A 72,089-nucleotide genomic window follows, 5' to 3' on the forward strand; every position below is an offset into this window, starting at 1 on the left:
AGGAAGAAGAGGAAGAAGAAGAAGGAAGAAGAAGGAAGAAGGAGAAGAAGGGGAAGGAAGAAGGAGAAGGAGGAAGAAAAAAAAAGAAAAAAAGAAGTTGAAGTCGGAGGAAGAAGAAGAAGAAGAAGAAAGAGGAAGAAGGAGGAAGAAGAAGAAAGAAGAAAAAAGAAAAAAGAAAAAAGAAATCCCCAGATTCGGAGGAAGGGGAAGGAAGAAGGAGAAGAAGGGGAAGAAAGAAGGAGGAAGGAAGAAGGAGAAGGAGGAAGAAAAAAAAAGTTGCAGAAGAAGGAAGAAGAAGGAAGAAGGAGGAAGGAAGAAGGATAAGGAGGAAGAAAAAAAAAGTTGCAGAAGAAGGAAGAAAAGAAAAAAAACGTGGATGACACGTGGCGTCCAGTTATGGCGCCACGTCACAATTAACGGCAGATTTAACAGTTTGACTAACGGATGTATGAGACTGTCTCAAAATTTACACTTTAGGTATGAATCTGAGACGAAAAAAACTTGATGTACTAAATGTTGAAAACCACAAAACATGAGGGTAGTAAACAATCTTTTACCCAAATATTACTGGACCGTAATAGTTGTTTCAATTTTAATTTTGAAGTTTCATTTTTGTGGTATTGGTGGAAGGAAAGTACATGAGAGAAAATATAAATAAAAAGGGTGGAGAGAAAGTGAGTGATTGGAGGGCATTAGGGAGAAATGGAGCAACACAACACAAAAATATGAGATCAAATTTCTGTAAATTCTTTGTTTCAATGAATCATTTTGTATGTAAAATTATTCACATAATTATTTACAATTTTAATCAATAACATAAAACCTCTAAATAAATAAATAAACTAAAATTCCGAAATAAAATTTGAACCCCAGAAAAAAAAAAAAAATCAGCGAGGGGCAAACGAAACAGAGATGTCAATAGGCACGCTCATCTTCTCCGCCCAACTATGCGACTCCAAAAACAGCTTCGAAACCAAACCCGCAACCGGACCCATATCGGGCCGCCTATCCGGATCCTCCTCCACACACTCCAACGCCACCAATACCATCTTCTCAGCCACATCCATCGGAAACGAATCCTTTAGCCTCCCATCCACCCACCTCCGCACCCCGCCACATCCCCCACTCAACGCCTCCCTCGCCGACTCGATCAAACTCACCCTCCTATACCCGCCGCCCCCGCCATTTCCGTCCATTATGTACTTCAACGGCTCCTCCCCGGAGATTAGCTCCAAGAGCACCACCCCAAAAGCGTAGACGTCGCACTTCTGGGTCACGATTCCGGTGAGCTGAAACTCCGGCGCCATGTACCCGCGCGTGCCCTCCATTCTGGTCGACCGAGCCTGGGTCTCGCCGCATAGCTCTGCCGTACCGAAGTGGCAGATTTTGGCGCCAAGCACGAGGTGGTCCTGCTCGGAGACGATGATGCTGGAGCTCTTGATGTGGTTGTGGACGAAGGTAGAGTCGAGGCCGGAGCAGTGGTGGATGTAATCGAGGCCGTGGGCGAGGTCGGTAGCGATCTGCATCCGGGAGAGCCACGACGACAGGACGGTGTAGCTCGGGTTCTTCGGGTTGCGGAGGCAGTCGGCGAGGTTGGCGCCGGCTACGAATTCGTAGACGAGGTAAACGTAGCTTCCGGAGAGGGAGGCGCCGAGGAGCTTGATGAGGCTGGAGTGGTGGGATTTGGAGATGAGGGAGAGGAGGCGGTGGAGGTCGGGGAGGGAGAGGGGGAGGCGGGACTTGCGCTGGAAGACGACGGCGTCTTCGGAGCGGATGGAGCAGCGCCAGGAGGAGGAGGTGGAGGAGGAGGAGAGGCGGCGGTGGGGGAGGAAGTTGGAGGTGGCGGAGCGGATCTCGGAGAGGTCGTAGATTTGGGGGTTCTGAGGGAGGGAGGATTTAAAGGATTTGAGGGAGGCGACGGAGGAGGAGGTGAAGGATTTGGAGAAGTTATAGCTGGAGTTGTCGATGGTGGTGCTGAAAAGGGCGGAGTAGGGGTCGGGGAATGATGAGGAGGAGGATTTTCGGTGTTTGATGGGGCTCTTGGGCTCAATCGCCTGCGTGCTCTTTTTGGTCCTGAACATAGGGGCGGCGGTAAAGGGAGCGGCGGGAGGCGGCGTCGATCATAGCAGAATTGGGAATCGAAGAAGAAATGGAGTTGTGTATTTTTTTCGCTTTCCTTTTTTTTTGTTTTTTTTTTTTGGTATGGTGTTTAGAAATATAGGGGGAGAAGGTCGTTCCCACGGAGCACATAAAATTCAAGGAGGCAGATTTTCTGCCCTCTACTGTTTGAGTGCCATTTTTATAGATTCTTATTTTGTGCGGTCATGATTAAGCTAAATTAACATTTTATATTAATTTTTTATGAAGATAATAAGACAACAAACAATAAAAATATAAAATGCTAACATGGCTTAACAGTGACCGCACAAATAGGAGGGGATGAGAAGAGCACCCAAATAGGAGGGCAGACAATCTGGCTTCAAAATTCAATCCGTATTTTACACGATATGTTTTGTATTCGATTTTTAATGTTGGTGAATTATAGATGATAACCATGAGATTTAAATGCCTCTGTAAATCTTTTTTATCTCCAAAAAAATTCGGTATTTTTTTAACTAAAATAATATTTAGTAACAAAATTTTCTGTTAGAACCCAACGAGAACCTTTTGCTTATTCTTTCGTAAAGGCTGAATTATCAAATACAGTCGATAAAATACTAATACTTTCTTCTAAGATGGACTAAACCACATAATAAATCAATAATAATAAATTAGTACAAATGTTTACTCAACTACTTATATTTTTAAGTTGAGATCAACATAAAAAGGATGATCCTGTCTATCTATTTGTACGCTATTCAAGCAGCCCTTCATATATCATAATATAAGTAGAGAATTGATATATTTTTTCATATTCCTTCACTTATCCATAACATACAAAACGACTGCTTGAATACCGAACACTTTGAAAAGCTTCTCTACACGAGGGGCCAACGACATGCAGGGCTTTTCTGGTGCTGGTCAAATGTCTGCGGAATGACAAACACAACATTTGGGTCAAGACTCAAGAACACGAAAAGGATAATCAGAATCAAAACACCTTTTTTTTCCTTTCATTTCTTTCTAATAAACAATTAAAGTTATTTTGTTTTACTTTTTACGAATAAAAATATCAAAAATAGAAACTAAAAAAACAGTAATCAGCACAGCACCGTTGCCATAATACTACTTAATTTTCTAGTAACTGTGTCTAATTACGGTGTAAATCCGGGATATTTTCATTAAATAATTTTAAAGTAGTTTTGTAGGTTGTGAAAATGAAAGCACTTACGTATATCTCAGTCGGCCCGCAAGGGCAGAAGAAGTTGAGTTCCACAAGCTATGACGTCTCAATAAGAGCTTTAGAGAAGTCTAGGTGAAATGTTATGCATATTTGACGTCAAAAGTTTATTCAACTGAAGTGTTGTTTGCTAACTGGATTTAAAAACATTGTGATTATGAGTCAAATTTGATATTTACGTCAAATTTATTTTTAATTCATTTTAATAGTTTATCTCTTATTCCACTAACATTTCAATTAATAAAAATTTTGTTTCAACTTTCTTTTTAATATTTACAACAATTTAAAGATCTATTTAAATAAAAATAATAATATTTGACAATTCAATTGAAGAGCTACAAAATTTAACATAAAACTTGAGATTGTCACATCAACCATCAATTGTAATTTAACTATTATAATTTGACATATCTCTTAAAGGACCTGGATTATCTGCCCTCCCTCATCCCATAACATTTTCATCCCCTCCTAATTCTGTGGTCACGGTTAAGTCACGTTAACATTTTATATTCCCATTGTTTTTTATCTTATTATTTCTATAAAAGAATCAATACAAAATATTGACGTAGCTTAACCATGACTACATAAATAAAAAATGATGAGAAATGTATGAAATAGGGAGGACAGACAATCCAGGTCCTCTCTTAAAAATGGTCTATGAGGCCAAACACATGCACCTATCCTACATAGGCTATAGTATAGACGCGGAGAAAAAGGAAATAAAAAGGGAAGAAAGATGTAAAAATAATTCTAAAGAAGTTTCCGGTATCTAATAATGTAATATCAAACTATGTTCTATTTATGTAATTCAACTAATCAAATATTTATTTACTAACTGACGAGAAATTCTTGAGCGCTGAGGACCAGATCCATTATATAGCCCATGTGTCTATTATTTATTATCTTTCGTTTAAGAAGAGAATATTCTTTGATCCTAACATGAAAAATATGCATTTTGAGGATTGCTGTGCCGATTGATTTTGTATTTGTGTGGTTGCATCTAGATTGACTCTCTAGATTGCATACGTACCCTTGGTGGAATCAAACCAGCGTAATTCATAAAGAATTTGGAATTCAATTTGGATCTGTGTGATTTGTAACATTTGAGGGATATTTGAATTGTATAGTCTGGAGTCGGACTAACATTTAGAATAGTGCATTTTGATTTTTCATTTGTCACGATGCAATCGAATTCGTAGTTAGGTGCTGCCCTGCGAGTTTTTGCTATGTTGCTGCCATAGAGAGACAGAAGGTCTGATTTCAGAGTGTTCGAGCTGCAGTCCAACGGACGCGTGCGCGGTTCTTCCTGGACCCTTGAGGAGGACGAACCAGTCGGTGACTTGGTGGCGCGGACGGTCTTGATGCGACTGTTCTTTCTTTTTTGTTGTTTGATAACTTAGGGAGGGTTCTTCGTTAGAGGTGGTGTTGTTTTGTTAATGCTTACCAGCAGAAAAGAAGAAAAATAATAATAGGTAGAGAAATATGGCACAGAGGTTTTATACCTTCTGAATGTTGCTCTCTCCTTCCTTGAAAGACTTGGTTCGGAATCGCCGGTGATGAAATTTTTTTGTCTATCTTTTTGCAGCACTTCGTTGTGTTCGAGTACCTATTTTACTATTTATTTACTCCGAAAGCTACATTTTCTTGCAATATATTTGATTTAAATGAAATGAATTTCATGATTTTGTATTCTCAAGCTAGATTAACGAGATGGAAATTTTATTGGATCTCATTAGTTTTAATGAGTTAAATGAGTCAAGTATAATATAAATTGAGCGTGTGTGCTTTTGGCATATTTAAGATCGAGTAATGCTAGAGAGATTAAATTTGGTGACTAAATTTTGAAAATTAAAAAATATGAAAGTTGATGATTGATTTATTAGTTAAGTGTTGATTTAGATGCTCATTTCTATTAGTAACACATAATTTAGTTTACAATTTTAATCTCCCTAACATTATTCATTGAATATCACATGTGTTTCTTTCTTTTTGGGTTTCAAATACATCGTGTTATTTAAATGTTATGCAGGGTACGTGCCCACTTCAAGAAGAAGACGGCCTTTATCCTTTTATTGCACAGAAAAGAAAAATGAAAGCTTTGCCTTCTCTTCTATTCTCATGAGCAAGGAAGAAAATATCAGTAATATCGGAAATATCGGTAGTCCGAAAACACGGAAATATCGATGGAAATATCGGTAAAATATCGATATCGATAAAAATTACATGGAAATCACGGAAATTGTAAGAAAAACTTGGAAATTTTTAATGAAACTTTGTAGGATGTTTATTTAGTCAATTATCTATTAGTTTATCACAAAAAATTGGAAGGAAATGCATTGCATGATGGATTTAACTGATTTAAGTTGATTATATAGCGAGATGGCAAACATTGTGAGTATAGAAAATATGTAGTAATTAATGAAAGAAGTTTAAACACGCCATAATCATTTATATATAATTAATTAGTACAATATTTGGAGGTTTTATTTAGGATATTAAAAAAAAAAGGGAAGTGAATAAAATGATGAAGAATAATGTGCCGAATTTGATACTTTAAATTTCTTACCCATAAGAATAAGACTAAACTTTAATTTGGATGCCGATTATGTTTTTTCAAGTTTATATAAAGTAAAAGAATTGAATTTTGGAAGCCAGGAGTGTGTCAATTGAATTTTGGCCGGCGTGCAAGGTATCAATCTCTTCGTCTCGTCGAGTAGTACAACTTTCCTTTTTGTTTCACTCAATTTCGTTGAGTATTGAAAAAGTTATACTCATTTAAATCTTACCCAGATTCCGGCGACCTCAGTGGCTTTCGAGGCAATTTCCGGCCAAACCACAACGAGTCAGACGTCTTGTAAGGTACCATTCTCTTCGTCTCTTCGAGGGCTACAACTTTCCTTTTTGTTTCACTCAATGTCGTTGCGTATTGAAAAAGTTATACTCATTTGAATCTTACCCAATTTCCGGCGACCTCAGTGGCTTTCAAGGCAATTTCCGGCCAAACCACGGCGAGTTGGCCGGCGTTCAAGGTATTAATCTCTTCGTCTCGTCGAGTAGTACAACTTTCCTTTTTGTTTCACTCAATTTAGTTGAGTATTAAAAAAGTTATACTCATTTGAATCTTACCCAGTTTCCGCCGATCTCAGTGACTTTCGAGGCATTTTACGGCCAAACCACGACGATTTAGACGTCGTGTGAGGTACCATTCTCTTCGTCTCTTCGAGGGCTACAACTTTCGTTTTTTTCTTGCTTGATTTCGTTGAGTTTTGACAAAGTTATGGCCGTTTAAAGTGGGTGTAAAATTTCGGCCAAAATTCTGATTTTCTCTCCAATTGGGGGAGTCCCACATCGCCCATGTGAGGGCAGTGAGCAAGCAATTTTTCCTATAAAATCCACATTCCCCCAGCTGAGAAAATCCTAACTTGATTGGCCTTTGGGCTATGATCAAGTGAAGTATATGTTGAGTTTTCTTAACATATTTAAGCATTTTTTAGTATTATGTTGTGATATTAACGATATTTATCGAAAATATTGAAAATATTGCGATATTTTGACGAAAATTATTTGGATAGTTAAAAAAATTTCGGATCTTCAAAAAAACGATAATATCGGCAATATTTTGCCGATATTATCTATATTTAAATCATTGCTCATGAGCAAGCCGACACAGAAACAATTGCAGCAGAATGTGACCACTTAGAGATTTTCTAGAAGTTAGACAGCGAGATGCGAGGATGCTATGACTGCGGCAAGTAAACTCAAGATAATAAGTTGGTGTTAAGCTAGCGGGTTTGACTAGTCAGTCCAACGGATTATAATTTTTATATACAGAATATTTCATTTGATATCAATTTCAAGATGTCATAGACTCTTAGCACATATGAGTATACATAGTAATCTAGATGTCATAAATACTATATGAATTAGAGGAACTAGACCGTCAATTTGGATGATTACTCATTAATAATTAACCGTTGGAATTGAGTTAGATTGGTTATGGTGAATCGGATGCTCTAGTGTTTTTCGCAATTGATTTATAATTTTATTTCTTTGTTGTTCTTGTCACTTATTTAATCTCATTTGATTTTTATTTACATTTACAACTTCAAAGTTCTTTCCCAAATCATCAATCTTTCAATTCCAATTCAAGTGCAATTTAAATTAAAGTTAGATAATTAGAATGATATCAATCTTAGTTGGAACGATCTTGTGCTTGCCTACTATACTACTTTACAGTATGTACACTTGCGAGCACTAAAATTTGAACTTTATTGGGTTAATTTCGGTTAATCTAATTTTGGCAACAAGTTTTTGGCGCCGTCGACGAAGATTGAATTAGTTCTATTTATAGCTTATTTTTATTGTTATTTGTGTTGATTTTAATTTTTGTTTTTGTTTTCTTTTCTTTTTAGGTACTTTTTGAAGTTCATGCACGGTCGCTATTCTCGGAGTCGAGAGCTTTTACCACACGATTTAGAAATTAAGGGAACCTTCTGACACATACAAAGAGAGTAAATAAGGCCACCATAACCTATTTATGAAATGGCTCTCCCTAATCTGAATGAGAACCGAACGTTGATGGAGTATTTTGCTCTTATTGTGACAACCTCACCATCATGCATCGTTCGTCTGCAAATTGCTGCCAACAACATCGAGTAGAAACCATCTTTCATTAAAATGATGTCGTCATTTTATGGCTTGTCAAACGAAGATCCTAATTTGCATATCAATGAGTTTCTTGAGAGTGGTGACACTCTCAAGATCCATAATGTGACAGTTGAAGCAGTAAGGTTGTGTTTGTTTCCTTTTTCATTGAAAGACAAGGCGAAGTCTTGACCTCAATCTCTTCCACTCAACTCAATCACAACTTGGAATGACTTGGCAAGCAAATTTTTGCAAAAATTCTTCCCTCCTTCCAAGACTACTAAGTTAAGGAATGACATAATGACTTTTGCTCAATTCATGGCGAGCCCTTTTATGAGAGTTAGGAGCGATTTAGAGATTTTTTGTTAAAGTGACCACACCATGGTCTACCGAAATGGCTGCAACTTCAGAATTTCTATCAAGGTTTAAGCACTGATAATAATCGGATGATAGATGCTCCCAATAGGGGTGCTCTAATGACAAAAAATATTGATGAAGCTTTTGCACTATTCAATTCATTGGCTGCTAATTCTCAAACTTGGGGTACTCATAGAGATACCAAAGAAGGCCGGAAGACATGAGATTGACGCCATGTTAGCTATGGCTGCACAAATTTCCGGTTTAAATAAAAAGTTTGATAACTTAATGATTATCAAATATGTGAAATCTTTTGATGTTGTTTATGAAATTTGTGTAAGTATACATTCAAGTATCGAATGTCCCATGAGCAGTTCTTTTCGGGAGTTTATTTAAGAAAGCCAATCAAGTGAACAACTTCAACCGCCAACGGTTTGATTCGTTCTCAAATAAATATAATCATGGTTGGCGTCATGATCCAAATTTTGGTTGGAAGAATAATCAGCAGAATCAAGTAAACCCGCCTTTACCGTTCTAGAACAATGAAGCCAAAAAGAGTTCAATGAAAGATATGATGGCTCAATTTGCTCAAACTACCAACACTCTCGATCAGAACACAAATAATTTCATGCAAGCAACTCAAACTTCTCTACAAAATCAGCAAGCATCCATACGTAAGCTAGATGAGCAGGTTGGTCAGATTGCTAATGCGATGGTTGAGAGAGAGAATGACAAGTTTCCAAGTCAAACTGAGATCAATCACAAGAATTAAGAGCAAGCCAAGGCCATCACACTCCAGAGTAAGAAAGTTGTAAAGACAAAGGAGGAAGAAAAAGTGAACCCGATTGAAAAGTTGATAAATGGCATCACTGAATCGTAATAGGAAGAGCAAGTACATGAGAAAAACATTTCTCCACCTATTCCATAGCCTCAACTGTTACAAAAGGCTAAGACAGATCAACACTTTTCTAATATTTATGATTTGTTCAAAAAAGTTCACATTAACTTTCCTTTGCTTGATGCAAATGCAATGAAACAAATTTCGAGTTATATTTTTGAAAGACATATGCACCAAGAAGAGGAAATTCGTTGAGCATGAGACAGTGATGGTATCCAAAGAATGTAGTGCGGTGCTACAAAAGAAATTGCCACCTAAGTTGAAAGATCCAAGGAGTTTCACTATTCCTTGCACAATTAGAAATACTCATTTTGATAAATCTTTATGTGATTTGGGTGCAAGTATTAATCTAGTGCAATTCTCTATCTTTAAACAATTAGGTTTGGGAGAGATAAAACCAACATCAGTTTGTTTGTGGATCGATCTGTCACATACCCACGAGGAATTATCGAAGATGTATTGGTGCGGGTTATAAAGTTAATTCTCCCTGCAGATTTTGTGGTTCTTGATATGGAAGAAGATCATGAAATCCCAATCATCATAAGCAAGCCATTCTTGGCAACTGCAGATACTGTAATTGAAGTTTGAAAGGGCCTAGTTACATTGAGTATACAAGGAGAGCATGTGATGTTTAAAGTTTTTAAAGCTATTAAATGCTTAAGTGATGCAGAATGTTTTGGAGTCGATGTTCTTAACAAGGCGGTGAATGTGGATGTCAATTTCGTCGCCACCAATTCTTCACCTCTTATCACCGATCCTGCTTAACCCATTAGTAGTCCGGCTGAAGACTATAAATTTAGCGCTTGTTAGGAGGCAACCTAATATTTCTATGTTCCTTTTAGTTTCTTCTTTTTCGTTTTTATTTTCTTTCCTGAATTTCTTGCATGTTATGTTGTATTATTTTATTTTTCGTTGTAGGAGAACTGGATGTTGTCCACTCTTGGAGCTTATTGTAGATCAAGTTTGTGGGTTGCTTCTTGCCGGGGAACATGATGACTACCATGTGGTGCATAAACCAAGGAAATGTCTTTGTCCAAATGTTTTTCGTCATTCATTTTATTTTATTCTTTATTTCATGTGTTAAAAGACATTAGGGACAATGTCAATTTTAAGTTGGGGGTGAGGTTTAAAAACAAAGAAAAAATTGAAAATTTTCAAACCTTTCAACAAGAATTGAATTGCACTGTCTTTATTTTGCTTTGTCAATTTTGAGTCATTTCGTTTTATTACTTTAGTTTGTCTTGTTCTTACTACTTAAAAAACAATAAAATTTAGAAAATTTAAAAAGAAAAAAAATTAGAAATTGACATAAAATTCAAAAGCATTTTCTTGTTTTTTTTATTATTGTTTTGAATTTGTTTTTTTTGACACACCCCAATCCGAAATGTCCACCTGGACTTCGAATCAAGCTGTGCTAGCCGACACCAGAAGGTGACAAAGCCATAAAGTGTAGTAATATGGAAAATATGAATAAATTTAAACCTAAAGTGCCTAAATATAAGAGTGTGCTTGTGAGCGAGAATGAACTCATTTCACACGTGATATTAGAGTATAGTACAATAAAGTAGGATGAGAATTATACCATCGAAGGTAACCACCTATACCAAGATTTGCCAAGAATCCTTGTTGGCACGAAAGCTCATCACTAAAACATGGAAGGGCGAAAAACAAGGGTGAGTGGGCCTAAAAATGAAGTTTTATAAAAACCTTTGTTACATCCCGGCCCGGGACGGACCACTTCCTGGGCCCGCTTCACCACTGTAGCACGATATTGTCATTTTTGGACCCCGACCACACACTCACGATTTTGTTTCTGGGAACTAACAAGCAACTTCCCAGTGGGTCACCCATCATGGGAGTGCTTTGGCCACCTTCTCACTTAATTTCGGAGTTCCGACAAAACCCGAAGCCAGTGAGCTCCCAAAAAGCCTCGTGCTAGGTAGGGATGAGAATATACATTTAAGGACCATTCCCCTGGGCGATGTGGGATGTTACAACCTTTTTGAAAATATTATAACCCCTCGTCGTAAAACAAGTATAGTTTCCAAAATATACATACTATGTATAGTATGAAAATACTTACCGTAGCCTGCAATATCTTAAGAATTCAATACCTTACAGAATTCGTAATAAGCACCTAACGTCCGATAATCACATAATCTCGTATAAATAAACATATCATATCGAGTGCTCATTGACATATGCTGACACATGAGTTCATGTAGAGGTAATTTAACATGAACATGATTGGGTGTAATAATGATTTACACTCTAGTACTACAATCACGTGAAGACTGCATATGAGTCCTAATTGCCTATAACATTCTAGGATAGGACAGGCACCTACAATAGATCCAAAAAGAGCGTACGGTGCGATGTGAATATACACGTGAAAGACTAGCCTTGGCCCGGGCAAGTACTAACACCGGTGCAGGAACGATGAATAGATAATGTAAATAGAATCATACAGTGGTAAGTTGATAATTCACATTACCATAATACTATTCATGGCCATAAATATAATTAAGGCATCAATAATAATACGCATACCTGTACATTCCGTATGACGTAGCATAATTTCATAATTTCTATCAACACGCTAAATCTTATCAACGTAAAGCTAATCTAGGCGTATCGTAGAAAATTCTTTATGAAATATATAAATGGAAACCAACAAATGTATATATATATATATATAGACACACTACATAAAAGAAATGACCCACTCATAATTACTTGCGATGTCACATCCATTCAAGTTAGGAAGCCAGAGTCTTCGATGGTAATTGCATCTAAGCATAATATTGGGACCCATTAGTAAAATTCAACTAAAACGATTAAATTTGGAAAAACGGAGTGCGGCTTTGGAATCAGAGTGTCCAGATACACTAAGAAGGGTCCTGGGCAAATATTGTAAAAAGTCAACAGTTAATCCTAAAAAGTCAACCGAGCCACTCCGACGGTCAAGTACATTAAAACTTTGAAATTTCACTAAATGGATGTCAAAAATGGACTAGGGGCGTCAAAATTAGCCTAAAAGGGTTTTCGAGAAAACTTTCAAAAAGTCAACATTTAGAAACTGAGCTGGGCTGGATCTCGGGTTTGGATTTAGATCTGGGTTTATTGGATTTTTTTAACCGAGTCGGGTCGACCCGTTATCTCGCGGGTTGAACTTGTTGGACCAAATGAAGAAGAACATCGATATTTTGGCCAGGAAACTTCCCGAGCTCTGTTTAGCTTCGAATCTCAACAAAAACTCGCCATTTAAAAGCTAAATTAAAGCTAGGAAGGCAATGATACGAAATATACCTAAAATAGGACTAATCCGTGGCCAGAGTTGGCAAAAAAATGGCTCAAAGCTGCAGGATCTTCGCCGAAAAACTGGGAAATTTCCCCCACGTTGTTTCTTACATCCAAATGTCACCAAAATCCCTCAAATTTACCCTAGTCGTACTACAAAACATGATCTACGAAGAACTTGGGGTTTTTGAGGTTCACCTTTGTCAGAAAAATGAAGTTTCATTAGAGGAGACGATGAACAGTAGCCAAAGCCACTGTGCAGCCACATCTCGAACCAAGGTGCACTGAACTGACTGGATAACGACAATGGTGATCTCCCTTCGAGGCTAGTGGTCTGATTTCGATGGTTTTGATGGAACACGGTGATGCTCTGTTGTGGTAATGTCTGCATAACTACAGAGATAAGGAGAACGGGCGGGAGAGAAAGGTGAGAGATGAGGGAGAGGAAATCATGGCAGTCGGCGGTGATTCGTGACTAGCCTAGGTTCGTGGTGGTGGTGTTCGCTGAAATGGCGAGGGTGGTATCATGCGGTTTCTCCACACTTACAAAAAGAGAAAGACGAGACGGAGTAGACAGATAATAGAGAGTGAAATGAGGGAATGAGGAATGAGGTGGCAGCAAATGAGTGGAGAGTTGAAAAAATGGGATTTCTGGGGATTGGGAGACACGGAGAGAGGGAAAGAGTTGGGTGTGGGCCCCACGTGGCTCACAAAACAAGCCACAAAATATCTTTAAACATGTAATTACCAAATTGCCCTTCATGTTCATAAGTCTGTAAAATCTTTATCGTAACTTCAAATTTGATTCCGCTTGTGCCCACGTGTTCGTATCATCGAGTACTAGACAAATACTCTAAAAGAATGAGTCATACATCTCTATAAACAATGATCAACATAAGTCAAAATTCTTGCCTCTAGAGACATTTTTGTCAAGTCACACTTTTAAAATTAATAAAATCGTAAAATTAGGGACGGGTTGTCACATTTTTTGTTAGTATCCTGACCCAATGATATGATTGGTTGAATTCAAAACATGGTGATTGAGAAATTAGTAAGCATGTTTTAGGTGAATTTCCTTATTCTCTTATTAGCTTTGTACATGTTCGATCATCCTTGAAACACGAATGCACATAGCCTTGTTGATTTGAAACTAAAGCATGATTTAATGTTTCATATGTGAATATAGTGACCAAATGGGAAAATTGTGAGCTTTTGAACCTAATATGATTGAACTATCATGCATCAATCATTTTTATTCTCATGCGTATGATCTCATTCTTACATGTATCTCTAAAACTTGATTTATACCTTTTGATTCATTCATCAATTCATGAATAACTTGGAAAGGATAAAGGCCATTTTTGGATCGTTTGAGCCTTTCATGCCTACCTTATATGCTTATTTTATCGTTAGTAGCCCTTTGAGCCTTAAATTAAGCCTTTTCTTTGCTAGCCATATCTCATGCTCCGATATTGGAGTTGAGCCCTTATGCATATACCTATATTTTATTGTTTTGAGAAAGTATTATAGAGGTTAGGCTATTGGGTTTAATTTATATAGAAAAATGGATGGAGAGTGTGTACTACATTGAAATGTGAAAATGCGGGGCGTTGTAGCTTTGTATATTCGAGCATGATAAAAAGAGAGAAATGATTAAAAATCTGCAGAAAGCTCGCTATTTTGTGTGGATGGTATGGGTTTCATTCATTTATGTAAATATTGAAAAAAAAAAATTGGAGAGTGCTAAGATGTTGAAATGTGTTATGTACAAGCATACTTCTATTCTTATGGCGCGTTTACGTAACCATAATCAAAATAGAGGAATTGAATTGAGGAGGAATTGGATTGAGGTGAAGTCATAATCGGATTCCGGTTGAAGATGTTTACTTAAATGTTCTAGAATCGGAATAAAAATGAAACGAAATTCATATAAATTGTTTACTAATTCACCTGAATCGGAATATAAATCAATATGATTACTAAAATACCCTTATTATTTTTGTTTTAAATAACATTTTCACAAAATAGAGGAATAGAAATTCATATAAATTCTTTCCCATATTGTTTTTAATAACATTTTCACAAAGTGTCATTGTTGTAAACCTTCATCTATCTTCCCCAACAGAAGATAAAAATTCATCCCTCCCCCTTTCCCCTCGCTTTCATCTTTCCCACTCACCCTACCCCATAATCACCACCCCTCCTCCCTGCCAAGTATTTCAATTTCAAGATTTTCTAGGGATTGTAAAATTCTCCATTGTTGAAAGCTCGAAGCTTGAAGGATTGGGTTTTTCTGGGCACTATTTGTGTCAGTTCATGGCTAGAAGATGAAGTGGAAAGCGCGGATAGAAGATTGCAGAGTTTGTTGTGTCCGTTGGAAGTGGAACCCACGCGCTTTGCAAATTGCAATGGATAGAGCGAGGGAGGGTTTCCAACGATGTATTGTGATTCATCTGGTGCAATTCCTAGTTCCCACTAACCACCCTTTTCATATTCCCAGTTGTCTTCCTCCAACTCCAATGCCAAGCTGAAGCATCTGTGAATAAAAGGGCATAATAGGAAAGTAGAAGTGCATTCTTGATTCCTTCACCATCCAGGAATCCAAATACCTCACCCATGGAGGGAGTCCAATTCCTCTTATTTCAGGAATTGAATTCCATTTTTCGTGTGGGTCCCACACGCTGTTGATTCCTCCAAATCATAGTAAAACAAGAATTATCCGTAATCGGAATTGGATTCCTTATTTTCATTCCGATTACGGGTGCGTAAACACGTCATTAATGTTCATTGTTATTATACGTGAAAAGCTTGAGTGTGCAATTGCATAAGTTGGAGGGATAGCTTGTGATGCAAAGTTCATATTTCTAGTTGAAATTGTGAGAGGATGTTACTGTCTTTGGCTTGCTCTAATGTATACTTTCTCAAAAGTTTTGAATTCCATATCCTTTCTTTCAATAGCTTATCACCTTTAGCCCCATTACAACCTGGTAAAAGACTTTTTGATCCAAGAAATTACTTGAAATTGATACCGAGCTAGGTTGATAAGCAAGCATATGGCTGCATGTTTAATTAATGAGATCATTTGAGTGAAACACATTAACCCATAAATATGTGTGAATGAGTGTATGTCCGGTGAGAAGGTCATTTGTTTGCATATGATGATTTTGATAAGCTTGGAATTGCATTGGCAAGGCTATTATACACACTACACCTTAAGGATGATTGAAAGGTTTTGGCTAACACATGGAATATGGTTGATTCAGTTGTTTTGTGCTTGTGAAAATTCTTTATTATTATGAACTCTGATTGAGATTCTTTGAGGTCATAGGGGGAAGCTAGTGGTTTCCATGCTATTATTTTTTTTTAATGCTTTTTCTTTCTTTTACTCGAGGACTAGTAAAACGTAAGTTTGGGGGTATTTGTTGCGAACCTATTTTACTATTTATTTTACCCCGAAAGCTACATTTTCACGATATATTTGATTTAAACGAAAGGAATTGCATGATTTTGTGTTGTCAAGCTAGATTAATGAGATGGAAATTATATTGGAGCTCATTATTAGTTTTAATTGAGTTAAATGAGTCAAGTATAATTCTTTCTCAATATTTTGCCTAAATAAAATGAATGTGTGTGCTTTTGGCATATTTAAGATCACATGTTTTTCCTTCTTTTTGGGTTTCAAATACATCATGTTATTTAAATGTTATGCAAGGTACATGGCCACTTCAAGAAGAAGACGGCCTTTATCCTTTTATTGCACAGAAAAGAAAAATGAAAGCTTTGCCTTCTCTTCTATTCTCATGAGCAAGCCGACACAGACACAACTGCAGCAGAATATGACCACTTACAGATTTTCTAGAAGTTAGACGGCGAGATGCAAGGATGCTATGACTGCAGCAAGTAAACTCAAGATAATAAGTTGGTGGTAAGCTTTCGTCGGGTTTTTTTTTTTTTTACAAGCAACGATAGATTGGTATCTCATTCAATATCTCAAACAGTACATAGGTGCCTAAGCTTTCGTTGGTTACACAGAAGGAAATGAAGGAAGACAAGAATAAAAAGGAGTTTTGCTAGGCATTAATTTATCAATTATTAGGCTGTTGGAGAATAAAAGAGAAGACAAAAGAAGGTTTGGAGGTGGATCATTCAAGAAAGAAAAAGGAACGGCTTGGTGTTTTGTTTTGGCATTAATTTTGCAATATGGGGCTGATCATTATGGAGCATTAAGGAAACGGAAGAATGGAGAATTTGAACCACATTATTATTAGTTCATTATGAGGCTAAGTCCATTTCTTTCCCTTTGTGTAAACAATATCGTTTGTTAAACCACAAGAGCATTTTTGCTAACCATTCTAAACCTTAGTGTATGCTCACATACATCTAACTATTTTTTATGTGTCATTTCACTTAATATTTGTTAATTTAAAAAAATTTGAAAAAGTAACATTTAATGTAAAAATTAACTAGAGTAAGTTGAAAGGACATATGATAAATGATTAGATGTATGGTGAGAAAAAATTATCTCATCCACCACTTTGATTTTGCTTTTCGAATTAAAATTCTAGAACCCACATTCCTTCAATAATGGAACCACTTCTATGTGCTACACTTATACAAATGATTTATTTATTTTTTGATAGAACACTTATACAAATTATGGTAGAAATAAAAAGTAAGAATTTTTTCCATTCATTTCATTTTTTTCATCTGAAATTTAGGAAAGGAAGCCCAAAATTAATTAATTATTTTTTTCTGGCATATTTTTTTACTTCAACACATGTCCAATTCTCGGAGTCTAAAATCGCAACACAAATGACATTCCTTGGATAACAAGTCACAAAAAAAAGCAACTAAGAACCCAAAGAAAGATTAAACAAACATAACAACAATGCCATTGAGATAACAACAAGAGAAATTTCGAAACTAGAAAGGATATAACCAGAATCCAAACGTTACACCCACGACTCATGTAATTTCCTCAACTCTAAATCCCGGAAAAGAGCCATGGAAATTATCAAGTTAGGCATTGACATAAGCATTGAGAGCATCACCTGTGAGCCTGCAAATCCTCCACTCCTGCAAAATCTTTGCCCCCATCTCCTCATGAAACTTTATAGCATTCACGTTTCAGTCGAGCACCGCCCATTCCACTATACCGTACCCCATCCTCACTGCCTGCTTCACCACCGTCGAAAGCAGCATTTTCCCGAGCCCCTTCCTCCTGTAGCACTCCCTCACAAACAGGTCCTCAACGTAAAACCCTCGTTTCCCCAGAAGGGTGGAGTAATTTGGGAAAAACAGCACAAACCCAGCAACGACGGCGTCCCCGCCGTTGGACCTGAACAAATTACGTTCTGGGTCATCGATGGGGAGGTCCAGATTGAGGGTTTTGATGTTGGGTGGGTAGGCCGAGTTGTTGCACTCAAGGTGAAGGTGTTCCACGAAAGGCGTCTGAGAGACCTCGAGGACGAAGATGGTGAAGGATTGGAACGGATGGGAGGTGAAGAGGATGGAGGAGAGGGAGGACTCGGTGGCGACGAAGAGGTCGGTTAGGTGCTCAAAGACGGCCAGCTGGTGGATGAGCTTGTGGATGTGTGGGACGTCGGTGGGGAGAGCTAAGGGAATTCGGTAGAAGAATGAGTGGCCCGTTAGGGTCAAGCATTGGGGTACGTCGTTGAAGGCCTCTGGGGCTGAGGTAGGTGGCAGCGGCGCGGCAGGGGCTAGGGGTGGGTTCGGTTCAAATCGGTTCGGTTTTTTGCAAAAATCGAAACCGAACCGAAATTTCGGTTCAGTTCGGTTCGGTTTAATTTTTTTTCGGTTCGGTTTTTTTTTCAAAAAATAAAAAAAATTGAAATCTTAAATTTTAACATATCCAACATAATCATAACATAAATATTCCAACTAGACTTAAAGATAATGAAAATAAACATTTAAAGTTCAACTAGAATTATAACATAAAGGTTTTTTTTAAATATTTTGGGTTTAAAGTTTAACTGTAAATAGATTTCTTTTTAGACGATGATGATGGAGTACTACCTTATTCATTCCTCTCTTTCTCTCAATCTCTCTCAATCTCTCTCTCTCTCTCTCTCTCTCTCTCTCTCTCTCTCTCTCTCTCTCTCTCTCTCTCTCTCTCTCTCTCTACATGTATTCTTCACTAGCAATAAGATAAACATTCTATAATATACTATTTATTTTGATTATTGTCTAGGTAACAATTTTTGATATTTTCTTTATCTTTATGGTCCGAATTTTTTTTATCCATATATGTGGTTACATAATATAATTTCTACATTCTGTGTTTAGCTTCTACCACCAACAAATTTTGAAGAGGTGTTCATCAATATTTTTGAATATATTGATATACTTTTCAAAATTGTTAGGCCACGGAAGCTACTATACTTGGCCATAGGTGAGAAAGTTTGAATTTTGTTTTTGATCTCGTAGTGTTTAATAAACTCATGAGACTTTTATACGATGTTTGCTTTCCCTAATCAACTGCAGTGCAGTTGAGATATGTGTTCTTATATATGTGTTGCACTTAATGATATAAACTGGAAATATTGCATGTAATGGTATAAGTTCTAATTTTTGTTGTAGATGGAGAAGCTGAGAAAACAATTTGAATTGGAAAGCAAACAAATCCTACCACAGCAGTAGTCTGAAGTATCATATTCTAATATAATAAAATCAAATAATTAAATAAATAAAATTAAAAAAATATTAATTTAATTATTTCGGTTTGGTTCGGTTTGGTTCGGTTTCTAGACCACCAAAACCGAACCGAACCAAAAGAGTTCGGTTCGATTCGGTTTTCGATTTTCGGTTTTTTGAACCTAACCCTAGCAGGGGCCATGTTTGTGGTTGGGGTTTGGGTATTTGCTTGTTTAGCAACCGAGAAAAGTTGGCTACAGTTTTCCAGGAAATGCGTGGGAAAATGGCACTGGTGTGTAGGGGTGGTTCGGTTTTTGGGGTATTGGCTCTTTGGCTTTTCGGCATTTTGGCTATAATATTTGGTTGTGCAGTGTATGTTGGAAATTTTGAGTAGAATTTTATTGTCCCACATTGCTCATTATCACAATGTTTCCTCACTTTATAAGGCTTTGTCCCTTATAGAAAGTGATTGGAGTGATGGACATTGGAGACTAAAATTGGGCTCACCCTTGAGGTTGGGCTTTGGGGTGTAATAATTAATATCAATTAATTAATATTTAATATATATAATTAATATATAATTAATTATCAAAAGATGGGGTTGGGCTCTGAAAATTAAATTCTATAATTAATTATTTTTAATTAATTTCGAATTTAATTAAATTATTTTTTTATGAAAAGACTCATCTTTTCAGATGAAATCTAAGAAACAGATGGAGCAACACACCCTTTACGTTGAACAGTCGCCTCCTAAAAACATGTCTGTTGCGAACAGACATATGCTCACTATAAATACATGCATCTGCATATCATTTAGATAACTGAAAATCATCAATCCTCATATACCAAACATACTGAGAGTACCACAAACAAATTTGCCAGAAGTCTAGTTTTCCAGTGCTGGAATTCCAACTTAGATCGTTGAATCCTGGTGAAGCAGACGTCCGTAGAACTACAAGCACTGAGTAGGGATGAAATTTCTGTTTCAAGGACATTGTGGTACGCAAGCCTTAATCTTTGTTTGTTTTATATTTTTGTTTTATTCATACTCTGTTAATTTTTATATTCGTATTTATTGTTTATTAGCATAAATAATTAAAACATAGATTGTTGACTTATAACCAATGGTGTGCATTCTATGAACTCCACAGGAATTAACATAAGATACAGGAGGACCCAATCAAAGAAAATAATTGTTCTGAAATGCAATATGCAACAGGTAATGCAACTTTGCAAGGATTGTGAAAGTAGCAAAGCGCCACCTACTAGAGGAATGACAGTTATTAGTGTCGTCTTCTTCCATCCCCAACATATTAGACCCAAATTTTAAACGTTTGTAGACAAGCAACCACTTATAACTCAAGAGGCTTAAATACAGAAGGTTCACAAGGACCAATAAGTACAAACCATACAGTATTTGACTACTCTGCCAACATCTTGTACAACATTTTGAAAGTTTAGGTCACTCTTTTCCAGTCTAACCCATTGGCATCACAAATGTGGGAGACAAACAATTCTAATCCATAAGCCTATGTCAATGTTTCCTGATTACTTAATCCTACGCAATGAACAAAATATATTACGACTAGGTTAAAAGAACATACATCAAACACAAGTTCTAGTCCATAAGTTCCTGATTACTTCATCTGAGAAATTTACCTGTTGGTAAATAAAACTCTAGCACAGAAGCTGCAAAAGCAAAGCAAAAGAGCCCAGTTCCTTCGAACCTTCACCAATCTGCAAAAACCCAAGAACCATTAGACCAATTAAATAGAATTTGTGAAACCAAACAAACCCTAAATTTACAAACCCTAATCTAGAATTCGAAAATTAAATTTCAAAAACCCTAAAATTACAAACCCTAATCTAGAATTCGTAAATTAAATTTCACAAACCCTAAATTAAATTTCAAACCCTAAATTAATTCCCATATTTATTTACCTATGTCTGAATCTGAGAGAAAGAATCGCGCGAGAGAGTCAGAGACTCCTAAGAGAGAGAATAGCGAGAGAGTCGAGAGAGAGAGGGACCGGTGGTGGCTATGGCTCTGTGTCGTGAAGGAAGGGTCCACCGTCGAAGAGAGACAACAGTTGATGATCCGTGTGGTGGTGGGCTAGTGATTGGCTGGGCGGAGTTGGATTTGAGATAGAGAAGAGGATGAGAAGGCTCTCTCGGTGGCTGAAGTGCTGAGCTGAAAGACTGAGTGAGTGAGAAATGAAATCGAATGTTCGAAACGTCACTCGAGTCCTCGACGGGGAGAAAGCCTAACAAGGAATGGACGACATATATTAATTTGAAACAATCCAACAGTTCAAATTAACTCTAACTATAATTAATATATATATATATATATTATTATCTGTGTAAGTATATATATATATATAATAATTAAAAATATATATTTTCGGTTCGGTATGGGAATATCGAAATATTGGGAAGACAATCCCGATTCCCATACTGAAAATTCGGTATTTTTTCGGGATAGCATATCGAAAATTTTGGGAAAATCGGTTTGGGATCTGTTTTTTTTTTCGGTTTGGTTCGGGATTTTTGGGAATTTTTCGCACCCCTACTGGTGTGTGAGTAGTGAGGACTGGGGTGGGGAATGGGAGCGGTTTTATAACTTAGCTGGCGGCCAGGTTTCAATCCTAACCATTTGTAAAACAGAAATGCTTAGACGGTCTTCAATTTTTTAGTTAAAACGTAAAATTTTAACTTAGAAATAGTTTTTTCTGTTACAATCCTTCTAAATAAATTTTTAGTCCGAAATTATTAAAGATGTTGTAGTCATATTTTGAATAGGAATGTGATTGTGTAAATCCTAGTAGATATGGGAATGTATCTTATATTCCTATTAGGAGTAGATTACCTATTAAATGTTGTAATCCTAAAGGGAAAGGTTTTTACCTATCCTACTACTATAAATAAAGGCATAATGGGGTGAATTAAACACACCTCACAATTAAATCAATATCTCTTCTTTCTAAGTGTAGCTGGCCTCCCTTCTTTCTCTCTAAACCCTAGATCGTTCAATCAAACAGGCTTACAACACGTTATCAACACGTTCTTGCTAGAAGCTGAGGAATGGACGCATTGTAGGAGGAGACTATCATCCACCAAATTCAAGGGCTTATTCGTTTTCTGCTAATCAGGTACTCTTAAAATAAAAGAAGATATTTGAAATGTCCACGAAGCATGAAAACATTCCCCATGATGCATGAGCCCCTCTATGTTTATATTTTCCTTTCGATATATATATATATATATATATATATATATTGTATATATTCATATATTTGTCAATATATATATTTGTTTCATGCATTGCACAATTAAATTGTTATTTGGAATATGTGAGTCAAATTATATAAAATAAAGGGTTTTTATCACAAATGGTCCTTGAAATTGACTCACCCAATCAAGATGATCCTTGAAATTGAAAATCGATCAATGTAGTCCCTGAAAATGATTGTTGCAAATCAATGTGGTCCTTCCGTCACAATTCTGTTAAAATTTTTGTTAAGTGCTGATGTGGCACATAAATGGGTCCCATAAATTTAATTAACTATTATTATGCGAATAAAAAATATGTACATAATAAAAAACAATTGTTATTTTTTATAATTAAAATCTTAATAAAAAAAAAAAAGGAGATGATTGAACACTGTTCATCTTCTTCCCCTCCTATTCACAGAAATATTCACATAAATGATAAAATTGGAAGGAGAAAATCCAATTCCCCATATGAAAGTCACAGCAAACTCATAAATCCACAATTCAGAAAAGGATCACATCGCCCTCAGTCATCAGATTTTAAAGCTCTTTGAGGTTTTTTCAAAGGCTTTGCGTTGTGTCTCCATCGCCACCAGTGAATCCTCCACCTCCACCTCCACTCTCTCTCTCTCTCTCTCTCTCTCTCTCTCTCATAATATCAATTTCTCATCCTCATCATTCAAACACATAAAAAAGAGTGAAGATTTTCTCTTTTTTTTTTTTTTTTTGCATTTCCACCTCTTTTTTATGGAGTGCAAGGTAGCTACCGACCCTCGGAGGTACTCGGAGTCGAGAGTCATGGTGATGTGGATTAGCAACGGGTCGTAGGAGGACACCATTTCTCGGTTCAACGAAACGGCGCATTCGGCACCGTTTCGGGAGTCAGGGGCTTCGGAGAATCGGGCCTAGGCGACGGAGCCGAGTTCGAAGGCATCACTGCCGTCGATCGTTCTCGTTGAGAATGAGCGAGTCTCGAAGCAGAAGGGGGGAAGATGAGGGAGATACTGGAGACGAACAAAACAGCGGCGTACAACCGGAATGGGAGAATTGCTCGCCGCTTTTCGTGGTAGGGGTTTGGTATTCTGTATTCTTGCTGGGTTTATGGTGGGGTTTGTTGCTGGGTTTATGAGAAAACAAAGAGAGTGAAAGAGTAACAGAAATGGTGGGTGCGGCAATCATCTCCTCATTTTAAAAAAAAAAAATTTTACAATATTTTAATTATAAAAATAACAATTGTTTTTATTATTTAAATATTTTTTATTCACATAATAATATTTTATTAAATTTGTGGGACCCATTTATGTGCCACATCAACACTTAACAGAAATTTTAACGGAATTGTGACGGAAAGACCACATTGATTTGCAACCACCATTTTCAGGGACTACGTTGATTTATTTTCAATTTCAGGGACCATTTTGATTGGGTAGGTCAATTTCAGGGACCATTTGTGATAAAAACCCTAAAATAAATTAGAAGTAAATTTGGGTTTCCTAAACCCTAAAGGAAATTGGACATTGTATGACACCACCTCTGTGGCATAACATCAGCAGCAGCCCTCTGGGCTTTGCTGCACCTATTTGGACCCCCAAGCCTTCGGCCTGATTCACTGGCATGGGCTTGAAGCCACAGTTCTACCTCTAAGGAGGCTCGCAGTTTTCCTGGATCCAATTCTACCACGACAAGCTTTGCTTGTTGGGTCCTTATCTCGCACGCACCCAGGCCCGCATAACTACTCCCTTCGATGCTAGCCCACTTGATTGGGCTTAGTTTTACTTGCGGCTTGCAACATAGGAAGCCAGCCTATGCTGCTGGGCTCCCATACGAACCTACACTCCAGCTCACGGGGCTGGGCTTTGTCCTCACATGCCTCACCTCACAGGCCAGCTGTCTCTGGGCCTTGACCCGTACCCTCTTGAAGCCCAAACTTGCAGCTTGGGTTGCTTTTTTTTTTCCTCACCCAAGCTCGTGGCTTACAGTCCACCCCTGAGGCCTTAAAACCTTGCCTACTCATGGCACCCAGCCCAAATATTTTTGGGGCTATATTTTCGATCCAATAATATTATTTTAATATTATTTAGCTTCTACAATCAACCCTGTATGGCCCGATTTATTGAATTAATTAAAAGTGACCCGTAGTCCATTAATCTGATAATGAATCCAAAATTATTAACCTGAATATCATTTTTGGACATTAACAATTCAATAATTTATTTTTATACTTTGAACCGTTACTTACTTTCGTAGTAACGAAGCTCTCACACTTGAGTTCCCGAAGAACCTCAAATCCACTATATTCAAATTAGTATATTGCATTCTATGTTTCTTGCAGGAACCTCTCATTATGAACTAATTGTTCATAAAACTAAATTGAACCTCAAATTTAGTGCCTTTGAAACCCAAAGTTTTCATTCAAAACATACCACTTGAAACTTGTAGTTTTCATGCACAAATTAAACCAATACATGTCTATACAACGTGCATGTTATACGATATATGTCTATGGCTTACCATATGGCTACTCACGTTTTCCCCTCTGTTTTAGGGACATGTCGAACTTGAACAAGCTCGATTTCTTCACTCTAGAAGTCTCTGGAAGAAACTATATGAAGTGGGTTCAAGACATGAAGCTCCATCTGACTGCAAAGGGCATTAGAGCCATCATCGAGACACCTATCGCCGACAAACCTGTTGACGAAAATTAGAAGGCTTTTGCAATGATCTTTATTCGAAGACACATCCATAATGCACTGTAGACTGAGTATCTCACTGAGGAGGACCCACGCACCCTCTGGCTTGCTCTAGCTGATCATTTCGATCACCAGAAAGACATATACTTGCCTGAAGCAAGACACGACTGACAGTATCTTCGCTTCCAGGACTTTAAGTCCATGAATGGATACAACTCTGAAGTTTGTAGAATCTGTTCACTGTTGAAATTCTACAAAGTGGAACTAACCGAATCAGATCTCTTGGAGAAGACTTATTCGACCTTCCATGCCACCAATATTATCCTACAACAACAATATAGGACATATAAATTCACCAAGTTTTCGGATTTAATCTCTGTTTTACTTCTCGTTGAAAAGCCGAACCAGCTTTTAATGAAGAATCATCAATCGCAACCCAATGGCTAGAATGCCGCGCCTGAAGCACATGCGACCTATTCTAGCAGTCATAAACGACGAAAGAATCGTCGTGGCCATGACAATAGGCGACAAGCCCAACCACGGGCCCAAGGTCAACATAGTGCCACACCTAAGGCAAGAAATGTGACCCAGCAGCGTCCACCACTCGCCCTTAAGACCCCAAACTTCAAGAACAAGGGCAAAACTCCCTTTCAGCCCGCTTCTACTGAACTGGACATGTGTTATTGCAGTGGATCAAGGGATCATTGGTCACACATATGCTAAGCTTCCCCTAAATCTATTGCCAAGTATCATTCACGTTGTGAGTCTAACTTTGCACATGTGGATCATCCGGAAGATGCAACTACATCAATGGAGATATCAGATTTTCAGAAGGCATCAACACCTATGGATGAATAAATTAGACATGTTTTTAGGGTGTTTACCCTTAGTGGCCGAACCCACTAGGAGTGGCTGGCCTTACCCCCCTAGTTTCTAGGTTTATGGTTTAATTTTGAACAATTTTTCTAAGTATTTGGAATAATTTGTTTGGTTTTGGTTTGTTTTGAATTATGGATTGTTATTTGAATGGATATTATTTTCTCAAATTGCTTAATTGAATTAATAGACTTATATTTATGCATGTGACCAATTCAATCAATTTATTTCTAGGTATGTCTAGTGGGAAAGTTAGTTGTCTCACAGATAGTGCAACCACGCACATCATCTTGTGTGAACGACACTATTTTACTAACTTAATACCCAAGAAAGCTCATTTGACAACTCTCTCAGGCCCAGATTGAAGGATACGGAAAGGCACGTATCATGTTGTCCAATGGTACAATTTTGACCATTATGGAGGCACTCTATTCTCCACATTGCTGAGTTTTAGAGATATTCGAGATAATCAATATCACCTTGAAACCACTTAAGATAATGGTTTTGAATTTCTTTGTATCACTTCATACGAATATGGCCAGAAACATATTCACGAGAAGTTGGAACGTCTGCCAAGTGGGTTGTACATCACAACCATTCACGGCATAGAAGCCCAAAATGTGGTTGGCCTTATGCTTGAGTTCTAGGACACTTTGTTGCTTTTGCATGACCGTTTGGGACATCTTGGACATGACATGATGCGCGGTATCCTCAAATCTTCACACGGGCATATGTTACATCCCTATGTTGGACTCCCGCCATGCAAAACGTGTTCTTTAGGGAAGTTAAATACTCAACCCTCCTATACAAAGATTATTCACGACCCCCCTAAATTTCTTCAAATGATTCAAGGGGACATTTGTGGACCCATCCAACCAATTTGCAGACCATTTAGATACTTTATGGTGTTGGTTGATACATCGACAAGATGGTCACATGTTTGCCTATTGTCCACACGCAACGTCGCGTTTGCTAAACTCCTAGCTCAAATCATTAAGCTAAGGGTTCACCACCCTGATTATCCGATTAAGTCGATTTAACTGGATACGGCTGGAGAGTTTACGTCACAGACTTTTGACAATTATTGCATATCAGTAGAGATTGATGTGGAACATCATGTACCCCATGTTCACACCCAAAACGGCCTAGCAGAAGCTTTCATAAAGCGCCTTCAATTGATCGCTCGAACTTTGGTTATGAGAGCCAAACTACAGGTATCTGCCTAGGGCTATGCAATATTGCACACAACTATGTTGGTCCATTTGAGGCCCACCGCTACTCAACCACATTCACCGTTATAGTTGGTTAGTGGATACGAGCCAGACATCTCGCATTTACGGGTGTTTGGGTGCGCCATTTATGTGCCAATAGCGCCGTCGCTACGTACCAAAATAGGTCCTCAAAGAAAAATAGGAATCTATGTCGGTTATGAATCATGATTCGCTATCAATTGTTCGCTACTTAGAACCCTTGATAGAAGATCTCTTTATCGCACATTTTACGGATTATCACTTTGATGAGACAGTTTTCCCATCGTTAGGAGGAGATAAGCATGCCAACGTTCCCGTAGAACGCCGCGAATTGTAGTGGTATGCTTGCATGATGTCTCATTTAGATCCCCGCACTGCCTAGTCTGAAATTGAGGTGCTACGAATTATAGATCTTCAGAGCATTACTCAAAGCATGTCGAATGCTTTTAATTATCTAGCAAAGGTGACAAGATACCCGCTGTAAACACACCTGCAAGGATAGATGTACCCCGCGTATGTCAACAACCCACCTGGGAAGGCCGGACTATCCCCGAAGGTGGGGAGGTCGCACCCTCCACGCGGTAAGGTACATTGGCGGCTAGCCAATCACCTGTTCCGACCCTGAAGCGTGGTAGACCCCTTGGTTCAAAGGATTCACAACCCTAAAAGAGGAAAATTGCACCAACTTGTGACCCTATTTTGAATCTGACCATAGCTCACTCATCCGTTCCAACGCATGAGGTTATTTTAGATTACAGTGATGCTTCAGACGAAACATGCTAGCCTCCCGAGAATCACAAGATTTCGGTCCACTATGCAGTATTGGATGAAGTTTGGAATAGGAATAAGATGATTGTCGATGATGTATTCGCATACTCAGTAGCCACTGACATCATACTTAGCAATGACATTGAACCACGTTTCGTCGCTAAATGCTGACGTATAACTGATTGGTCAAACTGGAAATAAGCAATCAAGGTCGAACCCGATTCACTCGCGAAACGTAAAGTGTTTGGACCTATCGTTCAAACACCACCACGCGTGAAGCATGTTGGTTACAAGTAGGTTTTCGTGAGGAAGCGTAATGAGAAGAATGAAATAATGCGATACAAAGCACGCCTCGTAGCGCAAGGCTTCTCTCAGCACCCTGTGATTGATTACGAGGAGACATATTCCCCCGTAATGGACGTTATAACGTTCCGCTACCTAATAAGTTTGGTAGTTTCTGAAAAACTGAATATCAGCTTATGAACGTGGTAACCGCGTATCTTTATGGGGATCTAGATATGGAAATTTACATGAAAGTTCCAGAATGACTTTCATTGACTGGTTCAAATAGTTCTAAACCATGGAACACTCTCTCAATTAGGTTGAGGAGGTCACTCTACAGATTGAAACAATCCGGGCGGATGTGGTATAACCGTCTGAGTGAATATTTGACAAGTCAGGGTTATGTGAACAACAAATTATGCCTATGCGTGTTCATAAAGAAGTCACATTCCAAATTTGCAATCGTTGCAATTTATGTCGATGACATGAACCTCATTGGGACTTCCACAGAGCTTAAGGAAATTGCTGCACACTTGAAATTGAAATTTGACATGAATGATCTTAGGAAAACTCGATACTGTCTTGGCCTGGAGATCGAGAATTGTTTAGATGAAATCCTAGTACATCAATCGAACTACACCCAAAAGGTGTTGTGTTGTTTTAATGAGGATAAAGCGAAACCTTCAAGTACACCCATGGTCGTTCGAACTATAGATGCTAAACGAGATCCCTTCCATCCAAAGGAGGATGAGGAAGAGATTTTGGAACCTGAAATTCCTTACCTAAGTGCAATTGGGGCTTTATTATACTTGGCTCAATGCACTAGACCTGACATCTCCTTCGCTGTGAATCTTTTGGCAAGATACAGTAATGCGCCCACAAGCAAGCACTGGAATGGTGTTAAAGATATTTTCCGCTACCTCAAAGGTACAATAGATTTGGGCTTGTTCTATACCCGCAAATCTCTGAGTTTTGCCGCCCCTTATGGTCCTTGGATTGATCTTCGCCTTGTTGGTTACGCAGATGCTGAATATATGTCTGACCTACATAGAGCATGTTCTCAAACGGGTTATGTCTTTACTGTTGAAGACATTGCTATATCTTGGAGGTCTACTAAGCAAACATTAGTTGCGACTTTATCTAACCATGATGAAATTTTCGCCCTGCATGAAGCATTGCGTAAATGCTTCTGGTTGAGAGAAGTTATGAGACATATTTGAAGCACTAGTAGTCTTACATCAGTCGTTGACCTTCCTATGACAATCTTTGAAGACAATGCGGCATGTATCGAGCAGTTGAATAAGGGATACATCAAGGGAGACAACACCAAGCACATAGCGCCGAAGTTCTTTTACTCATACCAGTAGCAGCAGCATCAGCATTAGAACATTGAAGTCAAGCAAATCCATTCCCAGGACAACATGGTCGATCTTTTCACCAAGTCATTGGCCAAGTCTACATTTTAGAAGCTCGTCCAAGGAATTGGTATGCGTAAATTATCTAAGTTGAATCACTTGTAGTTCTCTTATTTAGAAGTTATGTCTAACTCAGGGGGAGTATCTAGAAGCATACTCACATGATCTTAATGTACTATTTTCCTACGATTAGAAGCATTTTTCCCACTGGGTTTTTGCTACCTAACAAGGTTTTAATAAGGCATCATCCTGGGATGATCATACTCTGTTGAGTTCACTACTTTCGTCCTGTTTAGCGTTTGTTTTAAGACATTATGTATACTTCTCACTTTTTTCCTTGGTCTATGGGTTTTTCCTATTCCTTGGGTTTTACCATAGCGAGGCTTTTGTGAGTTTTACTACAAATGCATACTTCACTTAAATTTGAGACTCGCGATCACCCGTTGTGTCGATGACTTCATCAACTATTCTACCTTATCTGCTGAAAATCTGATGCGATGGTTTGTTGAGTATTTACACACTCAAAGGGGAGTGTTGCAATCATATTTAGAATAAGAATGTGATTGTGTAAATCCTAGGGAATCTGGAAATATATCTTATATTCCTATTAGGAATAGATTACCTATTAAATGTTGTAATCCTAAAGGGAAAGGTTTTTACCTCTCCTACTACTATAAATAAAGGCACAATGGGGTGAATCAAACACACCTCACAACTAAATCAATCTCTCTTCTCTCTAAGTGTAGTCGGTCCTCTCTCTCTCTAAACCCTAGATCGTTCAATAAAAAAGGCTTACAACAAAAGAATGTATTTAGGATAATTTTTTTCTTGAAGTAACCTTAAAAAAAAAAAATTATGTAGACTATCCTAATTTAATTTTATGAATATTTTAATCTAAAAATTTTAATTCTTATCAATATTGAAAAATTACAAAACCGACACCATAAAAGTTGTGAAATACTATGAAAGAATATGAAACACATGAAATAATTTTTTAATTAGCCACTGGATTTAAATGTGTACCGTAAGATCCTTTTTTACCATTAAATATGGTCATATTAGATTTTAGTCATTGAATTCAATGAATTTATAAATATAAATCTAAAAAAATTAGATATATATGGTGGGCCGGCTCACTAACTCGGAGAATTCAGGTCTAAAGTTGCCCCCAAAATAGATAATTGGATAGGATACGAAAAGTTTCTGTCAATTTCGGTGAAAGTTGTCAAAAGCAAAAATCAATTTTGCTTGGATGATTGCAATGATTGGATAGGATACGAAAAGTTAGGGGCAACGATGATTAAAGAAAAAAATAGGAAGTCTCCGCGCAAGTTCCCAATTGTAAACATTTGAATAAAAATGTAGAAAAATTGAAAAAATAATGAAAAAGTATTCGCTAGTGGAAGTTTGTTTATTTTCCTTATGCTCGTTGGTAGATTGAGAGCTATAACTTTCTTGGACTTGGTGTTTGTTGAAAACTTTCGTTTAGGGATGAGTTCGGTTTCCATTAGTTCTCCGGATGAGTTCGGTTCCCATCGGTTCGAATTTTTGTTCGGATTTTCTTCCGATTTTTTCGGTTCGATTTGCATTTAATTCGGCTCGGTTTAAGGTTTAGACAATGACGAACGGAGCATGATCTCAACATCTCATCATTAGCTAGACCAAATGTGGTTGCTGCAGACGAAGCATATATCTCTCAGAAGGAGAACAATGACGATCATTTCATGGGCATATTACTCGTTTGTGATCTTATCATTAGCTAGTCCAAACGTACTTGGAACACGGGATGATTTTAGAGGTTTGTGATCTTATCATTAGCTAGTCCAAACCTCTAAAATCATAATTCGGTTAGGTTTGATTTGATTTTCTTTTTTTGATTTTTTTATTCAATTTTGGTTCACTGTTCAATTTGATTTTTTTCGGGGTGACCCCTGTCGAACCCACCACTACTTTCCTCCTTGCCAAGTTCTGTTTCAACTCTTTTGTTTAACTAGCATCACTTGTATGAAACATAGATTTTTGTACGACTACGACTAACCAAGAAAATAAACCAAAATACATTTAGGATGATCCATAGGGCCAAAATGTATGATAGTTTAACGAAAAAAAGTACTTTTGGATTAAATTTACTAACAAACTACACCACGAAGATTTAAATTCTAATTTTTTTTTTACCGTAAAACTATCTTTCAATTACCTTATCACCATTTATTTGATTAAGGCCAAAATTTTATTGTTATAAAGAACTGTGAAAGAATACGAAATAATTATAATAAGAGTAAATTGTAGCAATTGTCTTTTAACTTTAACTCAATTGGAGCAATGATCCCTTAACTCATCAAAACGTGCAGTTATAGTCCCTCAACTAAAAATTCATTACCATTGGTCTCTCAACTTTAATCCAACTGAAGAAATTGTCACTCAACCTTAACCCAATTGTAGCAATGGTCCTTTCAACATAACTCATTTTAACAAAATTCTGACAAAGTTGATGAAAAGGACAATAGCTACACGTTTTGATGAGTTGAGAGACCGCAATTGTAGCAATGAACCTTCCAATATAACTTATTTTGATAAAATTTTGACGAAATTAACGAAAAGGGTCATAGCTACATATTTTGATGAGTTGAGGGATCATTGCTCCAATTTGATTAAAGTTGAGAAACCTTTGTTACAATTTACTCTTATAATAATTTACAAGTGATAAAATTTCAAACTCGAAATGGATAGGTGAAAACTCAAAACCTTCTTCACTAATATAAAATGTGAAAGAATATTCACTAATAGTAAGAGCAGTAATTTATGCAATGTAAACATTTTTTTGGTCCCAAATTTATGGGAAACAATTTCTAATTATTCTCCAATTGATTAAAAGGAAACTAATGAAAATGGCTTGAAAATTTTGAGTTTTAATGATAAGAACAAAATAAAGGGTAAAATAAATAGTATCAAAATTGACTTTTTAATGTAAAAATATGATTTTTCGTTAAAATAAACAGTACCAGTAGCTTTTCGTTAAACTTCCTTTAATTAAACCCTACAATTCGTAAAATTAGAAAATTATACGAGTGGGAAGCCACACTCTCACTCACGCCCCTCCCCAGCCACCTCTGCTCGAACCAGTTGCGCACTCGCCCATCCAATCTCCGACCGAAAATTTTCCAAATTTCCCTCTCTTTCGATTCCAATCCACACATTTACCGGAATCACAATCCCACTCCCGGACTCTCAGTCTGATGTAAAGCTCGGCCAGCAGCACAAGCATGACCGATAAGCCACCAGAAGCACCATCTCCGTCACCGCCGTCACCTCCGCCATTAAGGCAACTCTCTCCCCAAGACTGGGAGTCGTTAATCGACGACTTCCAGCACGGCGGCGCACGCCAGGACAGATGGACCTCCGCTCAGCCGATACTCCTCTCCCTCCTCGACCAAGCCCTCTCCTCCATCGCCAAGCGCGACTTCCCCCTCAAGCTCCACGTCATCACCTTCCTCGAGGAGTTCTCCGACCCGCTATTCTCCACTGCCATCGCTAACGACGCCGTTTCCGGACGCAAAGTCCTCCACCGCCTCATCGAAACCCTACGCGCCCTGATCCAGACACCGCCCGATGGGGTCCACATCACGTTCGCCCTCAAGGAGCAGATGATGATCTCTGTCACCTCCGTCGTCGTCTCTCTCGACGACGACGTCGTTCCGATCTCCACCGTCGAATCGCTGGTGGAGCTGCTGTTAACCGTGATCAACCGTCCCAATCATGGCGTCGACCGTCAGGCGCGTGCCGTGGCGTGCGAGTGCCTGCGCGAGATGGAGAAGGCTCGGCCCTCCTTGCTCTCTGAAATCGGCGGACATCTCTGGAGCTTGTGCCAGAACGAGAGGACTCACGCCGCTCAGAGCTACATTCTGTTGTTCACCACCGTCGTTCACAACATCGTCATCGAAAATCTCAGCGTTTCAATTCTCAATACGACGGCGCCTTTGGTGCCGTTCAGTTCGCCGCAGAGCGGGTCAGGTAAGGAGGGTTCGGGTGGGTTGAATTACAAGGAGCTGAGGAGGGCAATGGCTTTTCTGCTAGAGTGGCCGCAAGTGTTGACGCCGTGTGCGATGGTTGAGTTCTTGGCTCTGGTAATGCCAATGGCGGCGGCATTGGAGCTCCAAGCTTCGATGCTCAAGGTCCAATTTTTTGGGATGGTTTATTCGTCTGATCCTATGCTCTGCCATGTTGTTTTGACCATGTTTCCGAGGTTCTGGGACGCGTTTGATGGGCAGGAAGGCGACATTGCATGGAGGCTTGTGCTGCTATCCAAAGAATCGCAGCACCACTTGGTTTTTCGATTGCTGGCGGTGCATTGGTTGCTTGGTTTTGGTCAGTTAGTGTTGAGAAGGGAAGTAAAGAAAGTGAAGACCATTGTTGATATGGGTTCGAGATTCTATCCGAGTGTGTTCGATCCCCTTGCTTTGAAAGCCTTGAAGCTTGACCTGCTTGCGTTTTGCTCTGTTTGTGTTGATGTCTTGAAACCGGAGAAGAGTGTTTCGGGCGAGGATGGTGAGGTGAATGATAAGTTGGTGGTGAAGTTGTTTGAAGATGGACTTGTTTGTGTATCAGCATTCAAATGGTTGCCTCCGCGAAGTACTGAAACCTCGGTGGCATTTCGAACTTTGCACAGGTTCTTGATTGGAGCTTCGTCTCATTCAGACAATGATCCTTCCACCACCAGAAGTCTCATGGACTCCACCACTTTCAGGAATATACAGGTAGTTTTCTCTCTTCCTCAGTCTCCATCTATGTGTCCTACTACAGTTATAAGCATTGGATATGAAATTTTCTATTTATGGTTGAGGATATTTTAGGTTTGGACAACAATTAGTCCTCCCCTTAGCTTTGAGTTTGAATTGAATTAACAGAATTTTAGAAGGATAATTTTGCGCTGTTTTACTCGGATTACGGATTAGCTGATGTGTTTGGATTCGTCGCAGTTCTTGTTAAACATATATTATTTATTAGGAATACTGCAAGAACCAAACGATTGTTACCTGCTCATATGATAGTGTATGCATTGATGTAATAGTTATATCTAGCAACTAAGAAATTTTGAGGTCATCTACCTCAATAGTTGGTGTCTAAAATTTGGGAAAACTGTTGATGCTTCTAAAACTAATAGTATTTATGTCTAATATATTGCCATTAGTTGTAGTGACATTGTTTCTCCTAAAAATATTGGTTTTTCATAGATTTAGCGTGATGGACTTTTTGTATGGTCTTTTCCCCTTTTAAAGTATGAAGGATGATGTTCGTGTAATCGAGTTTTTCTTTTTTCTCTAAATCCAATCTAGCCTTGGAAGTGTTTGCTATGCTTGATGTTAAATAAAAAGTAGCTGTAAGCTTTCCCTTAACTATTGCTTGTGACTTGTTAAGTGGTTGTGTGATGTGGAATGCATGTCTTGGTCGGGATTAGATGTTAGAATGCTATTAAGTGATCAGTAAAGATCAATTGACACACATTTAACGTAACAACAATGTGCCAAAGAAAAAGGTAAATCATTCCTATTAGTGTCTGTTTGGCACCGCCAAGGATATCAAAGTTGCTTAATTTCCCAAGAATCTGATCACGAGCATTTGTTAAGCTTCTTATGGTCAAGGAAAAATTATTTGTGTAAAGATGATTTTGATTGTTTGCTTCTTTGGTACTATTACTTTTTAATCTTAATTATGCAATTGCTTCACTGGTCTTTAGTTCAGAGGAAAGTGGGAAGGTGTTTTCATCCTTGTGTCTGTGCCATTTTTAATGTCTTTAAATTTCTATGTCCAGGGGATGTTGGTGGACCTGATGTTGGAGTGTCGGAGATTGGTCCCTGTGGTAGTTGTTTTGACTGATCGCTTGTTGGGTTGTCAAAAGCACCGTTGGTTGGGAGAGCGCCTGCTTCAGGCATTTGATGAGCATTTGCTTCCAAAAGTGAAATTGGATTACAGTTTGGTTTCTTTCTTTCCAATATTTGATAGAATTGCTGAAAGTGATACAATTCCTCCTTGTGGATTGCTAGAGCTTCTCACCAAGTTCATGGCCTTCCTTGTTGGTAAACATGGCCCATATACAGGACTAAGATCATGGTCTCAGGGAAGCAGAGTTCTTGGCATCTGTCGAACCTTGTTGATGCATCACAAGAGCTCTCGATTGTTCCTTAGAATGTCTCGCCTTTTGGCATTTACTTGCCTTTACTTTCCTGATTTGGAGGTTCGTGACAATGCAAGGTATGATTAATAAACCTTCTTTTTCTCTCCTGGACTTTTTCCTTGAGAATCGTACCCTTTCTTTTTGTATGGGAACTATATACGATTTAGTAAGCTTGGCAATAGCCACAATTAGCTGATGACATGTTGGTTTGTTATGGTCTTCGACAATTAGCTGATGACATGTTGGTTCGTTATGGTCTTTCTGCAGGATCTACCTTCGGCTTCTTATCTGTGTGCCGGGAAAGAAGCTCAGGGACCTGCTGAATCTTGGGGAGCAACTCAGTATTTCACCGTCTTCACATGCCAATTTCAATGTCCAGACTCCTCGCTTTTCTCTTAGTCTCAAGAAGTCTAAGACTGTCTCTTCATATGTCCACCTTGAGCGCATAATCCCCCTACTAGTCAAACAGTCTTGGTCCTTGTCTTTATCATCTTTGGGTATTGGAAGTAGTGATCCTGGTTACTTAGGAGGCATCACGGACATTGAACCCATAATAGAGGATAGTGATATTGATGACAGTAGTGATGTCCAGATTGCACCAGAAGCTCAAGCAATTGATGACAATAATAATGTCCAAATTATCCCTGAAGATCGAAGAATTGATCAACCACCGGAGCCATTGCGTGTGACGGATTCAAAGCTTTCGGAGATATTAAGAATGCTGAGGATGCATTTCTCATGCATTCCTGACTTCAGACATATGCCAGGAATTAAGGTTAGACTATCATGTAGTTTGAGGTTTGAATCTGAGCCTTTCAATCGAATATGGGGAGTTGATTGCCATGCTGGTGGTTCGAATGAATTAGATGCCCTTCCTGCTATATATGCAACAGTGCTAAAATTTTCGTCCTCTGCAGCATACGGGTCCATTCCATCATATCATATACCTTTTCTTCTAGGTGAGCCTCCCAGAAAAACTAATATACCTGATCAGACCGCCTCATTAGCTATTGTTCCTGTAGAAAATGCTTGTGGAGAAGAGGAACCGTATAGAGCTCCTGTAACGATTGAATTGGAACCACGGGAACCCACGCCTGGTCTAATTGATGTTTCAATTGAAACAAGTGCTGAAAGTGGTCAGATAATCAGGGGACAGCTTCACACAATCACTGTTGGCATAGAGGATATGTTTCTCAAGGCTATTGTACCACCTGACATCCAGAATGATTCCATACCTGGTTATTACTTAGATTTGTTCAGTGCTCTTTGGGAGGCATGTGGCACTTCAAACACTGCACGCGAGACATTTCAGTTGAAAGGAGGCAAAGGGGTCACTGCTATCAGTGGTACTCGGTCGGTCAAGCTACTTGAAGTCCCTGCATCATCCTTGATTCAAGCTACCGAGCGCTATTTGGCACCCTTCGTTGTAAGTGTGATTGGTGAACCACTTGTTACTACTGTAAAGGAAGGAGGAATCATTAGGGACATAATCTGGAAGGATGAGGCCTCAGATTCGTCCCTTGATATTACTAGCTCCGAGACCAATTTTCATAGAGGCCCACTTCATCTTACATACGGTGATGATGCAGAGGAAAGGGACAGTCCTGTCAATACCCGCAAAACAAATATGGGTAGCTTTCTTATTTTGATATTTCTTCCACCAAGGTATCATCTTCTCTTCCAAATGGAAGTATCTGATGTTTCAACGTTAGTACGAATTCGAACTGATCACTGGCCGTGCTTAGCGTATACTGATGATTATTTGGAAGCATTATTTTTGGCATAGGAGTTCGTTTATTTCTACCGTGCAAGCACGTTACATGGGGATTCTCATCGGTGCGGCTCTAAGGTCATTGGCATTTTGTTCTATATCTTCTCTCCATATTTATTCGTACAGAGAAGGGTAAATTTTTTGCACCCAGAATAAACTCTGCTGTAAATTCATCTCGAGTTATTTTACCTTGTATTCTTTTGTTGTATTGAGAATTTAGATGTGCAATTTTGGGGCGTTTTTCGTTGTGTAGGTAGGATTTTGTAACCAAAAGGTTGAAGTAATTTGTAAGTTGATTCTTTCATTGCAATCAATACAAATTTTGTTGGCATATCTACTAGTAAATACCTTGTGAATTTCAAATTTGACCAAAAGAGTGCTTTGCTCTTTCAGGCGAGAGAAACTTATATATACGCAAGTTTCCCTTGCCTGGATGATAAGTCTCACGTGAGGAGAGAAATAGAGAGACGAAAATGAACCCCGTAACGTCAGAATTCTTCTCCATTGAGGCAATAGGAGTGTCCGCATATACTTTTGTACATCGAGAGCCTTTTGTCGAAAAATGAAATAAGAGTAAAAAAATAATGACCTAAAACTATTTGAGTGCATTCAAATAATTTGGTGAACTGCAAACTACAGAAAAGTTAGTTCGTTCCTTATCTACACCTAACCACAACATCCAAAGATTACGCGATATTTTAACCAAGAAAACAAGAAAATTGTTACGTGAGATCCTGAAGTCCTCTTTGACCCCATAAGCCCCTGCTGCTTATGGCCACATATGTTACAAAAGCCAACCTCACCAAATTTCCTGGCAGGTTAGCTCACATAATGCCCTGTTTTCCGGCGGTGACGGCTATAATCTGATACAAACCTGAAGAATAGGCCACATCCCTCAACCTTGCACTGGTATGGCCGCTCTCCGGTGTGCACACGTATGTGCTCAGTGCGGGCCCATGCCCACTTGAACGACATGGAGCAGCCTTTCCATGGGCACTTGAGGGGCCTATCATCGTCATGCACACGGCTGTGACTCACTGCGTACTTGTGGGAACTGAACCTCTTGCCACACCCTTCATGTGGGCAGCGGTTACGCTTGTGCAACATTAGCTCCGCCTTTGCTGCAAACCTCATCCGGCAGCTTTCTATGTCGCACCTGTGAGACTTCCTTGCGTGTTGTTTCTTGGGAGGAACAGGAACATCTGAAGGTTTCTTCACCTTCTTTGTCACCGGTTTCTCCTCCACCTCTTCTTGGATGTTGTCCATCCCACTTGTACTCGTTGCATCTTTCCCAGCCCTTGGTCTCAACCCCTCACACGGCCCCCTAATAAATCCATTGAATTCGAGGTTAACATCTATTATTTGCTCCAGTTCTCTCTTTCTTTTCCTTCTCATTTCAGGACTTGGTGCAACCGCACTTGAGGACCCGATGTTTTCCATCTCTTTATCATGTAGAGATGAGCAAACCTTACCACCATTGCGTAAGTCTGGAGCAGCATGAGGCTTTCTTTTAGCTCTAGAATATGTTTGGATTGAAGGAGATGGTTGGCATTTTGAAGTATCTCGACTAGGAATGAGTTCCTCAATACCATTTGTAGTACGATTTTTCCACCCTTCATCCAAGGCCATAGAACCGCTGATGTTTATTGTTTCACAGGTCACTATGGGAACCTCAAATTCTTCAACCAAGCGAGGTGTGGGCTGCATTTCTCTTTCTATGATGAGACTAAGTATGGGTGCCTCTATAGCTCCATTTGTAGTCTGGACTTCTTGCTGCACTACAGTGTCTGAAGTCACACCATCATCTGTGCCTTCCACAGAAGAGCCTCCCCTTGGCACTTCAGAAGATTCTTCCACTGAGATACAAGGTTGAATTATTTCCATTTGTGTCAATGAAGTTGAGACATGTCCCCCCCCACTCCTATCTGCAGTTAGAAATTCTTCACTGTGTGAAATTGGACCAGGGCAAAAATCTGCTGCAGCACAGAGCTCTCTTGAAGCTCCAGAAGTTCCTTCCACCGAAACAGGAGAGGGCTCAATTAGTTGTCTTCTAGGACTTAAACTGGGTTCCTCATTTTCTCCTTTCGGAGTTTTAATTTCTTCTTCCAGTTTGAATACTAAAGATACATCATCATTCGAGTCTTCAGCATTATGGGAACCACATGGAAATGGCGCCTTGTTTTTACTTCTGTTGGTAGTTTCGATTTCTTGCTGCACTTCATCATCCGAAGTCATGGAATCACAAACTTCATTGCTTATGCAAGATTTCTCTAGGACTGTATTCACCATCTGTGGTTCAGAACTTGTAACAAATGAGTCGGCAGCACATAAGTTTGTTGTCTCGGCAAGAACAGATACGCCAGCCATAACTTGGGACTGCCCTTCCGATACTAGATTACAATTGTCACTGGTATTGTTAATTTTTTCCATTTTCTGCTCCTCTATTTGCATTGGAACCGTTTCATCAGCTGCAATGACAGGTGGAGTAGCAGACTTTCTTTGACTGGCTTCTTCAAGTATCCTCATCTCATCTTGCACATCAGAAATATTTCTTGATGCAAACTTACAACCTTCACCGTTCATGTTTCTTTCTTCAAAACTGTGATTATCAACCTGTGCCTCAACACTACCAGCTATTAACATGGCAGTGGTAAGTGTATCCACAACTTGTGAAGGAGTAGAGTACAAACTGATATCCCTGGTTGCTTCAGACATCTGGACAACAGGATACATTTCAGACATTCCGCTTGACGCAGAGGAATCAAATCTTGCACAACTGCTTGTGGAATTCCCATTGTTGCAAATGTTGCTTTCTGATGCCATTCTACTATCTTTACCACCCTCAACACCTGTACCAGGGTGCCCACAGACCCTACCCGCTCCTGTAGAACTCCCTACTTTAAGCTTCGACTTCCTTCTTGAATATTGAATTATTTTTTCTTCCCTCTTAAAAGAGGCCCCATCTGACCTTCCACACACTACTTCATCCTTTTCCTCAATGTTCTCACATGGTTTACAATCCACTGGATGATTAAGCTTTTTAGAGCGAGATCTTCTTGATTGCCATTTGACGGCCAGAAAATTTGAGTTGGGACTTTGTTTGGAGAACAAACCACCCAATGTCAATGCATGCCGGACTTGCTTTGAGGACGAATTCTTTCTGACCTTGACACAGTAGCGTAGGTTGATACCCAACTTCGAGGTCCAGTCTTCTCCACATTCATCACGTTCATCATCAACAGCAAGCTCTATCAAATTCAGATCTTCCTGTGATGCATTATCCAATGGAACCTCATTATAATTGAAAGAGCAACCAATCTCCTCTGCAATTGCTGCAGCCGGAGCTTTTATTTTCTGATAGTCTGCAGAAATTCAAATAGTAAAGCATCAACTAACAAGAAGTAAAAACAACTTTGCAAATTAAGAGAGTATCAAATACTATTCTTCTAACCAATCTTACCAGAATGGCAAATTACAAGCATGTTCGCTCCACCTTTGCACTGCAACAGGTCCACAATTTCCACAGCGTGCTCAAGGCAGAAACTCCTTGGTCTCAGAAACTTATTAACAGTATTCCAACCCCTTTTTAGATTGTCTGTGGAAGGAATTAGGGGATCTTTCGCAGGTGGGAAAAAGTTGGGAACAGAAACGAGGTCCTCTTCTGCAGAACAAAGAAAATAATAGATTTGAAAATTTGCTTTCATGAAGAACACCTGGAAACAACGTATAACTCCCCAGTTCCTACTACTACTCCACAATTGAAAAACTTTAGAACATTAAGAAGCTATCAACCCCATTTACATGATACTACAATACAGAGAACGACTGATAAAGTTGACAATTAGCTGATTAAAGGTCCAAAATCAGAAACAGAAGCAGCAGGCCATAAACATTGTGCACAGGAAGATCCCACAAATTAATCACAGACGCTTCACAACTGGAAGTGTGAAGAAATTGAGGCAGTTCTTAGTACCCCAATGTCAAAACCTATACAGCTGACTGACAGAACATCACTAGACTCCCAAAAGACCTGAACACCATTATATAGACAAATAGCTATTTTTGAGGGCTCCGATACTGTATACTGTTAAGTTATATCCACTTTGAATTTTCTTTTCTCTCAATCACTAAAACTAAAACTAGGAAGTTAATTGTGAAAACCAAACACATGAGCAATGAAAATGTGGATCGAAATTCCTATACCTGTAACACATCCCATGACTGATGCATGACAGTCTGGAAACGAATGAGACTTTTCAAGTCCTGAAATGCCAGGGGAACCTTGAGCGGTAAAATTTTCAGTTTGCAGTTTCATTGATGCTTTCTCAGATGGTTGCACAACAGACATAAATGGAAACCCAAGTATACCACAAGCCACGCATGCCAATGTGCCAGAGTCGACTTGAAAGTCCCGTGATAAATCATCACTTCCCAAATACAAATCATTCATATTTTCCATATACAAACTCATCTCGTCAATCAGCATTTTCTGATCATTATCGTAATTTCCACACTGAATATGGGTAGCATCTTCCTTTGGATTCATATCAACAGCAGCACCACCACTGGGTGTTACGGAATCTTTACTTGTATATGGAAGTAAATCATGGTTCCATAATACTGCGTGGTAACTTGATTCTTTTCCAAGAAGGACAGACAACACATTGTTTTCTTTTAATATATCTTCAATAAAAGCCTTCTTGACTGAAAACTCCTTTTCTTCCTTTTGCCGATCTCTCCTACGCGAACTTCGCACACCTGGTAGTAGGGACCTTGGCACCCTGGAATAATAACAAAACCCCAAAACCAAACATAAGCAACAACTGCAACTGGCTGGCCTAGTTGACAACTTTATCAAGACAAGCAAAGACACGATGCAGTTCTATCTAACTGAGGCATAGAAGAGTAAATACAAAGGAACAACTTTATCACAATCACTATTATCCATCATCAAAGAACAAGTTCCAAAAGCAGCATATGACATACTGAGACTATCTTGTGCTCAATGTAGTTTGAATAAGATGTTTAGCTGACCTCGAAACAAAAGACATGGTCAAGAGGTATAGCAGCTGTTGATGGGAGAGCATAGGAAGGTAATTCATAGCAGCTCTACGTACTGCAGCTTCTTTAGCTACTTTAAGCCATTGTGGTGTTCCAAAGTTAGCAGCTTCCCCACAGTTAAAACCTATAGTATTCCATCAAAGACTCAAGATAAGCAACAATGCTGAAGAGGCAATAAAAATTTGTTTCAAATAACACCAGAAGAAAATTTATGAAAACCAAGGACTTGCAGACGAAAATGGGAAACATCATGTGCATGCAGAAAGAACCATGCCATTAGTACCATATAAGCTATGATCGAAACAAATGAATACAAAAAATTCTATTGCAAATTTGCAATTATCAGAAATCAAGTTTAAATATCTGCAATAGAAGTTTGTTTTAATGGAAGAGGTCCATGACTTTTGATTTTATCATGAAAGAATTAGGAAGAAAAGGTACTAAGGCACAAGACCTTATCAAACTCACGTGGACTGAAGACCTTCACATTAGCAATCATGAGAAATACCAAAAAAAAAGCTGGATGAAAGGAATAACGTTAACACAAAAATTGGAAAATAAAAACATGGTGTAGTTTTTGTGCAGAGTTAAGTCTTGACCACCTCCTGTCTATATCATCTATAAATCAGGACGAAAAGAATATGCTACAGCCTACATGAAACTGGGAGGATACCAATGCAACTAAAGCGTTAGTTATTTCCACCAATCTGGGGTTTAGCTACTAGGATTCCTTTATTCCGTTTAGCCATATCCAAGGCCAAATTCTCTGATAATGCAAGAAGAGCATTACGTGGGAATATTTAACCTCTTTCTATAGTCCATTTATCCAAGGCACATAACCTCCACTCTTCCTGATGACACAACAATCCAAGGTACTTCCTCACTTAAACTTGCAACTTTGTCTTCGGTACGTTTGAACTAATAGCTCAACAGAAAAGTGGAATAAAGTTTTCCAGATTAGTTGGAGGAGGTACTGTATACTCTCACTATAATGTAAAAGTAACGTAATAAAAGTGATACGTGCTTATGGTTCTAGATCAGCTCTTATGGTCAATAAATCTAAGTTAATAGACATTACCAGAGGATAAATTATTTGAAGCCCTTTGTCATTTCTGTTTCATCTATGGCTATTAAAATCAAGTTCGGGCTCAAAGGCTACTTCTATCACAAAGGAATTGAATCCTTTAGGTACTTACCCCCTTTTTCTTGTAGGTTTGATAGATATACCCTATTCTTTGTAGAACTTCTATACCCTATGTTTAGTGTCCAATGCACATGAAATTTCTGTCTGCAACAAATGCCAAGTTGTAAGCATTTACAAAGTAAAAACAGGGTTCAGGCCAAAATGTAAAAACTATCATATCCACCACTACGATATCGGTAAGTAATAAACAATGTACAGTAATTACCGTGGCTGAATCCTACATGGTAAGCCCTTGGAAAAGTCACAACAAATTCACCAGAGTTCTGTATTAACCTAAAGAAGAAACCAGAATGAACAAAATTAGAACATCAAAAAGACCCAACCCAACAGAGACTCAGATCCACAGATCAAATCCGAACATTCAGCATAAATAATAAATCCTCAACTGAGTTAACATTATAAATAAACCGTAGAAGTAACAAGAAGGGGCAAAAGAAAGACCCACCTGCAACAAGGAATCCCTGCTGCAACAACAGCCTCAGGTGAAATTAAAGTTGTTTTATTGCCCAATAGTGAGAGAGCAGCTGGTAATAAGAGAAACTGGACCTGAGTTACAAAAAGGCTATGGAAGTAATAACACTAAACAAATGCTCAGAAGCTCAGAGGCTTTTAGTAAACACTGAATGAACCAACCATATAAGAATTCACATACCTAGGCGGTCAAGATTACTACCAAATGCCTCAGTGCGAATAAGTTCCTCAAAATCAAATGCATAATCGCCTGGAACAGAATACCAAGTCTTTGAAGATCCAGTGTGAAGAAAATTCATACTGTGAAGCTCATGATCTTCAACGTGCCAAGCAAACCAACTGAACAACATGCCAATGTAAACCATAGGAGAAGTAACACCCGGGATATCATCGGGCATGAAACGAGTAAGTGAACCAGGTGAACGTGCAATCACTTGTAAGTTCCAAGGACTGTTTGAAAGCTTCCAACCAGCAGTACCTTCCATATCACAACATGAATTTGGATTTTTTTGCCTAGATGATTGGGGAGTTTCATCTGCTGATAATATTTCTGGAGCAGTAGATGATTTGGATGCCTCTGAACATGTATCCGAAACATTCATATGAGTAGCATTCTTAACTTCCTCAATATGGGAGTTTCTTTCGCTGATACTGATAATTTCACCTTTCTTGCTATCAGAGATTTCATTTCTTCTCTGGTAGGAGTTCCTCTTCCGCCTCCGCCTGTGAGAAGAGCGGAATTGTCCCACAGGCTCTTCAAAAGCAGACCCAGGCACATCATTTGCATACTCAATATATATTGGCTTCTCAGAAGCTGCCTTCCAAAACATTTCCTCTATAACCAATGGGGTAACCTCCTTAATTGAACCTAGCATGCTCCTTGCAAAAGCCCTAGACTTAGTTTCAAACTGCTCCAAAGTATAAATTTCCCCACTTTGCCACACTTGCTTATCAACACCCGAAGGCGGATTCTGAACTACTGCCCCTTTCACCTTTTTCACACTCTGACCCAATTCTTGGTGCCTTGTGGTAAAGACTGCCCTAGCCTCCCCATCATTACCACCATCCCCAGAACCCGTACTCATCGGAGAACAACCCTCTAAATAATTTACATCACTACCCAATTCTGGACACTTCAAAAGTGACTTATTCAAGTTGCTAAAAACATATCTTTTTGAGGGTTTTGGCAATGGTGGGATAATCTTGCAAATACCAAATCCACTAGCTTCCTTCTCGATTTTCGATATATAAGCAATCGGGTCTGCGAATTCAGTATGCGTCGGCCGGAAGACGGGTGCCAATGGCAACCCTTCGAGCCAACTGGGTCTTTCAAAATCACCCATTTATAAGCAAGATTCACATCCGCAGCATATCCTACTATACAAGCTAATGGCACATTGGTTTTCAATCACAAAAGCATTGTTCCTTGAAGTTCCAAGACCAACCCAAAAACCAAAACCCTATAAGTGCAAAGATTTGGGCAAAATTTTGACAGAATCGTAGAAATTCAGAACCTGTAAATTCAACGAGACTGGTTGATACGCATACGATTAGCCTTCAGAAACAACCGCCAACTGCAACTGCAAATACAGAGAGAAAGTAGAGGAGAGAGAGAGAGAGGAGAGGAAGGAGAGAGAGGGAGAGGGAGAGAGAGAGAGAGGTTTGTCTAGGTTTTAAGCGACATTCTTGATGCTGAGTTTGGGAGAGGCGGGGGACGGCTAAATTGCGCGGCTAGGACACAAGAGTCACTGTTATTTTCTGGCCGTACGACTCGGATTGGGATGGGGTCGCGTTGCGGTTAGTCAGGTGTAACTTATGCATAGGCGCGCATTTTGGCACGAAGCCGTCCTAAAGCCTTCAACATTAGGCTGGAAAAATGAGGAGATATCAATTTATTAAGCTCATAAAGCTCATAGACGAATCACACTTTTATAGGGTTAATATATTAAAAAGTGTTGTAGGCCTATTTGATTGAACGATCTAGGGTTTAGAGAGAGACAGGGGGCCGGCTATGGTTAGAGAGAAGAGAGATTGATTTAATTGTGAGGTGTGTTTGATTCACCTCATTGTGTCTTCATTTATAGTAGTAGAATAGGTAAAAACTTTTCCCTTTAGGATTACAACATTTAATAGGTAATTTACTCCTAATAGGAATATAAGATACATTCTCAGATTCCCTAGGATTTACACAATCACATTTCTATTCTAAATATGACTGCAACACTCCCCCTTGAGTGTGTAAATACTCAACAAACCATCGCATCAGATGAAGTCATCGTCACAACGGGTGATCGCGAGTCTTAAATTTATTTGAAGTATGCATTTGTAGTAAAACTCACAAAACCTTGCTATGGTAAAACCCACGGCATGGGGAAAACCCATAGACTAAGGAGAAAAGTGAGAAGTATGCATAATGTCTTAAACAAATGTCAAACTGGACGAAGATAGAGAACTCAACGGAGTATGATCATCCCAGGATGGGTGCCTTATTAAAACATGGTTAGGTAGCAAAAACCCAGTGGGAAAATTGCTCATGATCGTAGGAAAAATAGCACTATGCTTCTAGATACTCCTCCTAAGCGATTCAACTCAGATAATTTACACATACCGATTCCTTGGATGAGCTTCTGAAATGTAGACTTGGGCAATGACTTGGTGAAGAGATCGGCCAGGTTGTCCTGGGAACGGATTTGCTTGACTTCAATGTTCTGATGCTGCTGCTACTGGTATGAGTAAAAAAACTTCGGTGCTATGTGTTTGGTGTTGTCTCCCTTGATGTATCCCTTCTTCAACTGCTCGATACATGATGCATTGTCTTGAAAGATTGTCGTAGGAAGGTCAATGACTGATGTAAGACCACTAGTGCTTCGTATGGGTCCCATAACTTCTCTCAGCCAAAAGCACTCACGCGATGCTTCATGTAGAGCGAGAATCTCAGCATGGTTCAACGAAGTCGCAGCTAGCTTTTGCTTGGTAGACCTCCAAGATATAGTGGTATCCCTAACAGTAAAGATATAGCCCGTTTGTGAACGTGCTTTATGTGGGTCAGATAGATATCCAGCATCTGCGTAACCAACAAGGCGACAATTAATCCGACGACCATAAAGGGCGGCAACACTCGAAGATTCGTGGGTATAGAATAAGCCCAAATCTGTAGTACCCTTGAGGTAGCGGAACATTTCTTTAACACCATTCCAGTGCTTGCGTGTGGGCGCATTCGTGTATCTTGCCAAAAGATTCACAGCGAAGGAGATGTTAGGTCTAGTGCACTAAGCCAAGTACAATAAAGCCCCAATTGCACTTAGGTAAGGAACTTCGAGTTCCAAAATCTCTTCCTCATCCTCATTTGGACGGAAAAGATCTCGTTTAGCATCTAGAGTCCAAACGACAATGGGTGTACTCGAAGGCTTCGCTTTATTCTCATTAAAACGACACAACACCTTATGGGTGTAATTCGATTAATGTAATAGGATTTCATCTGAACAATGCTTGATCTCCAGGCCGAGACAGTATCGAGTTTTCCCAAGATCTTTCATCTCAAATTCCGATTTCAAGTGTGCAGCAATTTCCTCAAACTCTACAAGAGTCCCAATGAGGTTCATGTCATCGACATAAACTGCAATGATTGCAAATCCAGAATGTGACTTCTTTATGAACACGCATGGGCATAATTCTTTGTTCACATAATCCTAATTTGTCAAATATTCACTCAGACGGTTATACCACATCTGCCCAGATTGTTTCAATTCGTAAAGTGACATCCTCAGCCTAATTGAAAGAGTGTTCTGTGGTCTAGAACTATTTGAACCAGTTAATGGAAGTCCTTTTGGAACTTTCATGTAAATTTTCGTATCTAGATCACCATAAAGATACACGGTTACCACGTCCATAAGCTCATATTCAGTTTTTCGAAAATTACCAAACCGATTAGGTAGCGGAACGTTATAATGTCCATTACAAGGGAATACGTCTCCTCGTAATCAATCCCAAGATGCTGAGAAAAGCCTTGTGTTACGAGGCATGCTTTGTATCGCACTATTTCATTCTTCTTATTACGCTTCCTCACGAAAACCCACTTGTAGCCAACAGGCTTCACGCGTGGTGGTGTAGGAACGATAGGTCCAAATACCTTACGTTTCGCGAGTGAATCGAGTTCGACCTGGATTGCTTGTTTCCAGTTTAACCAATCGGTTCTACGTCAGCATTCATAGACGAAACGTGGTTCAATGTCATCATTAAGCATGATGTCAGTAGCTACTGAGTACGCGAATGTATCATTGACGATCATCTCATTCCTATTCCAAACCTCATCCAATACTGCGTAGTGGACCAAAATCTTGTGATTCTCGGAAGACCAGCATGTTTCTTCTTAAACATCATTGTAATCTAGAATAACCTTATGTGTTGGAATAGATGAGTGAGCGATGGTTTGATTCAAACTAGGGTCACTAGTTAGTGCCATTTTCCTCTTCTAGGGTGTTGAATCCTTTGAACCAAGGGGTCTGCCACAATTTAGGGTCATATCAGATGATTGGCTAGCCGTCAATGTACCTTGTTGCGTGGAAGGTGCTGCCTCCCCACCTTTGGGGACGGTCCGGCCTTCCCAAGCACATTGTTGATGTACGTGGGGTACATCTATCCTTGCAGATGTGTTTGCAGCGGGTATATGTGATCTTGTCACCTTAACTAGATCATTAAAAGCATCCGGCATGCTTTGAGCAATGCTCTGAAGATTTACAATTCGTCACACCTTAGTTTCATACTGGGCAGTGCGGGGATCTAAATGAGACATAGTGGGAGTATACCACGACAATTCGCGACATTATACGGGGAACGTTAGCATGCTTATCTCCCTTTAACGACGGGAAGACTATCTCGTCAAAGTAACAATCCGTAAAATGTGCGGTAAAGAGATCTTCTGTCAAAGGCTCTAAGTAGCAAACAATTGATGGCGAATCATAACCGACATAGATTCTCATTTTTCTCTGAGGACCCATTTTGGTATGTAGCGACGGCGTTATTGACACATAAATGGCGCACCCAATCACCCATAAATGTAAGATGCCAGGCTCGTATCCAGTGACCAGCTGTAACGGTGAATATGGTTGAGTAGTGGTGGGCCTCAGGTGGACCAACATAGCTACGTGCAATATTGCATAGCCCCAGGCAGATACCTGCAGTTTGGTTCTCATAACCAAAATCCGAGCTATCAATTGAAGGCGCTTTATGAAAGCTTCTGCCATGCCATTTTGGGTGTGAACATGGGGTACAAGATGTTCCACATCAATCCATACTGACTTGCAATAATCGTCAAAAGTCTGTGACGTAAATTCTCCAGAGTTATCCAATCGAATCGACTTAATCGGATAATCAGGGTGGTGATCCCTTAGCTTAATGATTTGAGCTAGGAGTTTAGCAAACGCGGCGCTGCGTGTGGACAACAAGCAAACACGTGCCCATCGTGTCGATGTATCAACCAACACCATAAAGTATCTAAATGGTCCGCATGTTGGTTGGATAAGTCCACAAATGTCCCTTTGAATCCTCTGAATAAGCTTAGGGGGTCATGAATAATCTTTGTATATGAGGGTTGAGTATTCAACTTCCCTAAATAACACGTTTTGCATGGCGGGAGTCCAACATAGGGATGTAACTTATGCCCGTGTGAAGATTGGAGGATACGGCACATCATGTCCCTTCCAAAATGTCCCAAACGGCCATGCCAAAGCAACAAAAGGTCCTGGAACTCAGGCATAGGGCCGGCCACAATGTGGGCTTCTATGGCGCGAATGGTTGTGATATACAATCCACTCGGTAGACATTCCAACTTCTCATGAATATCTCTAAAATCAGTAACTTCAGTGGTTTCAATATGATATTGAATATCTCTAAAACTCAGCAACGTTCTTCTGTAACGTGGAGAACAGATTACCTCCTTAATGGTAGAAATTGTACCATTAGACAACACGATACGTGTCTTTCTGTATCTTTCAATCAGGTTGGATGAGCCTGTGAGAATTGTCAAATGAGCTTTCTTGGGTATTAAGTTAGTAAAATAATGTCGTTCACGCAAGATGGTGTGCGTGGTTGCATTATTTGCCAAACAATTAACTTCCCCACTAGATATACCTAGAAATAAATTGATTGAATTAGTCACATGCATAAATATAAGTCCATTCATTCAATTAAGCAATTCGAGAAAATAATATCCATTCAAATAACAATTCATAATTCAAAACAAACCAAAACCAAACAAATTATTCCAAATACTTAGAAAAATTGTTCAAAATTAAACCATAAACCTAGCAAAATAGGGGGTAAGGCCGACCACTCCTAGTGGGTTCGGCCATTAGGGGTAAACACCCTAAAAACATGTCTAATTTATTCATCCATAGGCGCTGATGCCTTCTGAAAATCCGATATCTCCATTGATGTAGTTACATCTTCCGGATGATCCACATGTTCAAAGTTAAACTCACGACGGGAATGATACTTGGCAATAGCCTCAGGGGAAGCTCGACATACGTGTGACCAGTGATCCTTTGATCCATAGCAATAGCACATGTCCAGCTCAGTTAAAGCAGGCTGAATGGGAGCTTTGCCCTTTTTCTTGAAGTTTAGAACCTTAGGGGCGAGTGGTGGATGCTGTTGGGTCACATTTCTTCCCTTAGGTGCGGCACTCTGATTCAGTGAGTTCCACTTTGCAGAATTTCAATAATGAACGGATTCTACAAACTTCAAAGTTGTATTCATTTACGAACTTAAAGTCCTGGAAGCGAAGATGATGCCAGTCGTGTCTTACTTCAGGCAAGTATATGTCTTTCTGGTTATCGAAACAATCGGCTAGAGCAAGCCAAAGGATGTGTAGGTCCTCCTCAGTGAGATACTCAGTTTGCAGTGCATCATGGATGTGTCTTCGGATAAAGGTCATTGCAGTAGCCTTTTGAGCTTCGTCAACGGGTTTGTCGGCGATAGGTGCCTCGATGGTAGCTCTAATACCCTTTGTAGTTAGATAGAGCTTCACGTCTTGAACCCACTTTAGATAGTTTCTTCCAGAGACTTCTAGAGCAGAGAAATCGAGCTTGTTCGAGTTCAACATGTCCCTAAAATAAAGGAAAAAAAATGTGATTAGTCATATGGCTTATAGACATATATCGTAGAACATACAGGTTCTATAAACATGTATTGGTTTAATTTATGCATGAAAACTACAGGTTTCATATGGTATGTTTTGAATGAAAACTTCGGGATTCAAAGACACTAAATTTGAAACTACAGGTTCAATTTAGTTGTATGAACAATTAGTTCATAATGAGAGGTTCCTGCAAGAAACATAGAATGCAATATACTAATTTGAATATAGTGGATTTGAGGTTCTTCGGGAACTTAAGTGTGAAAGCTTCGTTTCTACGAAAGTATGTGATGGTTCAAAGTATAAAAATAAATTATTGAATCGTTAATGTCCAAAAGTGATATTCAGGTCAATAATTTTGGATTTATTATCAGATTAATGGACTACAGGTCACTTTTAATTAATTCAATAAATCGGGCCATACATGGTCGATTGTAAAAGCTAAATAATATTAAAATAATATTATTGGGTCGAAAATATAGCCCCAATAAATAATTGGGCTCAGGTTGGGTGCCTTGAGTAAAAGGCAAGGTCCAAAAAGGCCTTGGGAGTGGGCTGCAGGCCACAATGGGTGGGAGAAAACCCTAGCCGCAGTTGGGTTTCAGTTTGGGCCGAGGGAGATGGCATGGGGCAAGGCCCATCAAGGTTGCTGGCTTTTAGGTTTGGAGTGGAAAGCCCTAGCCGCATGGGTTGGCTTTAGTTTGTTGCAAGCCGTGACACGGGGGCCCAGCAAGTTAGGCTTGCGGGCTGTGGACCAAGAAACTAGGGCTGCAGGCCCGTGGTTATGAAGCAGCAAACCCAACAGGGGTTGGGCAGATGGTCCAAAGGCATCAAGGTGATGCCATCCCATGGTAATACCAAAAAAAAAAAAATACCCAATTTTTTTGAACCTAGGGTTTAGGAAACCCATATTTGCTTCTAATTTATTTTATATAGTTTGACTCACAAATTCCACATAACAATTTAATTGTGTGATGGATGAAACAAATATATGAACATATACAATATATATATATATATATATATATATCGAAAGGAAAATATAAACATAGAGGGGTTCATACATCATGGGGAATGTTTTCATGCTTCGTGGACGTTTCAAATATCTTCTTTTATTTAAGCATACCTGATTAGCAGAAAATGAATAAGCCTTCGAATTTGGTGGATGATAGTCTCCTCCTACGATGCATCAATTCCTCAGCTTCTGGTAAAAGCGTGCTGATAACGTGTTGTAGGCCTATTTGATTGAAAGATCTAGGGTGAGAGACAGGGGGCCGACTATGCTTAGAGAGAAGAGAGATTGATTTAATTGTGAGGTGAGTTTGATTCACCTCATTGTGCCTTTATTTATAGTAGTAGGATAGGTAAAAACCTTTCCCTTTAGGATTACAACATTTAATAGGTAATCCACTCCTAATAGGAATATAAGATACATTCTCATATCTACTAGGATTTACACAATCACATTCTTATTCTAAATATGACCACAACAAAAAGAATTTTATTGCCTGTGGATGCAAATTTCTTCCTCCTCGATCTTGGACGATTTTGCACCTACAAAACAATTAACACCTTAGGTTAAGGCCAAGAGCCTCACGCGCCCACGATGAATGGGGGGGGCTTTGGCTGAAGAACCTCCGATGCCAAAGTTAGAATTTAGAGAGAAAGAGTGTTTAGAGAATTTTGGGATTTTTGCCAAAGTGTTGGAATTAGCTTTTTGGTGAGAATGGGAGTATATTTATAGGGATAGGAGGTGGCTAGGGTTTTTAGGTTTAATTAGCCAATTTATTTGGCTATTAAACATAAAATGAATGTTTTGGTGGTTTTTTGTATAATTGGCTAATAAAAAGGAAGAAATGGTGGGAAAAGGTAGAAAAAAGGTAATGGATTAGGTTTTTCAATGGGATAGCCGGCCCTCTTGTGTTTTTAGGTTTGAGTGGATGTTTCAAATTGACAATTAAGGGATTGATTAGGTAATTAATCCCTTAATTAGTCAATTATTATGATTTTATGAAATATGAAAGGAATAAGTATATTATTTAGCTAATTGATTAGCTAAATAATGAAATGGGAAATATATGAATAAATTAGGTTTTAAGTTGATACCTATTTTGGGCACTTTTGACTTGGTTGAAAAAATGATTCTCTACTGCTCGCGTGTAGGAAACCCGGTATGCCTCGAGGGTATTTTTGTCCTCTTTTGTCCAAAAGTCCACGTGTCGCGTAGTGAATATTTTTGGCTCCACATTGCCTATCTACAAGAATAAGAACGACACACAAAATTGCATGAATTATAGGGTATTCTGTTATGAGTCATACAAAAAATCTTTGGAATGAGCATAGGCTAAGGCAAGAGATACGAATCTCAAATAGTCAATTCGGGTTTATGTCAGGGTGCTCGACTATATGGAGGCAATCTATCTTTTACAAAGATCGATGGAATGATATAGAGATATGCAAAGTATTTGCACATGATTTTTATAGATTTGGAAAAAGCGAATGATAGGTTCCTAAGAGAATTTGTTTTTTGGATTCTAGTGAAGAAAATAGTACGAGTAGTATATATCCAAGCAATAGAGAATATGTATGATGGAGCAAGGACTATAGTAAGAACTCATGAAGGACAAACTGAAAGTTTTCCCATAATCATATGTAGGGTTACTCCAAGCCTTAACTTTAAGTCCTTACCTTTTTTGAATTGGTAATTGATGAGTTAACGGAACATATTCAACACATGCAAATAACATGCAACGCCCCGCCCCGAATTATTTACTTTATTTTGGAAAATAATAATATTAGTGATAGGCCCAAACTAAACTCTTGTTTAGTTTGCTACTATTTCATTTATCTTACTTCTAAATCTCCAAATGATTTAATTCCTATAAAATTAACCATGTTTTTAATTACCATAACAATCAATTAAGTTATCAACTTAATTCCCCAAATTCTTCTATCAAGCAACCTCTAATTCAAAGATTAATTCTTGAATATTTAATCTTACTGGTATTATGGTTGCATCTAACGTCTCGTTAGACTACCTACGTACCCTAAACAGGGATCAAGTCATTCGTAGTTCACTAATTCCAATTCTATTAAACTTTGATATTTCTACACATAACTAACAATTACCATCTAGCTTCAAACAAGTGTATTACATTAAATGCTTATTAAATTTAGTTCCAGAACATCAAAATTAGCTTAAAGCTACGGCGTCGGCCATCTCGATTCGCCGGAAAATATCAACTATCTCCAAAAATTAGCAAATTTTACAACAAAGTAGATCTCAGTGATAGGAACAACTTTCATACCTGCGGCCAGACCTAATTTGGCCAGGAAACACCTCAAATCGGCCACGAACAGTCTGAAACCCTTGAATTTGGGTGTGTTCAATTCGACCTCAAAGTAACTCCGACGTCCCTAAATTTGTTTGGGCTTTGTTCCACATCTCAAAGGGAATTTAATGGTGGTGGAATTGGACTTGAGTAGTTTCAAATTTTGGGTAATTCGAACCCAATGCCAATGCACCCCACTGTGTGGGTTTTACCCATTTCAAGCTCAAATCCCATGATTTTTTAGGTGTAGTAGGAAGATGGAAGGTTATGGAGGGTTTTACAATGGTTAATTTGATGTATTCGTCGGAAAAAGGGGTGAAATCCCGCCGGAAAAAAACAATAGGCCCGATCCAGTCGGGTTCGGTCCCTAGGTCGTGGGATCCCCCTCTCCCCCTTCTTTCCTTTTTCCTCCTTTCTCCCTTCCCCATTCGTCGTCCCCCCTATTCTTTTCCTCCTTTCTCTCCTTTCTATTCTTTTCTTTTAGTCACAACCATCCATTTTGTTTCTTCCTTTCATACCAACCACACACGTGGCTTTTTCACATGGCTCCAGATTTTCTGGAGCCTTCTAAAGATATTTAAAATTTCCAATTTATCCCCGACTTTAAACGTTAATAACTTCTTCGTTAAAACAATGTTTCACGAACGGTTTACGCCTACGCGTTCGTGAGATCGAACTTTATTCAAGAATATAAATTGTGACCTCGAAGGGTCTACGGATTTTAAATAATTAATTTCCAAACTTTAAATCTCGTAACTAGTTTAATTTAAAACTTAACTCACATCAATTATTATAAATTCTCGAAAAACCAAATAAAAGCTCAATACTACAATTACGTTAATTGTAATGATTTTCCAATTCTATTTTCATAACCATAAATCGATTTATTTTCGATTTTCTCTATGTATTCATAATTATGAATATTTAATTCATATATTTAAATTTTCAAGGTATTACATTCACCTCCCGTTAAAATAAATCTCATCCCCGAGATTTCAACCACTGAATAACGAAAAGGGATTTAGAACTAATCCCACCGTTCCATTCGTATGGAATAAAATCATAATGATTCGCACCATATACACATACTCTTAGCAACATTCACTAGCAGGACAAAATATCCTAAAACCAATATCATAAATTCCAGCCATAATTTTGGTTGGCTGGATAAACACCAGAATATCAAACCCCTTCAACCATCGGCTAGATAAATACTAGCATAATGATCGCAATATAATAAATTTCAACCATAACCATCTTCCGCCAATTTAAACATCAAATCTCAAGCCAAAATCATCAATGGTTAGGTAATTATCAAAATTTAAACCAACTCAATCGAATTGACAAATCACATATCAAGAATTCCAACTAAAACATGGAACGAAATCAAAATCTCACTCTATGATTTTTCTTTATGTCCACAATTAACCAAGTTACATATAGTAAATTTAAAGCCTTTTAAATCTTTCTTTTTATTGTTTCTCTTTCCAATTGATTTTAAGTGCCGCCACAAATGACATAATTTAGCGACTCGTACTTCTAGTACACCATTCACATTCTATTAACCAAAGAAGATAATTTATATATATATATATATATATATATATATATATATCACAACTCAATTGGCCAACACAACTAAACCTTATTAATCGCATAAACATAAGAACATGTTTTCTTCATTTGTTCAGTTCGTGATATCGAATCCAACAACGACGACTCTTGAATATGGCAATCCAAGCAATAATTTTTGTAATTACAAGCTTTCCTCATCCATTCTTTTTATTGAACGTTAAATATAACTGGTCAATCATCAATACTAAACGAACTCAAACTCTCATTCTAGGATTTCATTCATATCCACAATTACCTAAATTATCCTTAGTAAATTTAAAAACTTTATCTTTTTATTCTTTCTGTCAATTTGTTCCTTTTTTAAATTGTTTCAAAATGTAACCACAGCTCGAATAAATTAGTGAGCTGTACCTCCAGGGTACTATTTACATTTCACCAACCAAAGAAGAGAAATTTACATTTTACGACCCTAACGGTCAACGGAATTAATCCTTACTAATCACATAGCCAAGAGAATATATACTCGTCATCAGTTTTGTTTGCAATATCAATTTCCAACAATGACCACTCATGACCCATGGCAACCAAAACAACACATTTATAATTATACCCTTTCTCCATCAATTCTTTCCATAATTCATAAAATTTCACGTCTCACACAACTGAAAATTCGTTCATATTAAATGAACCCAAAATTTCATTTCATAATTTTACTCATATCCACCAATAATAAATGAAGAAAACTTCATGGTCTTTCCACCATTTTAAATTATAATAACCAAATCATAACCTCAGTTTATGATTCCATTCTCACTTGATGAATTTTCATACGAAATTCCATTCATTGCTATTTGGAAATTTACCTTGTAATTATTGGTAATTCTGTTTCCCACTACATCTGGCAACACGAATACCATAAATTTTGGCCTTAAACGATATTGGCAAAATCAAATATCAAATTTCAAGCCATAACTATCGTGGCTAATAGAGTACTAGAATTTTCACGCCATAATTCATTAATGGCAAACCAAACCAATCAACTTTGAAATTTATAAACCTTCCACGTCAATTCTCCTCATCAAGCGCAAAAAAAAAAAAAAAAAAAAAAAAAACTCACTGGAAAACATTTATATTAAATGAACTCAAGATCTCGTCCCATATTTTCATTCATGTTCATTCATGTTCATCCATAACCACAACATATACTTTTTATTCTCATTCGATAAATTGTCATGACTTTAATGAATACCAAATTTCCAACCACAATTATCATCTGCCAAACATTTTAAATTTCTAGCCACACATATCATTGTCAACACAATGATTCCACCACCATTTTCTTTTATCTCAATCAATGACTAATAGGCTGGAAAATATTGTAATATAATTGGCCAATACACATCACACTTTCTTTTTCTTTTCTTCTTCTTCTTCTTCTTTCTCTTTTTTTTTCACATCTACGGGCCTTTTCCGCCTAATTTCACATTCACAGGCCTTTCTCGCCGCATTTCACATTCACAGGTTATTGTGCCCAATTCACATCCATGGGTCATTGTGCCCAATTCAATTTCTCAAGTGCCAGGTATAGTACAAATTCTCCATCTACTTAACACCACCTCATAATCACCTTAACATTCAACATTTTCACAATGCATAGCATAATATCGATTCAATTCAAAATTAATCCAAAACCTTAATCAAATGCTCAACTTCAAAGCTATAATATGAATACGATATTTTAAAATTTTGCTACTCCCATTCAATTCAATTCAAAGCATCATAATTCACAATATATGCATTCCACATAATTTCCGTCATATTCATAGACCTTATGAAATAATGCAATATCAATACAATTTATAATTCACACCCACAACTTAATAATATCTCATAATACATAACATAATGTCAATCCACTTCATTTCACTTCATGGTGATTCTCAACATATATATATTTCACCTAACTTTCTCATTACCCAAAGAACTTAGAAATAATGCATTATAAACGCAAATCACCATTCCCATTAACGAAACTTTCATATTTATTAAGGAAATTGCACCACAATCATAATACAATTTATATATATGACACACACATAATATAACATGAATGTCAATTTAATCACAAAAAAAAATGTGAATTAATGCAACCACCATGCATAACATAATCCACACCAATAAGAATTCAAGAACATTGCATATTATCATTTGCTCTGATACCATTTGTAACGCCCCACCCCGAATTATTTGCTTTATTTCGGGATATAATAATATTAGTGATAGGCCTAAACTAAACTCTTGTTTAGTTTGCTACTATTTCTTTTATCTTACTTCTAAATCTCCAAACGATTTAATTCCTATAAAATTAACCATGTTTTTAATTACCATAACAATCAATTAAGTTATCAACTTAATTCCCTAAATTCTTCTATCAAGCAGCCTCTAATTCAAAGATTAATTCTCAAATATTTAATCTTACTGGTATTATGGCTGCATCTAACATCTCGTTAGATTGCCTACGTGCCCTAAACAGAGATCAAGCCATTCGTAGTTCACATATTTCAATTCTATAAACTTTGATATTTCTACACATAACTAACAATCACTATCTAGCTTCAAACAAGTGTATTACGTTAAATGCTTATTAAATTTAGTTACAGAACATCAAAATTAGCTTAACACTACGGCGTCGGCTCCCTGGGCACGTGTCGCCGCCCCAATTCGCAGGAAAATATCAACTATCTCCAAAAATTACCAAATTTTATAGAAAAGTAGATCTCAGTGGGAAGAACAACTTTCATACCTGCGGCCAGGCCCAATTTGGCTGGGAAACACCTCAAATCGGCAACGAACCGCCGAAAACCCTTGAATTTGGGTGTGTTCAATTCGACCTCAAAGTAACTCCGACGCCCCTAAACTTGTTTAGGATTTGTTCCACACCTCAAAGGGAGTCTAATGGTGGAATTGGACTTGAGGAGTTTCAAACTTTGGGTAATTCAAACCCAATGCCGCTGCACCCCACCGTGCGGGTGCTACCCATTTCAAGCTCAAATCCCATGATTTTTTAGGTGTAGTAGGAAGAGGGAAGGTTATGGAGGGTTTTACAATGGTTAACTTGATGTAATTCGCCGGAAAAAGGGGCGAAATCCCATCAGAAAAACACAATAGACCCGATCGGGTCAGGTTCGGTCCCCGAGTCGCAGGATCTCCCGCTCCCCCTTCTCTCCTTTTTCCTCCCTTCTCCCTTCCCTATTCGTCCTCCCCCTATTCTTTTCCTCATTTCTCTCCTTTCTATTTTTTTCTTTGAATCACAACCATCCATTTTGTTTCTTCCTTTCATACCAGCCACCCACATGTCTTTTTCACATTGCTCCAGATTTTCTGGAGCCTTCTAAAGATATTTAAAATTACCAATTTATCCCCGACTCTAAACGTTAATAACTTCTTCGTTAAAACATCGTTTCACGAACGGTTTGCGCCTACGCGTTCGTGAGATCGAGCTTTATTCAAGCATATAAATTGTGACCTCGAAGGGTCTACGGATTTTAAATAATTAATTTCCAAACTTTAAACCTCATAACTAGTTTAATTTAAAACTTAACTCACATCAATTATTATAAATTCTCCAAAAACACATAAAAGCTCAATACTACAATTACGTTAATTGTAATAATTTCCCAATTCTATTTCCATAACCATAAATCGATTTATTTGCGATTTTCTCTACGTATTCATAATTATGAATATTTAATTCATATATTTAAATTTTAAGGGTATTACATAACAAGGGCCTCAAGGAAAAATACTATAGGATGGCAATAAGACCAGCGATGTTTCATGGCACAAATGTTAGGCGGTCAAGTATCAACGCGTGCAAAAAAAGAGTGTAGCATAGATGAGAATGCTTCATAGGATGTGTGGGCATACGAGAAATGACATAATTAAGAATGAGAATATCCGAGGTAAAGTAAGAGTGGGCCCAATTGAAGATAAGATGAGAGAGAATCGATTAAGGTGGTTTGGATATGTGAAACCGAAGATCTACAAATGTTCTGGTTAGAAAATGCGATTACGAGATAGATGTTCAAAGCAAAAGGGGTAGAGAAACACATAGAAAGACTTGGAAATAGACTTTAAGAAAGACTTGGAGTACTTGGAGCTAACAGAATACTAGACGCAAAACTGAGTGTAGTGGTATTTTAGAATTCATATAGCTAACCTCATTTAATGAGATAAAACCATGTTGTTGTTGTTGTTTATATAATACTTGTCCCGCATTGACCGCCACATTTAAAAAAAAATTCTAATAAGAAATTAAAATGAGATGAAGATAATGAAAAGAAATTATGAATTGTGGAGAGAGCTAGAGTTTATAGAGAAAAGTTAGAAGAGTTATGAGTTAAAACTTCTATGATCCACTTCATCGATAAAAACAAGTTATCAAATTTTTGGCTTGATCAAATTACATGGCATTGATATAGCATTGTTTCAACATTTTCCATATGATTAAATCCAGTTCCAATCAGAGAGTAAATAAATTATCTAGTCTTTTGTCTAATCCAAATGAAGGAGGAGAGGTGACATATCCAACTACACTTCCCTATTTTTATAATAATGATATTATCCACAAACTCATTTTTACTTTATACATATCCCTTGTTTAATTATATCTTTTGACATTCTTTAATTCATTCAATTTGATAGTCAGAAATTAAAAATAGTGTAAAAGAGAAAAATGCATGTGTGAGTTGTGCAATTGATTATTAACGGAAGGCAGCATGGGCAAGGCCAAAGGAGCTTGTATTAGTTTACGATGAGAGAGAATCTTTGTCGGATTCTCTTTGTGAGGATTTCGGGAATCTTCCAATCATATACATTCATTGTACATCATGCGGTTAATTTTCGTTAGGTACTGTTTGTATTCAATTTTAAATAAAAAAAATTACAATAATTTCTGACCGCACGATGTACAATGAACCAATGTAATTTAAAGATCTCTGAAATCCTTCCAAAAAAGGTCCAACGAGAATCCTGACTCGTTAATGATAATCTGCAGCAAGGTTATCTCAGAACAAAAGTACGTCACGATCATGCATGGAATATGTAGAAAAACAAACAAGGACAGTACTTTCATCAAATATCAAGTCGACGTGTTTCAATACGTACTACTTATATAGCTTTATTTGGAAAATGACGGACCAAGGTTATGTAATCGTTGGGTGCAATCATGCCCAAAAAAGTAAAAATAAAATGATAAGTATTCATTTGCACCAACTTTGTTCTCTCTTTTTTCTTCATAGAATTCAAGTCATTCACCATTTACCAAATGGCTAAATCTCAAGATTTTAGAGAGATTAATCAGCGGGTTACTTCTAATTATACCAAAATTGTTATTAAATTGCATCGAGTTACGGGCTTTCATAACAAAATTTTTGTTGTAATTGTTAGTGAAACCACATAATATAACTTTATATTTTAATTTATTAATTTTTCTATATGCTATTCTTGTATGCTTGGCACTCTAAATTTTTCATTTTGCACTCCAAAAATTTTTATACTTAAAAAGGAAAATACAATTATGAAGAGTGCAAAATAAGATTTTTTTATTGCCAATAACAATTCCGTAAAATAATCACAATTCAATATATAGTGACAAATTAAATCTCTCCTATTAAAATTCGCACTAATGAAATCTCTCACATTTAAAATAATCACAATTCAATATAGTGAAAAAAAAAAATTATTAAATGCTAATGTGTCCAATTTTTTAGAAAGGAAAGTTGTTTGTTTGTTTCTTTAGAGTTCTTTCTATTTCCTGCAGATTATAGTTTTACTCATATGCAAAATAAAAAACTTTCTAAAAACGTTAACATTATTTTTGTACAGTGAAAAAACTATGATTTGCAGATAAATAAGATTAATAACATCTCATTACATGAAGGGATGCATTTATGTTAATATGTACATCCCAGAAACCCTAGAAATTAATACGATCATATCCATGATCTGCATCTCTAGCTAATTACAACTACCACGGAATATTCAGCTACCCTATATTTCTTGGTAATCAAAAAATAATTCCATGTACGTGGTCACATTATTAACCAACTTCAAAATTAAAAGTACGTAAATGAATCTAAAAACTGCAAGTACGTATATTGTACTTGCAGTTGAGAGGTACAATATCAATCATAGGTTGTGCTTATTATTCCAGATCCAACCACCATTCCCAGAGACCTGTTTGCAGTAATTCTCACATGCAATCTCGCAGATGGGAATGTTTGCGCCTTCCTCTTTCAGGCACACTGGCATGCATGGCTTTGCACAGTCTGAGAGCGCTTCACTTCCCTTCATGCTGTAGCTGCACACCATAACAACTAGCACACAGATAACAATGGCAGGAATTGTATTGGTTTTAGTATTGGCCATTTTGGTCTTTTAAAACTGGGTTTTTATTGGGTTTTTGGTAAGATTTGTGAGGGAATTGGTCTAGTTGGTGAAATATTCAATCTGCGAATAAGAACTTGGATGTGGGTTTGGTTTATATAAGGGGTGGGAAGTTGCGCATGCTTAGGAAAGAAAGATGCACCTCATGGTTTAGGTGGTTTGGAGCAAAACATGGTGATGAAAAATGAGGTTGGGGTTAGAAATTAGGATCATATATTTTTGGTTGGGCTAAAGAAAGATGGTTAGTTTTTTTTTTGCCAAGAATCGTGAGGTTAAAGTGCGTAATATTATTAACACTCCTCGTTTAGGTTCTGACTCCAAATCGAACTAGCAAAATGGCCACACACTGTGAGTGGAAAATAATTATGTTTTACTATGATTTTATAATTACAACAAAAGAAGTTAAAATTCAAAAGAGAATAAATAAGATCCCCAAGCATAAATAAGCGCCACCAAAAAAAAAAAATAGTGTGCTCCTCTAGTCTTCCATGGTGTTTTCTTCTCCACCTGTTTCGATTACTCTTCTTCTTTTGGTTTTGTGATTCCGTTTTCCTCTAGCATGAATGAAATTTTGTAGAACTTGGGATCATGAAGAAGGAAGCTGAATTCCCGCAGAACACATCTATCACCTTCTTTCTCCCTCTTATACCTCTTTCTCTCTTTAAATAACCACATTAGACTAAAACAAAATTCTAGTATAATCAAAGATATGCAACCCCTAATTAATGCAAAACCTTGATTTGATATTTTTCATTTTGTTCTCCCTTCATGCCAGGAATGATCGATTGTGTAGAGAGGTTTGTGTGAGGAGGAAATTTGATCACAAAATGGGAATAGAAGATAGACGTGGGTGGGTTGGTTTCTACTGGCGGTTCACTCCTTTTTTCTGTAAATTTTTTATTTTGTAATTCTCTTATTTATTAGGATGTATTTTTAAAACATTGAATTAATTGTTGTTTCACATATTTATCCATGATTTATTAACTTGTTTTATTGGGGTGTAATCATATACCGAGGGTTATAATCGTTATTTTCTAGAATTTTGTTTTACAAAAAATGTTTGCTTATAGATATTAGTTATTCATTTGCAAATTTATTATCCTAGTTGGAAGACTAAATGATGCATGATCACACATTCTTAAATTTAAAATTTAAAATTGAAATTGAACAAATATGGTCATTTATTAAAAATTGATATCAAATCAAAGATAAGTAACAATGAATTAAATATTCATTTGTAACTGTACAAAGTTTAATGAATTATTATTATTATTATTTTTTGTTTTTTTCAAAAATGAGGACAATTGGTAGCAAATCACGGTTATCCACCTCCTCCGGAGGTTAGAAAGATTCACAGAGACATTTCAGCCTCCCCTGACCATAAGTCTACCTTCCTCATTCAATGAATTAAATTTGGGGTATGGTCTAATTAATGCCGTCACGCCTCGAAAGGAACAGTGGTAGGCTTTATTGACAACGCAATGTTATAATGCCGCCCTAAAAAGAACCAAATTATGTCGTATATATTTCACAACTTATGAACATAGTGTGAGGTTTTGGATTTTTCGGGTTTCAATCAACAAAATATGATTAAATTGGAAAGGGGTACTTTTTTTTTTCTTTTGGTATAGTTCACAAATGTAATTGTCACTCAAAAGCAAATCTGAAAACCCAAAAATAAATCTTCTCATGGGGTTCATAGACTAATCGTATATAAAATATTAAAGTATCTTCAAATGAAATGTCAAAAAGTACACATCATCAATAACAAGAACAAAAGACAACATATAGTGTTTTCCAACTGAAATGTTACTTCTTATGTGACATGACGATGATTGATAGCAACTTCAACACGCGCCAAGTTTGCCCAATGCTTAACATACTTGGCCTGACAAAACGCATCATCGGGTGAAGTACCTTAAGTCGATGAACCAAAATTTCATCGGGCAAATGTTCACACAAAATACCCTAGAGTCGCGTTCCAAAATGATCCTTATTAATGCAATATGGCATGCTCGAAACTCCCTTCTTTGGGAAGACAAACCTGCAAGTCCGGCCTTGGTGAGTCAATTAGCTGGTCTCTATGGGTGCGTTTGGTACGCGGGACGGGACGGGACGGAACGGGACGAGGCGTTCCGTCCCGCGTTTGGTGCGCCAAAAATGGGTGGAACGAGCCGTTCCACGGGACAGATTTTGGGTGTTTTTGCGTTCCACCTCCCACCCCTGGAACGGGTTTGTTCCACGTATGTGGAACACAATGTTTTACCATTTTAAGACAAATATACCCCATGTCTTTTTCAAAAATTACACCTTCGTTCCGTCCCGTCCCGTCCCGTCCCGTCCCGTTCCGTCCCGTCCCGTCCCGTCCCGTCTGCGTACCAAACGCACCCTATCTCTCTGACTACCTTAGTGCTCAGCCTGCTCCTTTGCATCGACTTCAACAGTCTCCTTCCCATTGGTCTCCTCCTCTAGTTCATTGGATGAAGATTAATGTGGATGGTTCCTTTTGTTCGTCTACAAACTTTGGGGGAGTCAGATGTGGTATTTCGCGATGGTGTATGCTAGAGGTTTCATTTGCAAGATACCTTATGTGACTAAGCCTCACACGGTGGAGAAATTTTTAGTTGTGACGAGAACACAAGTGGTACACCACGTGTTTTAATAGAAGTGGTGGGAAATTTTATTTTTTAAGTTATTAACTTTTTAACACACATATCCCATAATTTGTATAGTGACACGTAGTGTATAACCTCGTGTACCTGCCACATTGAAAAATCTCTCCACACGGTGGAGATCCTAGCTGTGTGGATGCAAATTTCCGCCTTCTTCTTCTTGGACAAAATTGCACCTACAACACAATTAACATCTTAGGTCAAGGTCAAGAGCCTCACGCGTCCACAATGAATAGGGGGCTTTGGCCGAAGAACCTCCGATGCCAAAGTTAGAATTTAGAGAGAAAAGTATTTGGAGAGTTTTTTGGGATTTTTGCCAAACTGTTGGAATGAGTGTTTGGTGAAAATAGGAGCCTATTTATAGGGCTAGGAGTGGCCGGGTTTTCAAGGGATTTTGTGGTTGTGGTTTTGGCTTAATTAGCCAATTTATTGGCTAATTAAGTATGAAAGAAGTAAATGGGAGGTTACAAAATTATTTATTTGTATAAATGGGGTAATAAATTGGAGAAAAGTGAGAAAGATGAGGATGAAAAGGAAGTGGCCGGCCCTTTAACAATTTTAGGTTAAATTGTATAATTTAATAGGTAATTAATGGATTAATTGGGTAATTAATCTATTAATTTACCAATTAATATTATTTTGGAGGTTACTTTGCAAAAAAGGGAATTTGATGAGATGAATATTGAATTGTTACCTCTTTGGAGCATTTTTTAGCTGCTCCCGTGTAGGAATCCCGGTGTGCTTCAAGGGTAGTTTGGTCATCTTTTACTAAAAAATCCACGTATCGCCTTGTGATTATTTTTGGCTCCACAAATGCCCCCAGACCTGCTAGGCTGCTTGTAGAAAAGGGCAGCAGGTGTAGAGATCTTCTTGCTCTAGGAAACTTAGGACTACTTCCTATTTTGATGTAGATTCCCTCTTTAATGTGAAATTAGATCTTTCTAGGAAAGGGAAATAAATTTCCCTCAAAGCCTATTTAAGTCCACCTTAAGTGGGTTGTTAAATCAACTTTGGAGAGCGATTTATTCTACCCTATAAGCGAGAGAAAGCTTAGAGGATATTTGTTCCCCCTCCTCTAGCAATCTTCTACATCTTGTCCATGTAAAGGACCGTCTTTCGTTGCTTTCTTTGTCTTCTCCGCGTCGCACCGATGTAAGGAAAACTTAATTCTCCTTATCTTCTTCTTGGGAGGTGCTGCCACGGGGCAGCCGTAGGGCGGTGCGGCACGTCAGCTGGCAGGGGCCAGGAGTCGGCTTGGCATGGGCCAAGGAGGTGGTGTGGCAGGGGCCATTGTTTGTGTTGCTCGGCTTGATTGAAGCCAAGGATTGGCTCGGCATGGGCCGAGGAAGTGGCGTGGCATGGATAACGGTTTGGGCTGCCACGTCTAGGCTGCTTGCCAAAAATGAGGAAACTGCTTGAGTTTGATTTTTCAGCTGCCATGGATGGAGCAGTCAAGGATGAAGCTGCCAAGATCGGAGTTGCTGAAGATGAAGTGTCGGATGAATGAACTGTTAAGTGTAAAAGTGGATGCTGCTCCCTAACCATTTGTTACTTAATTGATATTTAAGCATTCGATCTTTTGAACTATGTGGCCTTCTCGCATTGGAGAGCTTACCCAGATGGGTGTCAGGGATTTAGTTTACCGTCTCACACTGGAGAGCAATTAGTTTACCCTCTCGCACTGGAAAGCAATTGGTTTACCCTCTCGCACTGGAGAGCAATTAGTTTAACCTCTTGCGCTGGAGAGCATACCCATATGGGTGTCGGAAAATTGGTTTACCCTCTCACACTGGAGAGCAATTAGTTTAACCTCTCGTACTGGAGAGCAGACCCTTTTGGGTGTCAGGGATTTGGTTTACCCTCTCGCACTGGAGAACAATTAGTTTAACCTCTCGTACTGGAGAGCAGACCCATAAAGGGTTTTGAGCAATTGTTGTGGATAGCAGTTGAGCCAAACTTATGAATAACTTCTTGAATCTTCATTGAGAATAAAGAAATAAATCAACTGTGCTGGAAGGTAGAAACTGCATAACAAACTGGATATTCTTCGGCTTGTGAAGCCTTGTTTGTCGAGTTGCTTAAGTCTTCGAACTTATTTGGAAAAAATCCAAAACGTGGTTCAGGGGGTGATGGGAACTTCCCCTGCTTGTGTAGGCCGTTTTGTTGACCTGTCAAAATACTCGTCGCATCAGCCCTCATTTGTCAGCTTTTCAAGGTACTGCTTCCACTTTAGGCAGCCGTTGGTAGTGTGGCCTGGTCCTTGATGGAATGCGCAATATTTTGTATGATCCAACCTGGTAAGATCGATTTTCATAGGTGGTGGCAATTCGAACCAAGGTTCATTCTTGAGCTTGCGAAGAATTTGGCCGATTGGAACTGTGAACCTGGTGAATGTTTCAAGCGCTGAGTCTTCTCTGGTCGGGGAACGTTCTATGTGCTTCTTTTCTGACTCGTTTTTGTTAGACTGCTTGGCCTCGTCCCATAATGCATGTTTTTCTGCCAAAGCATACGAAGCTGCTAGGGTCAATTCTTCTCCCATAATCAATTTTCTGAATAAAGGATGTTCGGTAGGAAGCCCATTTCTGAATGCTGCCGTTGCTATGTCTTCATTGCAGCCAACTATCTTGGCCTTCTCCACTTTGAACCTCTTGACATAGTCGCGAATTGTCTCCCGATGGTCTTTTACAATGCTGAAGAGATGGTCAGATGTCCTTTTGATTGAGCGGTTAGACGAATACTCCTTAGTGAAAACAAAGGAAAGTTCGTTAAAACTCTGGATCAACTGCGGCGGTAGAGTGTGAAACCAGTCTTGCGCCTCGCCTTGTAGAGTTGTGGCAAAAATTTTGCACATAAGCATATCGTTGTTCCTGTAGAGGATCATGGTACTGCAATAATACTTGAGATGTCGATCCGGATCTTCGTCTCCCTTATATGGAATGAAGTGAGGCATAGTGAACCCGTGAGGTGGATCTATCCATTCGATCTCATTCGTGAATGGTGACATACTTATGTTGGTTATGTCTGGTCGAAGCGCATCATCAGCAACCTCGTTTCGTTGGAAATTGCGCAGTCGTTTAGTTAAGAGCCTATCAACTTCTTCTTGAATTTGCCTCTGCTGGGGCAATGGAATTTTCAACTACCCCCGGTCGTGACCTATGGGTTTGGGCTGCTCTTCCCTATGCTCGACTCCTCCATGTCGCAGCTGCGGTGCATGTGGCATGTATCTGGCAAGCGAACGGGCCATTCGTAGGCTATTGGTTGAACTTGAGTCGGATTGAGTGACTGCTTCTCTCCGTCTGCCGTGCTGCCTACTCCGATGTGAGGTGGAGAATGCTCCTTGCAAGCCTAGTTGTGAATGAACATTTCGCCTGGAAGATTGTCCATGTTGATAATCGGAATGTAACCTCAACCGTGAACGTATGCTGGCCCATTGGCTTGATTGGGAATGCACGCTCCTCCGCGCGCTAAGACGAGAGTATATGTTATCCTAATGACCTAAACGGGAGCATAAACTACCAGAACGTTCGGATCGTGGCTGGTTGATAGGCTGCTTGTTGGGATGCTGGTGGAGAGGTTCATCTGCCCTTGTCCTACTTAGGGACACCTCGTCTAGGGCACATTGGATCTCGGTGCGTTGCAAGAGTTGATTCACCAAGGTTGTCTGTTGTGCAAGGGCGCTTGTCAACTCTATGACTTGTCGAGACAAGTGTTGTTCGCCATTTGGATTGGAAGAGCTTGGAATGAATACGCCTCCTTGAGCAATGGAAGTGTGGTAGACTCCGGGTGCAAGATTTGAATTGGAAAATGTCAAATCTGCAGAGAAATATGGTGAAAATACCCCCGGCTTGATGGTTGCTCCGGATAGTTAAGATATTCTCATGCCAACTTGAGCTGCTTGGGAAACCATGGGAGGTAAGGCTGCAGGAGCAAGTTGGATTACAGGAGCAAGCTGGGTCACGGGAGCAGGTTGCTCAATGCGTGGTGCATGCGAATGCGAGGCTTGGGCTCGAATTGGAAACGCATTGGGCTCACGTTTGGCATGGAGTGACATGGTTCGGGTCGTGACTTCACTGGTGTGGGCCTTAGATAGCACGACTTGGGCCGTAGTGGTGGAGCCATGGACTCGCCGAGGGTGATTGCCATGGTGGCCACCTAGGTGGTTGCCATGGTGGAGCCTTGTGGTGGTGGTGCCGCTCCCCCTAAGATCACGTTTAGTCTCGTGAATCACCACGATCCCATTTCTTGAATATTGGAATTTTCACTTGTGGAATTTTCTAAATTTCTAGCCATTGTATTTCTCTTTTATGTTTTATCAAAGAATCTTGGCAAATAAAAAATTTTAATAATAACAACGTACGAAAAATACAAGTGGACTAGAAAATAGAGAAAAAACGTTTTTGTGCGAAAGTCTTCTACGAATGTGAATCTCAACTCTCAATGAAAGCACCAATTTGTGGATGCAAATTTCCACCTTCTTCTTCTTGGACAAAATTGCACCTACAAAACAATTAACACCTTAGGTCAAGGCCAAGAGCCTCACACGCCCACGATGAATAGGGGGGCTTTGGCCGAAGAACCTCCGATGCCAAAGTTAGAATTTAGAGAGAAAAGTATTTGGAGAGTTTTTTGGAATTTTTGCCAAATTGTTGGAATGAGTGTTTGGTGAAAATAGGAGCCTATTTATAGGGCTAGGAGTGGCCGGTTTTTCAAGGGATTTTGTGGTTATGGTTTTGGCTTAATTAGCCAATTTATTGGCTAATTAAGTATGAAAGAAGTAAATGGGAGGTTACAAAATTATTTATTTGTATAAATGGGGTAATAAAATGGAGAAAAGCGAGAAAGGTGAGGATGAAAAGGAAGTGGCCGGCCCTTTAACAATTTTTAGGTTAAATTGTATAATTTAATAGGTAATTAATCTATTAATTTACCAATTAATATTATTTTGGAGGTTACTTTGCAAAAAAGGGAATTTGATGAGATGAATATTGAATTGTTACCTCTTTGGAGCATTTTTGAGCTGCTCGCGTGTAAGAATCCCGGTGTGCCTTAAGGGTAGTTTGGTCCTCTTTTACTAAAAAATCCACGTGTCGCCTTGTGATTATTTTTGGCTCCACAAGTTGCTCTTGAAGGTCTCGAGCTGACTGCCCAGAAAAACTAACAGTGTATCATCTTGGAGTCTAATGCTTTATTGGGTGTTGAAGCCATAGGCAGCTTGCACAATCTTAGGAGTCTGATGCTTTATTGGTTGTTCAAGCTAGACCCGACAGTTTCTGACACGACACGAAAATAACGGATTTCAAATCAACGTGATAACTAATCGGGGCATTATTGGGTGACCCGTTAAGAACCCATTAATAACGGGTTCTTAACGGGTATACACACGAGTAACACGTGGGTAACCCGTTTCGACCCGTTAAGAAAAAAATTATTTTGATAATTTTAAAGTTTAATTACTAAAAGATTAAATTCTATATTAAATATATAGTTTTGTATTATTATTCTATATAAATTTTAAAAAAAATGTTTTAGTCATTATTTATTTTTATTATGAGAGTTCCTTATTATCATTACTAGGATAAATTTTACTTAACATGTTGTAGTCCAAAATTAAAATAAACTAGTATAGTATTTGCATAGGCAAGAACTAAGAAGGCATACATACAAGTATGAAAAATGTGAAAGAATATATAAACACTCGTGATTCATCATTATTTCTCCACGAATAGATAATGGTTACACTTACATTATCATTTAGATTTTTAAAATCCTCCAAACCCTCATGAATAATATTTTTTATTTGAGGGAAAAATTAATAATAATTATTGTAGAAGTGTAAAAAATGTAAAAAATATATATACAATCACTCATAGTGACAAGCTTTACAAATTTCATGAATGGGTTAGCTTCGAAATCCAACACTATAATCCATAAACCTTAAATTTATATTTAACCGTCGATTGTAATTTACGCTTTATTCTTTTTACTGAATTTCTTTTTTAAAATTTTCTTTTTTGAAAACATGATCACCTGGCGGATGTAAGAAGATGAACGGTTTAGATCTTTGATATCACGTTTCAATGTTTACGGTTAACTGAAATATGAGTCGATGTCATATAGTTTATAGAAACTTTATAAACAGCAACCAATATTTTCACTTACCGTAAAACTCTAAATATAATATCAATAATCCAAACCATTCATCTTCCTGTATCCTCTAATAGATCATGTTTTCCAAAAAAAAAAAAATATGAAAAAACGAAATTTGATGAGAACAATGAAGTGTAAATGTAAACAACAATTAACAATTAAATTTTGATCTATGGTTTATATGATTATAGTGGCGAATTTCGAAGTTAAGCTCTTCATGAAAGTTGTAAAGGTTGTCATTATGAGCGTTTATATATTTTTTCTATATTTTTTACACTTCTACATTAATTAAAAAACTATTAAAGACTTTACTTATTTGAATTATAAGTTGTACTAAAATAATGTATATACTAGGCAT

General features: G+C 38.3%; 5 protein-coding genes and 1 pseudogene across 5 annotated transcripts; 1 reads left to right on the forward strand and 5 right to left on the reverse strand.

Annotated features, from left to right (window-relative positions):
* Positions 1-726: 726 nt before the first annotated feature.
* LOC103420998 (PTI1-like tyrosine-protein kinase 1) lies at positions 727-2,256 on the reverse strand. Its single transcript, XM_029105819.2, has one exon. The coding sequence runs from the start codon at positions 2,079-2,081 to the stop codon at positions 888-890; it is 1,194 nt and encodes a 397-aa protein (XP_028961652.2). The 5' UTR covers positions 2,082-2,256; the 3' UTR covers positions 727-887.
* A 15,302-nt stretch (positions 2,257-17,558) lies between these two features.
* On the reverse strand, positions 17,559-29,741 carry LOC103428708 (GCN5-related N-acetyltransferase 8-like; annotated as a pseudogene).
* Positions 29,742-32,806: 3,065 nt separating this feature from the next.
* On the forward strand, positions 32,807-38,021 carry LOC103440650 (uncharacterized). Its single transcript, XM_008379345.4, has 3 exons — positions 32,807-34,501; positions 35,557-35,996; positions 36,187-38,021. Exons 1-3 carry the CDS (start codon positions 33,011-33,013, stop codon positions 37,703-37,705), a joined length of 3,450 nt encoding a protein of 1,149 aa, XP_008377567.3. The 5' UTR covers positions 32,807-33,010; the 3' UTR covers positions 37,706-38,021.
* A 254-nt stretch (positions 38,022-38,275) lies between these two features.
* Positions 38,276-46,291, reverse strand: LOC103440649 (lysine-specific demethylase ELF6-like). Its single transcript, XM_029105820.2, has 7 exons — positions 44,608-46,291; positions 44,401-44,479; positions 44,161-44,228; positions 42,725-42,875; positions 41,894-42,471; positions 41,151-41,351; positions 38,276-41,052 (listed from the first exon to the last, which is right to left on the reverse strand). Exons 1-7 carry the CDS (start codon positions 45,767-45,769, stop codon positions 38,510-38,512), a joined length of 4,782 nt encoding a protein of 1,593 aa, XP_028961653.2. The 5' UTR covers positions 45,770-46,291; the 3' UTR covers positions 38,276-38,509.
* Positions 46,292-47,146: 855 nt separating this feature from the next.
* Positions 47,147-47,605, reverse strand: LOC139197779 (secreted RxLR effector protein 161-like). Its single transcript, XM_070825742.1, has one exon. The coding sequence runs from the start codon at positions 47,603-47,605 to the stop codon at positions 47,147-47,149; it is 459 nt and encodes a 152-aa protein (XP_070681843.1).
* A 15,049-nt stretch (positions 47,606-62,654) lies between these two features.
* LOC103440820 (uncharacterized) lies at positions 62,655-68,588 on the reverse strand. Its single transcript, XM_008379529.1, has 2 exons — positions 67,879-68,588; positions 62,655-62,826 (listed from the first exon to the last, which is right to left on the reverse strand). Exons 1-2 carry the CDS (start codon positions 68,586-68,588, stop codon positions 62,655-62,657), a joined length of 882 nt encoding a protein of 293 aa, XP_008377751.1.
* Positions 68,589-72,089: the final 3,501 nt, after the last annotated feature.

Source organism: Malus domestica, chromosome 07 (genome assembly GCF_042453785.1).
Source record: "Malus domestica chromosome 07, GDT2T_hap1".
In the NCBI taxonomy this organism is placed as follows: Eukaryota; Viridiplantae; Streptophyta; class Magnoliopsida; order Rosales; family Rosaceae; genus Malus; species Malus domestica.

Excerpts from the sequence above, each read along its gene's own strand:
- LOC103420998 (XM_029105819.2), bottom strand. The coding sequence starts at position 2,081 with ATGTTCAGGACCAAAAAGAGCACGCAGGCGATTGAGCCCAAGAGCCCC.
- LOC103440650 (XM_008379345.4), top strand. The coding sequence starts at position 33,011 with ATGACCGATAAGCCACCAGAAGCACCATCTCCGTCACCGCCGTCACCT. Across the intron at positions 34,502-35,556 it reads CCACTTTCAGGAATATACAG|GGGATGTTGGTGGACCTGAT; the intron begins GTAGTTTTCTCT and ends TTCTATGTCCAG. Across the intron at positions 35,997-36,186 it reads GAGGTTCGTGACAATGCAAG|GATCTACCTTCGGCTTCTTA; the intron begins GTATGATTAATA and ends GTCTTTCTGCAG.
- LOC103440649 (XM_029105820.2), bottom strand. The coding sequence starts at position 45,769 with ATGGGTGATTTTGAAAGACCCAGTTGGCTCGAAGGGTTGCCATTGGCA. Across the intron at positions 44,229-44,400 it reads GCAGGGATTCCTTGTTGCAG|GTTAATACAGAACTCTGGTG; the intron begins GTGGGTCTTTCT and ends TTTCTTCTTTAG. Across the intron at positions 41,053-41,150 it reads GCTTGTAATTTGCCATTCTG|ACTATCAGAAAATAAAAGCT; the intron begins GTAAGATTGGTT and ends GAATTTCTGCAG.
- LOC139197779 (XM_070825742.1), bottom strand. The coding sequence starts at position 47,605 with ATGTTCCGCTACCTCAAGGGTACTACAGATTTGGGCTTATTCTATACC.
- LOC103440820 (XM_008379529.1), bottom strand. The coding sequence starts at position 68,588 with ATGTCACCATTCACGAATGAGATCGAATGGATAGATCCACCTCACGGG. Across the intron at positions 62,827-67,878 it reads ATGAAAATCGATCTTACCAG|CTACAGCATGAAGGGAAGTG; the intron begins GTTGGATCATAC and ends TATGGTGTGCAG.